Below are 72,089 nucleotides of genomic sequence, written 5' to 3'. Positions count from 1 at the left end.
ACACTCATGTGTATAAATAGTGTAGATTATGATCAAATCATTATGGCATTAGTAAATGAGTAATTCCTAGTCACAGTATACCTAACATCTCTAATTACAAATATTGCCCAGAATAAGATATAAACAGTCAATATAAAAAAATTTCAATAAAACAATATTCGGAACCATTATTCACTTACTACAGGATCACGATACACAGGAATCGCTTATTTTTTTCTACAATAAAACCCAAGGCATGTTAATATGCTTTACAATGAGCAGAGGCGTGACAAGATAAAATCTAGTAAAGCCTGACGGCAAAACTTGGATTAAAATAAAATAAATATCACATTGGAAACGCACTGAATTGCTCGTGGATCGTATTAAATGCAATTACTTAGCAGAAACGACTATTTACACGTATTGGTGATGTCAATAAAAAGAACTCAATGTGATTGTAGTCTACACAATAATGAGTTTGTTTGAAATATTACCCCAGCGTCTGTAATTACGTATCTGTTTGAAATGCGTGGTCGTTTATAAATAAGATATTTTCTCGAGGCTAGATTCATAATTCGAAATCGATCAATATACTGCTAGTGTTTGCTGGATTTCTCATGAAATTGCGTTGAATTCCTTACGACTGCTATAAAAGCTATTTACGGCGTGTAAGCGATGATTGTACACAAATTACAGGTGAATGTACTATGAATAACTTTCGGTTGCTAACTTATAAAATCAAAAACATTACGAATGTAATAAAAATATACCTCAAATCACATATCTCAGTAAGTAGATCGTTTATATCAATTACTTTAAATGTCTTTGAAAAGAAGTGGGTACTTAATTTGACTGTTAGGTACACTTTATTTTCAGCAAATATGAATGCAGTATAATTTATATTATTTAATAATAATTAAATTTCAATATAATTGTAACTTGTACTCTTAACTTGTGCTATTGATTTGTAACATCTTTTGTCTTCTTGTTCAAAATAAACGATGATTGGTAAAATCTGAAATAAAAATAATTTTAGCAATAAAATTTACTTCCGTATTGATATCATATTCTTCATTCTTTATTGGACATAAACATAATGTTAAGAACAATTAATTTTAAACGTAATGTACAACAGCGAGCTTATCTATAATAAGAGATTTCTTCCAGCAAACCATTTCAAACAAATTAAATTGTATATTATGATATCTACTAAATCACCATTAAACCCATTTTTTGCAGAAACAAATCAAAAATTGTATTCTGTATAACTTTTTATGAAACTTACTTTATTTAAATAGAATTTATTGTCTGTCTTTATCTTAAAAAGAAAGTCAGTGAAATGTCTTTGACGTAATAATGTCCTTTCCATTGAAAGTAAATAATCTGACTTTGTTCTTGTTATATCAAGAAATAAAATGAAACACCATGTTATGTTAATTGGGCGCCAGCCAATAATACTGATATGATCTGACTTACTAAAGATTTTAATTCGAACTGTCATGCATACAGTTCAATCCGCGAATCGCCTTTTATCTACCTACTTATATAGTATATAATAAAATGAAAGAGTCGAAAAGTCTATACACTGATTTTTTTTATTTTTACGAGAATTAAGTAAGAAATTAAAAATTTTGAAACTGAAACCGTAAGTTTAGAATTCTGTTTTTTATGTCATAACAGAAATTAGCAGAATTTTTGCAACGATATTTTATAACCGGATAGGTATTAGCTGAACTTGAAACTGACACAAGATTTCTTTAGAATCAGTGAATAAGTGACCGCTTGATCACTTCATTTTACTCATTATGTAAAACATAGTCTTTATTTTTTGGTAAATAATATTTATGAAAAATTCCTGAGTTGATATTAGTACCAAATGTTAATAATATTTAAAAACTAATATAGACTATCACGCGAACGAAGTCGCGGGTCGCGAGCGCAACTAGAAAGAAAATAGACTTCATTAGTTTTGGTTGTGATAATATCTTGCCGCGAAAGCTTGATATACTGCCACATCTCCTAATTGTTTTCACTTTCGGTTTGTTACGTAGGTCATTGTTCCCATAGAAGTAATGGCGGGAGAACTGATACTCAATACCGATGATATCTCCCTGACAAATGGAACTATTACGAGCTACGATTAATGCTTAGGATTAATGTTACACAATTTGCGTAATGTGACTTTACTTTTTCCTCATCTCGTTTGCATACAAGCTATACTATCGATTTCTTTTCATTACCATAATCAGAGATATCTATCGATGAGTACCAAAATCATAAAATACCACTGATAGTCGAACGCGTCTTTTGGAATTCTAACCATTTTGTATGACTGAGATAAGCATTTAGATGTCTATATGATCGAAAAAGATAAGACGCCTGTTCTCGCCCTTACAAAGTAGTAAAAAATGCTGAATCCGTACTGTATATAGATTACAATATGATGATGTAGATTTTCTAAAAGTCTAACTGCGGTTGCCAACCTGCCTGCTAAACGTGGCAAATACTGGAAAAACTTCCCTTATGGGAAAGGCTTATGTCCAGCAGTGAGCAATTAACGACTGAAATAATAAGTTCACATGATATTAAGAAATCATTATACGTTGATAGCTCTTTATACAACATTTATGCCTTTTAATGGCGCTTATATTGTATCTAACGGATTATTTCATTTATTATCGTAAGTCTTTTTAACAATAAGCGTCTATCATGGCTAATTGATATTATGTATGTTGCTTCATTAACACTGAGTAAATGTTGGAACATTGCATTTTTTTCGAAATATTACCTTGACCCTATAGGAAATAGATTCAGCAATTTTAGATTGACTATACTAGTAGGTATACGCTTATAAGTATTTTAAATAGATTTTCAAAAGTCTTATTAAGTACTAATATCCCATATATCCAACCAAATCCCATAATAATTTAATGTTTATTCTAACATTTTCTTGTTGTGTTTAATTACGATTGATGTATTTTGGCATAACCCAATGTATTTATTATTATAACATATTTAATATTATTTATAATACAATTTACCAGAGAATAACTTTGCACAAAAGTCATCCGCATGAGTCCCATTCGTGTTTCTGACGTGAAACAGTTGTATTTGCATGGCTTTGTTTCGGTTTAAAAGGTTGGATAGGGTAATATAATTATAAGGTAGAGAGATATAATACGTAAGGTATTATATTCCAAGAAATGACAATGCATGAACAGTACCATTGACGACATAGTATATTCTGTTTTGCCCATGGCATTGTAGGTACATGTTTATAAGCGACGGTTCTTTGCAGGTGCAACGTCAGCTTTTTCTTATTCTAAGTCCCATAAAATAATTTAGTCTACCTTGAGTTTCTTTTCATATAATTAAAATTTTTTTATAATATCCTTGTTTGTCTATAAATTCCAAATCATGGTTTTATTTTGTAAGTAACTCGTCACTATCGAAATATAAACGATGGTTTTGGTATTCATATCTTAAATTTATCACTTATACAAATATAAATGCACTACGCAATTGAATTAATAACAGAGGGCCTACCATGAAGTGTTTTCCGAAATTTCGGAGCTAAACGAAACACAAATTTGATGTTAAAATTACATAATACATGCCGTTTGGGAATATTAAAAATGTTAAAATATTGTTCCTTTGGACTTTTATGATAGGATGTATGATAAACGAAATATTAAATTCCATTTATTGATCCGATTTTGGTATAAACAAAAACACGAAATTGAGTCCGAAATTTCGGAATTTCATTTCATGGTAGACCCGCAGTTTTATTAAAAGAATTCTATACATTCGCGCGTGACCGTCGAATAACTCGACATTCGGCCAATATGGAGACATTATTCTGTCGACAATTCATTTATTCGAATACAACTTTATTATTAATTTAATCATTTAAGACATAAGGTTCAAAATAATTCGACTCGTTCTTATAAAACAGTGTGTATTGTACGTAAGAGCCAGTTTGATAAAATCTAGTAGTGCATCTTAATTGCGTAACCAACAACGACTCGCAACATGACATCGAATGCATTCGACACGATCTGGACAGACATGTTGATAATCATTTTAATGTTGACTTAAACTTTATATATACAAGTATTGTTGGTAATATTTTTAATCATATATTATTATCTTACAGAATGCTATACCGCATTTTTATCGTGGAAATATTTTTGAAGTTAAAAATTTCATATTTTATTAATAATTAAATCATTTTTAGATCGTTTTTTTTTTACATTAATTATATGTATTAGATTCTACAAATAAACTAATCTGTTTATAATTACTGCATATAAAGATTCTTTATTAATATGCAATTTGCAACATTCATTGTGTCTAATGTGATTATAAAGAGCAATCGTAGACTATGTCTCATTTTCTATCCTGTCCTTTGTATTCCTTATCCTGCACTACACTACCAACTTCGCTACATAAGTCGCAAAGTTCGGGTCCAAATATTTGTATTTAGTTTGACTATTAACTCGACAGAAGAAGATCGTATTCAATCGAATTAATTGTAACTTGTAAAAATTTACTTTTTTTAAGAAAATCAGCAGCTGTATTCCTTATAAGCGACGGTTATCACTTTCCATCAGGTATGCCGTCAATTTTCTTATCCGAATTTAAAGATAAAATAATCAAAAGTTACTACTATTACATTCTTATAATCAAATTTTTTCAAACAATTATTATTTCTATTTCAAATAGATAAAATAGTGGATTTAAGTGTCGTTGCGTCTACATATTAAAGAGAACATAATCGAATTAAACTATTTGGCAGCTGGTGTGTCATTCATTTGTGTAGACTAGACACTGGTATGACCAAGTAATCCATCTTTAAAAAGATACAGTTTATTTCGTGCGACAACGCTTATAAATAAATCAAGATGGATTAAACATACCACAGACTTGTATAAAACACATAGTTATCTTCATCAGTAGTTTTATACGCCTTTTTGGTATTTCGTTTATCTGAACGGGATCATCATTTGAATCACGAACTTTAGTTAGGTTGTTGGTCAGTTTATATTTGAAATTATTTTTCAACTCTGTCACTTCCAATATCGCCTTTTTAATAATTAAGAAATTTATAAGGAACTGTTTCAAAAACAACGCGTAGTTTTCCAGCTTTTGGACACGGATCCCCTTTCATAAGAGATTGATATTAATCTACTAATTACCACGCTAGTCTAACAGCTTACCTCATTACACAAATACTCACAAACTGTTGAGCAACCAAGTTAATAATCATAATTGATATTTATTTACTATAGTAAATAGAAAGGAATTGTTAATAATAAAGACTAGCGATTCTATTATTAACAATATACACTGTTAGGTGAACCTCTATGTGGTTTCCCTTGGAAACCATGATGGCTAATTCCTGATGAATTCATCACGATAGGCCAACTAACATAAGTTCATTCTCAACTGTCAATCCTTGGTACCCTGCCAACGTATATCACGAGATAATCATTCATTGTCTTCTATTAAAGAACCTATTGCATCTAGTTGTCAAAAAAATTACAGTCTGTCCATAAATGTAAATAAATTTATTTAATTTTTAGATATAAAAAACTTTAAAAATGTGGTATTATAAAATACACCGTAGCCTAACCTATTGCATATGTGATATCAACAGATTTTTTAAATATCCAACAAAACATATTACAAGTAAATAGAAAGCCTATATATAAAAATTATTGATCAATAATAGATACAATACAATCAAGAGTTAATTAATGAATCCCTAATCGGTCATGCCTTGTTTAATTAACAATGGATTATTATCTGGCCTTTAATTTACAAAACAGTCAATGCAACACAAAATAAACAGTTGCCAAAGGTCACGTTCGTAATTACTGCTGCCGATGACCATGTTGAAAGCCTTAATGATGCCAAAATGTTTATCGTCTAATGTCTCTTCGTAATACTATTATTTAGAAATTCTTGTGTATTAAATGTACCTACTCAAGTACATATCATCAGTTCATTGTTGAGAAAACATGAATAGAACGTATGAGTATAAAACATAATGAATTACTAAATAGTTTATTATATATATATTGAACATTTTATCATTTTATAACTAAAAAATCATTGTACCAGAGAGAAACTTTGTACAAAAGTCGTCTGCATTCCAAACTTCTGCCAACATACACCTGTCTTTCTGTTCTTTAAGAGTGGGGGCATACTATACAATTATAAGATACAAAAATATAATACCTTTATCTTCAGAAATGAGGGATAGCTGGATAGCATAGCTGTTGAACTATATTCAGTGATCTTCTTTGTGCTATTCATGTCTATAAGTGTGTTTTATCACTTTCCATGGGCCGTTAGAGCATTTACTCTTCCAAGTCCCGTAAAAATATGAAAAACAAAGTGTCCCTATATAGTATAATAGAGTTATTATCCCAGACTTTCCTCACTGTAGATATAACTTAATTTTAATTATTTTACTTAAAGGTAGTTATAAAGTTTATTATACGCTTCTTATTCATAACATCCTCCATGTTTTCATATACATATTAAAAAGAAGAAAGTTACGCTGATGTAAAAATATAAAATGTATGCAAAACAAGATGTCTATTTCTATGGGTACCGCTGCACTGATGGCGCATCGATGAGGTGAGAACATATAAACGGTGCACATATTGCTACAAATCTGTCGGTGGCTCGTTGCTTTCACCTGCATTGTTGTTGTCGCATACAAGTGTACGCTTTCGCCACACTCCGACACAGTATTTGACTTTTGCGAGTTTTAGATATTTCTACATTACGTCTAAGATGCGAAATTCCTTTGCCTTATGTCATTAGAAAAAAATCTACTGTTTGCACAAGTTAGTCTCTCTGAGATATTACAAGGTTTCTTTTTTGATGTGAGAACAGATACAACAGGAAGAATGTTAACAATCCGGTCGCCGGAGGATGCTAATTGCTACCCGACAGGCGTTTCCAGTTACTAGGCGCCTACTACTGATTCTGGCGACGCAACCTATTATACGGTCATGCCTGAGAGAGACTTTACAGACTGAGTAATAAATAGTCATTTGCATATCTATCTATACGAAGCTTAATAGGAAGTTCACCTTTTTGTAAGGTCATTTTTAGTAAAAAGTGATTTTTTAGCTTTAAATAGACAAATCTACACATAATATCTTGGAATAAATATCGTAGCGTTCCCGTCATCCCTAAAAATATAAATGTAAACTTTCATCCATTATCCTGATCTCTTGAACAATTTTTACTTAAAATTTATTTCAATAGTAATTTTAATTCCATTCTGTATATTATGCTTCTGTGTGCAATCTCACCTCATAGAAACCATAAACATTAAATAAATCTAATTTAATTACATATTATTTTGTGCATTTATAAATTACATAGATATTATAATATTGAACTGTATTAGCTTTAACTTTTGTGAAGGTGCTATATATTAGACATACAGTATATTGTAGTTGAAATGAGTTTTTACGAGCTTTCAGTTTTTAGTAAATTATGTCCAGACTAGTCAACATAGATAGACTAGTAAAAGTAAACTTAAGTACCTACTGCTTCTAGAGATTTATAAACTTTAATTATTCACTTAGTCTATGTAATTATAATTTTAGAGTCCTGTACCAAAAAAGTACAAAGGAATCCTTATAATGTGACTTTACCCGTCCGTCCGTCACAGTATTATATCTCTACAACTGCTAATACCATCGATTTTAATTTTGAAATAGTTTCACATACGAGTATCATTAGCTCGCAAATATTGCAATGAAAATAATTGTAGTTAAAGTGTTCCTCTGCTCCTGAATAATTAACTATTTCTATTTATTTTTAGATTATGTCTATTTAGTTCGACTGTAAGTAAAGATAAAACATGCAAAAGTATTTTAAATATATTTAATTGTTATTATTCCATTCCTCCGTATAAAAATATTATCTAAGTGTCAGAAACGAAAAATTGTTTAATTACTTCGACATTTAGTACAACTGATGCTATCTTAATGCACAGTCTTTACTACTTTAACTGTGTAGTATCTGCACGATCTAATCTTGTCACAAGTATAAAAAGTATAAAACTTATCATTCAGTAGTCATGACCGCTAATCCAGATATGGATATAGATTAAGATAGATATAGATTAAGTAGCTACATTACAATTATAATCGCATTAATCATCCAGACATGTGGCAATTTGTTGTTTATATAAGAGAGAAACTATTGTTTCTCTTGGAAAATAATCTAATATATAAAATTCTCGTGTCGCGGTGTTTGTTACCAAACTCCTCCGAAACGGCTTTACCGATTTTTATGAAATTTTGTGTGCATATCGGGTAGGTCTGAGAATCGGTCAACATCTATTTTTCATACTCCTCAATGATAAGGGTGACCTAACAGTAAATATTTTTTTTTATTTTTTTGAAATTTTTTTTTTATTTTATTTAATAATAATTTAGCATTGAAAAATACATACAAATACAAATTTTCACGCTTTTACAATCAACCCCTGTTTTTTAATATGCCGCAATAGGGTTGCAAGATGGCAATCGAATATAATAAAATAATAGTAGGATAAATTTTTATGTAAAGTTCTCGAAATAATGTATTAGTAAAACAACGTTTGCCGAGTCTGCTAGTAGTCATATAATATTCTGGTCTTACCCACAGCTTTATGATTGTACTCGTATATTTTGGTCTGAAGATACACTTCAATATGAATCCATCTTAATAAATTCCTATTTATTCTTTTCTTAACTTCATATATGTATATCATTTTCATTATCGCATACTTTGCTATCTTCGTTTAGCTATCATTTTTATGCAATTATATATATATATATATATATATATATTATATATATATATATATATATATATATATATATATATATATATATATATATATATATAGAGCATTTGTTTATACGTGTATTTCTATCAAAGTCATACCTAACCGCTACTTGTCACATATTGTCGTTTACTATCGTATATAGTTTGAAATTTAGTATACCTATAGAAGAATGAAAATTATAGCTGGAAGTAGTAAACAGGTTATTTTTTTCTCTGAAAATCAATTAATCAAAATCAATTATCGAAGCAAGTCATGAACAAAAACTAATTGCCTATAAAAAAGACAGACCTAATAATTACATTAATTTTATTAAAATAAAAAACTTAAAAATACTCGTAATAATCAACTAAAATATACGAGTATATTCCTTTACATATACGAGTATATTTACATTTTTAGTGAGATAGATTTGTGACCAAAAATATGGCTGCGCGGACGCATGATGGTGCGACTAATCCCAACGTGAATAGAATTGGACGAATTCATTAAAATATATATTATGTTATATTGTCTATTTCTATATATATTTTGTGAAACTTTTCTATAGACTCCGAGTAAGCTATAAATATAAATTCAGGAAATGCGGTGCACTTTCGAATACGACAGTAACGAATATTATTATTTAACTTAAAAGTATGTTGGTATCATTTTTATTTATATTATTATGATTGCTTACTTACATAAATAATATTAAACAAAATGAAGTTTAAATAAAAACTTTTTATATTAATGTAGATTGAATAAAATAATAACCAATAACGTGGCAAATTTATGTAAATATGTATGTATGTATATCTAGAACCGTAATATTTCCATCATTGTATCTATAGGAAGTGTATTAAGCTCATTCAGATTTTGTTATCTATATATAAAAAGTATACCTACAATGACATAAAAATTATGTTTATCATTGGATATTAAGATAATTAATCTAATTTATTTAATTAGTATAATATATACCTATTTTCCATCAATTTAAAAAAGGACGTTCTCAATTGAGTTGTACTTTTTGTATATATACATATATATAGATGAGTAGTTAAATTGCAAAGACAAGTACAATTTCAGTACGAAAGGTACGAATAACATTTAGAGAAATAGAATCGTGATAAAAAAACACTTCATGTACAATTACAGTCTAGCCTTGGTCGTAAGTTTTTATGCTTATCACTATTAGTGCACGAATTTACAACCAAAACTTTTATGGTCCTGTGTACACGCCCAGCTTTAAATTAATATCTAAATCTAGTAATGTTAAATATCACGACTTTTCATGACTAGTACAGGAAGATAGAATGCTCCTCGAACAATCGATCAATTAATTAAAAGTCAAATTTAAAATCTACAAAAAAAATATTCCTAAAAAATGTATATCTAAGTATAATATAATTTCATTCTTTTCAAATAAATTCTTCAATTAAAAGAAGACGACAAAACATATCAATAATCAAAATTTCGTTAAGGTTTAAGCTTTAATCATAGAATACTTTGCTTATAAATCTACCATTAAAAACTTTGTATCTACTTAATAATTATTTACTTTAGAATTTTTCAAATACTTTTTTGTTATAATAATACATATTTTATGCAACAGCTTAATAAGTATAGCAAACTTAATTATTTATCACGTATAAAGAATTTAATTTGCTTACAGAGCAGTTAATCAATTAAAAAATTTCAATTATTTTTGAAAATTGACTAATAATTGCGGTATTATCACACTTTGACGAGCTAAAGTTATGAATGTTCTTAAATTCTATAACGATAAAGTATAAAATGTTTTAAATGGAATAGTATATGCCATTCGATATTTTTAAAACTGGAAACCAAAGAGTATTTAACATAATATTATATATTTCGTTTCGAGAAATATAAAATATAGTATTTCTTAATAAATATGTGAAATGCGTTTCTTGCCAGTTCATTTCGGCTAAAACTACTTTAGGTACTGGTGAAAAACTTAACTTACCTTATGAGTTGGTAGTTTTATTTCGATTATAGTACTTGAATAAAGATATTTTTTATTTCATTTGATTACGCGCTCAGTCATTTAGATTTATTGCGTAAAGAAATGCCTTGCCTTAAATAGGAAATATTAAATGAACCAGACAAAAATTATTTAAATTCCGCACAGTTTTGTAACATGATTAAGCAAAATTCCATTTCGAATATTGACATAATTTGTGATAATTATCATCTCCATTATAAAATTCTTAAAATACTACAACCTGAAATCAGTGCTTTAAGAAATTAAATATATAATTATCTTCATTTACTTATATCCCATAAAAGATCTGGCTAAAGACAAATAACTCGCTTCATTTATAAAAATAATTATCTGACTTGGCAATCGCGCAGATTTTTTTTGTACATAAATATGTTTGGTATGCTGTATCTCCGCCAATTGTAAATGGATTTAATTGTTAATCTTTAAATAGGATAAAACAAAATTGCTGTCCGTCTCTTTTTTATTATATCCACATACTTTTCTGAATGGAGTGAATGTGAATATTACTAAGATATTTTTACGAAAACTCTGTATACTGAGTTGGGGCGGGTCGTTAATTTTATTGTAATTAATATCTATTTAGTCAGACGTACTAAACGTTATTTCTAAAAAGTATATTTCATTTCTCAAAAATAATAATAGTGTAACAAATTTTCTCATTTATAACACAGTCACCTGTTTTGTTTAATTCAATTAATAAAAAACTTTTAAATTATTAATAAGTAACATCACTTTGCTATAATGATAAAGCACTATAAATGTTTAAGTACATATTTTTACACGTGGTTGTACATATTTAAGTAACTGCATAACATAACACAAGAAAACGTGTGAACGCGTCAACTGGCCGTCGGCGTCATGTCCACACAGCGTCTCGACAAAAATAACTTCTTACACAACAGTAGCAATAAATGTACAATGATTACTCGTGCCCACAGAGAATTTATGTGTTGTAAGAGCTCTCATCGTGTGTATAATGCGCGTAGTTTTATTTTATGCAGGAATGCAATGCATCTATTACGAGCGCCATCATCAACGCACTCCTATGCTCAGAATAACACGAATATCTGAGCCACAGAGAATGCAATACCATACACTGAACGAAACTATAGAAGTAGGTTAAAAAAGGCTATATAATCTTTATTGAAACCAAAAAACTTTGTTACTATTACAAAAGTAGGGTAGCATACGATAACAGCCACATTAGTTGAAGACTGCATATGTATATAAATAATAAAGGTTTTATCGTTTTTTTTTTATTGATTTATAATTTTTTTTTAATGAAAATTAAATGGTAATAGCACTTTTATTATTAGTTTACGTTGGCGAGGTGCTCAGAGAGGATAGGTGAGAATTAAGTCAGGTCAGTTAGCTCATTGTAACAAACTGATCAAGAATTATCAACCAAAAGAAGACACAGTATACTGTTAATAGTAAGAGCACTAGTCCCCGTTACTAACAATTCCCTTCCATTTATATTTTTGTTACGTCATCATCATCAACATATTAGACTGTTCACTACTAAACTAAAGCCCCCCCCTTTAGGGGTTTTGCTAGTGATTGCCTCGCTTGGCAGGCGAATCAGCAACCGCAGTCAAGCTTTGGAGATGTTTTAAGAGGAAATCCCTTAGTCGCCTCTTACGACACCCAAAGGAAAGGGAAGAATGGCCTATTGTTACGTATTAGCCGTTAAATAATAGTCCTATAGATATCAAAACAGTGCAATAATACAATGATTTTATAAAATCTTTTTGTGAATCAAATCTTTCAGTACATTTAGAATAATAAATTTAACCTTAAAACAAAATATCCATGTCTATTTATATAACTGATAACAATGTCTACTCATATCATTATCTACTCAAGATGTTAAAAAGGATCATTTTGCATGTATAACGAAAACACGTGAAATGCGTTTAAATGATAATATTTAATTAATTCTACCTTACATAGGTTTTTATCTACGAAATCTAATAGGTAACCTATTAGGGAACAACTATCGTAAATATTCTAACTATACTAATAAGGATTAATTTAATTTTCCTGTGTTTTACGATACAAATGCACTATAGCTTTGTGATGCAACTACTAATTAGTAAGGTACAATCACAAGCATATATTTTTCGCAGGTGTTTTCATAATAATAAGTCTACCATCCATTGATATAACATACACATTCTATTAATTATTGATATCACGAAAATTTGCAGTATTCCGATTTATAAAGCAAATTAAAGTTATTTTATACTATTCTAATCGTTACCTCTATTATAAAAGCAAATGTCGTAATCTATCAATTGATCTATCTATGCGTAATAAGTACTATGAGATTTAGGGGCATCAAATTTTACACGTACATCCTTTATCTCACCTAGGTATTCATATTGAAAAATTCCTTTAGGTGATATTTATGTCTATGTGGACGGTATATTAAAATTTGCTTTTAAATACAATAAAAAAATTCTATTTCATAGTATATGATTCTTAATAATAATGGATCAAGTGGAGTGTTAAAATAAATATCTTACGCAAATGAATTGCAGTATTTTTTTCCGGGCGCAAACGCATCAAAAACACATACCTACAATTCTTAACTATAATATACTAATGGATGGTAGACATAGCCGTTACCGAACAAATGTAAACGTCCATTACACAGCTACTGTACACTTTCACTAATCGTAAACCCGGGGTCAAGTTTACATGACTTCCGATCATCTCATCAAGCATGTGGGTCGATTCGTCGCCGCTAAATTATGACCATTAGTTATATTGACAGCTTGTAATTTCCAATTTAGACGTCAACATGCTCACTGGCAATAATGATGTTTTTTTTTCAATCACATTTATATCATCGTAGTGTGCGTGGTTTGTCGTGAGAAAGAGGATATGAACCTGCGACCTCGTAGATAAACGTCAATAGTTCTCACAATAATTTGAAGAGCTTGTCTCGGTGAATTTTCTTCATTGGTATACATAATCATGAATTTTATTTTATTAGGTAATCAGGTATTTTATACTGAGTTATAACAACACAAATCTGAGTTATAACAAGACCAAAATATTTTATTATGTCAACTGTGATATAAAATCTAAATAATTAAAATTATATTCTAGCCTCTTAGCAACATACTACGACTTCTCAACTCTCCAAGCAAACGATTCTCTCGAAAACTTGACCAGCCGGCTTTTTTATATATGTAGTTATTTTTTTACTGATGATTGCTTAATGCTGATTTAGTGACACTTTGTGCATTTTTTTTTTCTCTATTAATTATGATTTTATACTTCAAATGTGAAATTGTTTTGTAGCAATATTTTTTATACTATTCTGTTCTCTCCTGTTTTATTTGTATATTGTTCTTTTTCATATTCTTCTTTTTCATATTCTTATTTTTGACACATTTTTCATTCATCATCATCATATCGTTTCAAATGCTTCAAGACTTTCAACTATACATTCCTGAACATAAACCACACCTTGGGGGATTTTGCCAGTACTTACGATGTTTGGCAGGCAGATTAGAAGCCACAGTTAGGCTTTGGTTTTAAAAGGGACTCCGCTGCCCATCCCTCGCTCTCCCTTAGTCGCTTCTTACGACGGTACCTTTTTTATTAGTTTCAATATATACAGTTCATGTGACGTATGTTGATTTAATTCTTCTCCGGTTACTATCGATAGATAAGTTTTATAAATATATACATATGAAAGACGAAAACATGGATATTTTTTTTAATGCAACTTTTATGTTTTTATCTCTTTCCATATAATGCAATAGCGATAATATAACTATCAATTCATTTGCCATGTATAATAGGCAGAAGTTGCATACCCCCATTTATAATACTCTAATATATAACATTATATTATATTTTATGTCACTATAAATATAAAACTACTAACTATAACAGTTTAAGATATTTATTTTTCAAAACCCCTGAAATACCAATAATATTATTATCACGTATATGCTTGCTTCTTTCACTGGGGAAATCACTCGACAAAAAGCTCATTCCACAACCTGAATGTTCACGAGAGAAAACTCCTCTTAAATAACCCTATACTTGTTCCTTGTGATCATTTAAGTTTTAATATTCGGTACGGAACCCTAAAAAATACTACCGCGTGTACGAAATCCCGATCGTAAAAGGACTGTTTGAACTAGTAATTCATACAGCGATACGCAAATACACAGTGAGTGCATACATGATCTGATACTTTCTTTAACCCAAAAAAATGAAGGATGTCGTATTGAAAAGTTGTTTACACCTCTTATTGAGTTTAATAATTCGCAAACGAACAGTGAATATATTACCTACTTAGTTGTTGAGTCGAGTCAAATTAAAAAATCTATCTTTTTAAACTATGCCTAATGTCTCTTTGATTAATTGACCGACAAAATAAAGCTCTTTATATAAAGTAATTCTATAAGATCATATATAATATATAACTGCACATATCTTTTAAATTAGAAATAAATATATAATAAATAAGAAGATAAATTTTTTTCTTCAAATTTATACTATGGGTACTAAACAACTGAATACTTTTTTTATACAAATCAGAACAAACAGACACAGTCATAAAATAATTTGTATCGTATAGGACCCGATCGAACCCGCAACCATAGGAAGATGAGGCGGTGTGTTAAACTACAACACCTAGGGGGAAAGGGATTGTTAGCTATGGAGTTTGACAGCCCCATTACTAGCAATATGCCCTATTAGGTTGACCTCCAGGTGGTCCCCCTTGAAACCATCGTGAACAATTCTTGTTGAATTCGTCACGATTGGCTAACTGACCTGCTTCATCTTCACCTATCATCCTTCACTGGTGCCCCGCCGGTGTATACCGATAGTACGGGTGGGGTTACTATTCCATTATCACCCATTAAAAAAAATTACAACACTGTACAACACCACTAAGTCATGAAAATTATTATTAATCTCCTCGCCATAATTTAACTTAATTTTCTGTCTTCAGTTATAAGTCGTACCTCATTGTACATTGTTCTACACCTCGTCACTTTCGTCCGGTTTAAATCACATTTTTTTTATTGTGTAACAAAAGCCGATCGGAAACAAAACTCGATCAGTTTGGAAAGTCAGTACGATTTTCACTCAACATCGCGTGGGTGTAGTGGTAGTAAAAATCTCTGAGCACACATAAATTCACTTACTCTAACTTTATAATTGTAAATGTCCATTGAACGTTATCTTTAGTGCTGATTTCAATTTAATATTCACATTAATTTTGGTGAAAACTACTTAGGACTTAATAATTAAATAAACTGTTATAATATAAAAGGACCCAAATTAATGTTGTATGTTAATTGGTAATGTGCATTGAATTATCGATAACTAAATTTTTTTGTATTTTTTTTTTTCTTTATCTAATCTGATTTTTTCAAAATTAGATTTATTTCAATAAATTACAAAAAATATCTCATGGTACTCAAATTATCTGAATCTTCTTTTATATTTTTTGTTTTTATATTTCTCACACTATCTTCGCCAATTCGAAAGCGTTTTAATAATTTTACATATTTAAATAAGTCTTTTTTAAGATTCCATGGTCGGCTCTTTGCTCGTTTTTCTAGAGTCTTTTTGTCAGAAACGAGGATGCGGAGGTATCAAGTTAAAATTTATATCAAATACTGAAGTCTGCAATCCCTTGAGTCTGTAGAAAAAATTAAACTTTAGGTCAACACAATGAAAAGATATCGCCATTTATAGCGTTTATTTTGACATTCGTAAGGGAATCAAAACCTCATCATCATCATATCAGCTGTTACAGTCCAATGATGAATGTAGAGGGATCTTATATTTGAACTATAAAAAATAAAATAAATGTGCTCACGCCTGAATAGGTATTATTATCTATTAAATAAAACCCGTTCATGATTGATTGAGTCTTTGATAACGATTAATGGTTTAATAATATGATCAATGTAATATGTAGTTATTCTAAGCTATTGACTACTACATACTACTACTTATATTTTGTATTTTTTTTTATTTAATAAAGTGTAATAACGTAGTATGACCTTAAATATATTCGTAGTGCGTACTTATATATATATATATATATATATGTATATATATCCTAATCATATCAGCCGTTAACTGTCCACTGCCTTCCCCATATGGTGAGTTTACCAGGAGTTGCTGACAAACAGGTTGGCAACCGCAATTGCCAACCTGTTGGTAATGTTTTAAAAGGAGCGTTGCTTATCATCCGCCTCTTACGACACTCACGGGAAATGATTGGGTGATCGTTCTATGCTGGGACCACACAGCTAATACGTACTGATTAAATAGGGAGGCATCGTTAGTAATGTGGGCTACCAATCCCATTACTAGCAATATACCCTGACAGGTCGACCTCCACGCGGTCCCCCCTGGAAACCATCGTGCTGAATTTCAGGTGTATTCATCACGATGGGATGACTGACCTGCTTTTTTTCATTATCACCTATCATCCCTCGCTGGTGCCCCGTCAGCATATACTGTTAGCGCAGGCAGGATTATAATTCCATTAATTATCCATTAAAAAAAAATACTAATAGTTTTTTATTACATAAATTTCAGAGGTTTATGATCGGAAAGAAAAAAGCACACGAAGCTCGACGGCAACATTTTTCAAACTGTTTGTTACAATATTTATTGACTTTGCCTAATCCCTTATAACACAGAGTAGAATACTCTGTGTTATAAGGGATTAGCTTGAAGATGAAGCTCGTTTATTTTTAAATTGGTGAATCATGCAATACTCAGTGAGTAAATCAATGTTCTTTAATTTCACAGTATAAATACAGAAATACGAGGAAGCATCTGGTAAGCTTAACTGACTGTGAATAAAAACCTACTTCATAAATATATAAGTCCAAATAAATGGTGTCCAGTTTTTCCCTCCTATTACGTACAATGGTCGATCGATTCTATTACGCTGTGGCGTTACGGGAGACGCACGCGCATTCTACCGGTTACCGTTTATGGCGCGTCTGCCACCGTCCCACACTTGTCGCGGAACCTCACAGTCGCCACATCCGTCTGTTTAACCTATTAAAGTTATAATATCGTAATTATTTATATAATAAAAATACTGTAAAGATAAAGAAGTATAACTGTATAATAACTAGCTATGAGTAATTTAAATCATTAAAACATCCAAACACACAAACACTTGAAAATCTTTCATAATTATACATTGGTATATAAAAAATTCATATTCCTACATATATGTTGCACTTAAAACTGTCTTTATTTTTAATAGCAAAATAAGTTATTATAGAACAAAGAATAAGAAGAATCAAATATTTATGTAAGTATGAAGCTTCAATAATAACGTTATATTTTTACAAAATTTGCAAGAACATGTGCAAAAGTATCCAAAATTTATTTTATTTGTTTATTTACTTCATGAGCATAATAAAGTTTAACCTTATCAGTTTATTGTTTGGGAATAGGTATACTCGTATCGAAATAATCGAGATGTATCGAGATTAAATCATAAATAATATAAATTTCGCTTTTATAAATAGCAAATAATAAATAATCATAATATATATTAAATAGAAATCATCACATGTAAACAAAATGTTTCTGCTCTGCATTGAGCTCTACATCATTGCCGAGTTTTGGGAATATTGTTATTTACTGTGTACTTATGTGCACCTAGTACTTGCTGAAGTTACATAATGCAGGTGTGTGTACGAATTTGGTCTTAATTATGTAATTTGGTATTAATTTGAATTAATTTAATCTCCTCATTTATTTTAAAATATATGTTGTTATGCTTTGTTCGCGATATGTAAATATAATGCAAATAAATAAATATTTGAGTATTTCTATCAATATTCCAGTAATATAAACAAGTTCTGCTTAAGTTAAGGCTAAATGGGGCTATATAATATCTCCAATGTTATTTTATTTATTTAATGTTATTATCGTACAACTGTTTGTAAACAAACATGACTGAGTTGCTAAATATTGATTTTTAATTCCAAATTAAATATGTGTACACCCAAAATACTAAATCACTGCCCATTTATAAAATCAACCTGATGAAATAAATGTAAACAGAGATAAAGAATGTAAAGAGTTTAGCATTTAATTTATTTACTCATTTGACTTTCTTTAAACAAATTAATCGTGCGTGATTTGTTTATGCACGATTTTTACGACCTCCTTAGCGCAGCGATTGGGCGCATTATGTTAATAACATCCCGGGTTAAATTCTCAGTAAAATCAATTTAATAAAACAGAGTTATTTAAACTGAATAATTAAACCGCTATTAGAACATAATACTAGATTAATACGCGAGAAAAACCATACAATTAATTTTACTATTTCCGTATACCATCACTAGTAAATAGTAAACCCCTATGCTACTGCTTTCAAAGTCTGATGGTATGCAAGATTAGACGATAGGCTGTAGGATCGACTTCCAGACCATAGCCGTCTTTGATCTCTTCCACTGATGTCGATCTGCGCTCCAAGTTTCGAGCCTAGTTTAGGTCGGTATCGGTGACAGACGCACTAACGAATACATGATAATATGGTAACCGGATGCTCCTGAATAGGCATGCGTCCAGTTTAGAAACTTACGCACATAAGTACTTTTTTGTTGATATTTTCAAATTATCCTTAATTTTTAGTACATAATAGACTGAACATAGTTACTTTATATACAAAACTATTAACGATTTAAAAAACATTAAAATAATTTGTAAAATATGATAAAAAAACATCAAACGCATTAGACCCTTAACAATGTATTTAGTTCCAGTACCTCTGATGTGAACGCAAGACATGTACTCTAGAATGGCTTCTAAGATTTCTTTATATTCCTCTTGCGTATATGTACGAACACCAATAATACGCTAGTAGGTCACATTTTATTGATTATATAAATTCCTATCAACATTTACAAACTCTTCTATAAAAGTAGTCATTTTATATAGATATCTATATAGTCTTTAGTTATACATAAAAATGACTGTAAGTAATGAGAACTTATTTACAATATCACAAGAATATTCTATAATTAATTACGGATATAACGGAATGTGTTCTGAAAAACTCTTCAATATGATACCTTTCAACATCGTTCCGCTCGCCATAGGTAGGGAATCCATTCTCACACCTTAAAACCAGAAAGGCACAGTGCGATTTCAGAGGAGTTTTCTCCCGCGAACACTCAGGTCCGAGATTATAGCATGGGGTTCTTCAAAAAGGACATGCTATATTTTACTAAGGTCGGAAACGCGTGCATGATATCCCTGAGATTACAATCGTCCATAGGCTACGGTAACCTCGTTTGCCATCAGACAGGCCGTATACTTATTTACTATGATAGTAATATAAAAAAATTTGCTATTATAGTACGGAACTCATATGTTCTACTAGAACTTAGTCATTGTTATTTATTTTTAAAATAAAAAATTCAAATGGAGCGTATAACTTTACATGTCTATTTGCATATAAATAAACGTTTTAAGTAATCATTGGCGGACTCTTATTTAACAGTTAGATAATGAAATGTATGTCGATTACTATATATGGTTTAATCTCCTCTTACTGCTATATAACTGTGTTATTACCAAAATAAAACTTCCGAGAAAATAAGTGCAAAATTTGAGCTTATCATTTGAATCACGAGAAACAGTAGCAAGCTCTTGTAACGGGACACGCTAATGCTAACGTTAGATTGTTTTTGTTTATGTGTACGTGAACTACTGTTATTGTTAGACGATTTTGTATTCTGTCACAATTAGGGATGGTATAAAGAAGATAAGCGAAAGCGGAATTGCTATGTAAAAAAACGGTAGATGATTTTAATTTATAAAATAATTATAAAGGCAATTATATTTAGAAATTTTCAGCACAACTGAACTAATGGGAATATATTTTATATAGTGTATCATCAAAAATTATCTATATGACAGTGATTAAATAAATAAATAATTCAATCACTTTTAATGTTGTGAGACAAAAGCAACGGCGGATCCAAAGAAGGTCATGGGGGTCATGACCCTCCCTCCCCTGAGCTGGTTCCAGGACTTAGGTGGACCACTAATTGAACATAATGATTTTATTTATATATTTTGTCACCATACAGATTTTATGTAACTACATACCTTCAATATTTAATTAATATAATATAATATATGTATTTTGTCTGTTTCTATTTTGTTTGTTAGAAACCCTTGTCTTACCACCTCTTCACTTCCTCGACATACTTCTAGTTGATGACAAATCATTTACCACGGTTATGGAATATAAATAGGCTGCCTCATTCAGTGCTTCTCTGGATGTCTTCAAGAGAAGATGGCAATATGTACCTACGTGTATATGTACAAGTTATTATGTGTTAAGTTTTTCAAGTGTACAATAGTGAATAAATATTTTTAAGTACAGTACTTACGTACGTTAATAAAATAGCTACTTTTTACTTGTATCTTTTGTTATCAAAATTAATAGTTCTTGACTTGACCACGACTATGTGACCACCTTCTGGCGCCAAAGCTGGATCCGGTCTTGGACAAAAGAAACTAAAGTAACATAAAAGTAATAAAATATTATAAAATATCTTAATTAAAACTTGAACATAGAGATGGCATATTTATTGTTTATTCTCAAAAAATAAGCATTTATATATGGACAAAATGAGCTCGCAGTTTTAATAGACTTTCTCTCGTTCCCATGGGCATTTTAGGAAACCTTTATATAAATTTAATTTAAAACCCAATGGTTTTGGCTGTACATTGATCAATCAGGCAATTACTTCTTTTATATTTATAACAGCATATATTGTGAGAAATAAATATAAAAAAAAGAAATCGCTAATCATGACAACAAATTCATAGCATAACCGCGCACGAGTTCGCGTTCCCGGAACACGCCTGCGCAGTCACCTGCTGCGACAGCAATATGATAAATAAGACATAGGATTAATTGCTTCCTACCACACCCGACCCCACTAAATCACAACACATATTAAACTGTCGCCGTTTAATCGCACCTTTATCATTCCACTGACATTTTTTCGATATTAATAGATGAATGTGGACATGATCTGAAAGTAGATAGAGAATCGATTTTGAATAAAAAGTATATTTATCTTTGCCACAGATCACACACAGAGACAGCTTTGTAACATAATGAATCTACTCGTATGGTAGACAGCGATGAAATGTATAAGCAAAATTAATGACGCGCAAATTGTTATATAAATCTTGGCGCACACTGAAACATATCACGCTAATACATCACATGACCCTCGACACATGTCTGTCTTTTTTTTTCTCGTTTATTAGACCTAAAATATTTCTCTCGATTTAAAATATTAAGCCCTTATATAGTGAATAACATATTAAATACTATTCGTACTTGTGTAAATGCGTACGTACTCTTTTGCATTCCAAGGATTTCATAAGAGTCATCTAAAGGAAAAAAAAACACAAGATACAATGCAAGAGAAGGAAATTGCTAAATAAAAGCCTAAATTAATTGTTCTGGCTACTGTCTATATTCTATATATCCATCTATAGTCTATATTCTCCTATTATAAGTTTTTGCTGCCCGAAAACTTATTTCATAAATCAGAAATATCAAAACTAACTTTATATTTTGTCCGCGTGATTTTTTATGGTTGTTTTTAATGCGTAAATACTCATTTTATTTATTAAATAATACGTCAAAATATATACATTATATGCGTAAGTATATAGAACACTGATAAAAAAAAGTCTGCTAATTTGATAATTAGCTGACAAAATATTGACCCGTTTTTGAGGCTCTAGACTCTATCTATATAATCTAAGTTTAGAATATTTCGTAGCCTTTACAAAATTTCGTTCAAATCTGTTTAGAAGTTTTTGCGTGAAATACGAGTAGTAATAAAGCATTCATCCATCTTTACAAACTTTTGCATTTTTAATATTTATAATAATAATTTTATTGACTTTAACATTTAATTCCGATGTTGTCATATTTCGTCAAGCTTCACTATTACCACTTCAGTAGGTAGTTATATCTTTATAATGTCAATGTTTCTTTACTGAATGAACTCAGATGCATGTACCATTCGCTCATATGTATGTACCTCCTAAACAGCAGATTGCAATCAGTATGTAGATAATGAGAAGAAAGTAAAAACAAAATATTCAACAAAATGTACTGTATAGAGAGCGACAGTATACAATAGCCCATTCGCATATCTAGATCTAGATTTCGTTGTATAGATCAATATATGACCCACATGAAGTCGATTGTCGATTAGACTGTTTTTTTACAGCGAAATGTCTGCAGATAATATTTTAAGAATCATATATGAAGTACTTTTTTTATGAAGTGTTTTGATGAACATCCTTTCTTGGCAGATTAATAACTTTTTATGGCGAGCAATCAAATTGTAATATAATTATTAATTTGTTTAGAGGCCAGCGTTATTTCAGCGGTTTATAAATTTATGATTAAATATATGAAAGTAACAAAAAATTGTTTATTTGCAGTAAAAATACAAATACAAATATTGTATACTCATACTGGCCCATAATATTGCAGTAAATAATATACTACCTGGGAAAGAATACAGAGATTTAGTAAAATATCTACTTTGTTACGTATAGCAAAATCTCGTGCCTAAACATAATAAAATATCATCATATTTAAATACATATTTGCGACTAAAACGAAACTAAACTCTCCTTATAGATAAAAGCAAAACTAGCAATTGTATGAGCATAAATATATGAAATAACTGTAGGCCGTTAATACACATTGATTAGTTGTACTAGTTTAAGAACTAGTCAATAAATAAAATTACTTTTTATCTTTGAATAGTACCATTATTTATATTATATGCAAGTATAAAAAAAAATATCTTGTTTTATGTCCGATATAAACATCACCGAAGCCTAACTGCGGTTGACAATCCGCCTACCATGCATAGCAACTACTGGCAAAACCTCCGAAGGAGGAAGCATATATATTGAATATATAGTAGATAGTTAACAGCTGATATAATGATGATGATGTCCGATATATCATTCAAGGGTTTCGCAAATAGGTGTCATTTGGTGAAACTTATAAATGCTTTCCATAGATACGACATACTTATCAACATTCTGCAATACCACACGTTTTCAAATCCAACGACTTATATACAATTTATATTCCGAAGCTTATTCACAGGCAACCTCAAATTGTTGTATCATTAATTTATTATCATTCCTTGTTACATAAAACCGATTTATTGGGCATTCCACGGCCATAAAAGTTTAGGAACCGCTACTGTAGAGTACGCATTAGTAATTTGCACTCACCTTGTCATAGTTACGTTGCATGCTCCATTTCCAAGCCAGTCACAGGTGATTTATGTGCCCTACTCTGAAATACATAACAGTTGAACTATTCGGGGGAATCATATGCCGTTAACTAGATCTTTACGATCAGTTCTGATCATAAATCCATCGTTATTTGAGACGACATTATTTCAACCTACAACAGTGTTAACAGTATATAATTATATATTTTTACCTATCCAAATGCAATTTGTAAAATATATTGTCTCATACATTCTCAATTTTTAAGAATCATCAATCTTCCATCCATCAGAGTTATACTTGACCGAACTGCGTGGACGTTTTATGTCATCTACCGACAGTAATATGCTACTTTTAATTATAGCAGACATAATTATAATGACCATGTTTTATGTATTATGAGGTACATGTAAATCAAGGTGATAAATTCCTTATAAGGAAGAATAGCACTTTACATTATTACTGTTAGTAGCAAGTATAACAAAAAAATACAGCATATTTTAGCGCATAATACAGCGTAATAGTGTTACGCTCTAGATTATAACAAAAATTCAAATAATGCGCATATATTTGTTTAATTAATGCACTCATTATGAAGGCGCCTCTAGCAGATTACACATATTGCATTATGATAATCCGCTATTTTGAATAGGCGCATCGTAGAGACTTGCACCACGATGCACGAGTACCTACTCTCCGGCGCCATACTACATTATAAATTAAAACGTCGTAAGTGAGCAAGAATAGATTAAATTATTTTATACTTTAATTACAACTGTTTATGAAACAAAGTTGTAAGAATCAGGTGTGCTAATAAAACAAAATATTTTATCATTATCCTTGATGGAAATTGAAACAATAGACTTCAAATTAGAATACATTGGAATAGGGAAAGGTTTCGAAGACCACAAGCTGTCGAATATTCATATTACAAGATGCAAGAATGTCGTCTTTTATTTATTATACAAGTTTTATTATACGATACTATATGGGTGTCGAATGTGTCAGTGTAGTATTGAACGGTAATCCATTACAATGATGTTTATCAAAAATATTTTGAATTAAATCACGCATGTGGGATGTGAATTGGTATTTTTATGGTAATGTTATGACGGCCATAGAAACTTCATGGCGCGGCGAAATCGTCTAAACAATGGGTTGTTTCAAAACACGATGATCGTAAATTTGGTGTTCTCGCGTTTTAATGATTATAATATCATTAGTAACATTATTCGTTTTTTTTTATTAATAAACTATGAATATAATATTTAGTATTATTCTACTACTATTTTCTATTAGATTATTTAACTGTTTTATGATACTAATGACAGTTCAGTTACTGAATGGTTTGTCTGTGATCTGAAAAGGCGCCATGAAATTCTTCCTATAACCCAAAACAGGTTAGAATCCGTGACTCGTGGCATTAGAGAGATTATTATTAACAAATATTTAGACTACCAAAGAAAAAATATCATATTATTGTTTTGACAGTACTCGTAGTACGTACGTACTAAATACTCGTAGAATTTTCCGATACATTGTAGAAAAGTCGAATATTAGGTTACGATAAATGCATCTGACCGCATTAGTGATTATTGTCATGAGCATATTTTTACGTTTTTATTAGTAATTTATTTCTTACATTATATTATCGGTAATCAGATAACACTATCAATATGTAGTGTGGACTGAACCTAAGCGCCGTCATGCTAGGCGCCATTTTATCTTGCACAAGGTTGATGCCTCCGCCGAGTTTCTCCAGTGCCGTTATTAGTACTAATCATTGATAATGTCTCTACCATATTTTCTTACTAAATGACATGATCTATGCGAGTAACTTAAAACAAGGATTTTGATGTACAAGAAAATGTGTCCATTACTTACTTTTTATTAATTATTTTTAGGTTAAACTATGGGTAGGGGAAGACAAAAAACATGAATTCACTAAAAAAATGATATGGTCAGAATGAAAGTAAATTAGGAAACGATTACGAATAGAGATAAATAGAAGAGAAAAATATATTACGCCAACCCCAAATAATTGGGACAAGGGCAGAAAGGTAATGATTACACTTGCTATTGTAAGTTTAAAGCTGTAAACCGTAAACCGCGTGGTCTCGACATAGAAATGCCAGGACCACACGGTTTACCCCACCCCCCTCCCTTTCCTATAAATGTCGTAATAGATGACTAAAGTAATTTAATTTAATGATGGCCAAATGGGCCGCAGTGTCCCTCTTAAAACATCACCAAAGCCTTATTGCGATTGCCAACCCGCCAGTCAAGCATGGCAACTACTAGCAAAACCCCTCTAGACGAAGGCCTAAGTTCAAGAGTGAATAGTTAACAATTGATATAGTGATGATTGTAAATCTAATACAAATCTATTCAGCCATTTGAGTGTGACTGAGGAATAAACAGTGGACGGGGGGAAAGGGCTTGTTAGTAATGGGGTCTAATAGCCCCATTACTGGCAATATACCGTCTCAGGTTGACCTCCACGCAGTTCCCCCTGGAAACTATCATGTTTAATTCTTGTCGAATTCATCATGGTGGGCCAACTAACCTGCATTCATTCTCACCTATCATCTTCCACTAGTGCCTCGTCGGTGCATACCAATAGCGCGGGTGGGGTTACCAATCCATTTTCACCCATAAAAAATAAACAGTGGACGGATAATGGCTGAGATGAGGACAATATTGAAGAATAAACATCCAATATTTAGTAGAATAAATTAAAATAACCTTTATTTACACGTAATTTGCAAGTACTAAATATATATTTATGTACATTAAAATTTTGAAGGAGAAATAATTATTAAATTGAATATTAATAATCAAGTAAAGTGGGTTTCTCGGTTGAAATTTTTACGATTATATTCATGTTATAAAGTCATTCTTTGGGTCTGCTTTACTAAATTGACTATTTTAATAATGTTGTTATACTTTATGTTGTTTTCATTTTATTATTACAAATTAAGCTGACAGTGTCTTAACAAAATTTATTACTATTATTATTTTTCATATAAAAAAACCAATCGATTGTATAATTACGCAAATGTGAAAAGTTATAGCTGAACATATGGTAAATGTAATTTTACTATCTATTGATTGAATGAGGCTGTTATGTTCTCCTAAAAATAAATAAAAGAATAATATTTTTTTATACAACTTAGAATGGCAAACAAGCTGACGGCCCACCTGATGGAAAGTGGTAACCGTCGCCTATAGACATGAGCAGTACCATGGACATAACAGAGTATATTGTTTCACCCATGATACCCCCCATGCGTTGAAAAAATTAAAACATAATTTTAAAGATTATTGATTTAATGTGTAAAATATAGCTAAGTTTTTCACCGCCACTACTTAATAATCTATAAACATAGATAAGATATTACTATATAACACTACTTGTGTGGATTCTTGTAATACATATCTAATCAATATATAAATTAATTATCTAATAGATCTATAACATTAGGATAAACATTTATAAATGAAAAAGTTACGAATAAAATGCTTATTTCCTCGATATTTACATAAACGTCTATATTACATTAATTTATTTTTTTTGTCTCAAAACCAGTAGCAAGATTTAATACGCTGAATAAGGGTCGATGACCTGTACGAGGCTTTAATTTATGATACGCGACGTTATTCGGCAAACCATAACAACATACATATATCTATATTACATTGTAAATGCATGAACATGCAATAAAGACATAATGATTTATTTTAATTTAACTAAACGGATCGTAAGAAGTTTGCATCGATCACAAATTATAGCTAGTTTATTACAAACATTAACAGAATACTGATAAAAATATTAAAACCTGCTAATCCATAACGATCGATAGGAAACCTACAAGATCTTAACAAGAAGGGATTTAAATTACGTAGTATTCAACCGACGTCTCGGCTACAGCCTCAATGAGACTACGCAAGTGATAAATGCCCCTTTCATTACCTGTCAGGATAGACATGAAAGAACTAAATGCTAATTACAGAACCGTGATAGATACTTGGAAATATCGGGATCAGGGACCTATACTAGATGAGCGTGTATGTTAAATTCCCATAAAAGGTTACACACTTGCGTGCAAACGTGGGTGTAAGGTGAAGATCTAGCTTAATTAAGAAGGCCCCTACTGCAATCCTGCATTTGCATTAAACATTGCATTTGCTTATAAGACGTATACTTAATTTATTGTAGTAGTTTTAGAGCTCGCACAATTTGATATATTAGGTTAAAGTAAAAGAGTAAGTAAATAATGAGCTTTAAATTGAAAGAGTTTCTCTGTTACTTATTTTAATTGAAAATAAGAAGCATTTAAAGGGACCTCAGTTTTAATCTAATAAAAATAATTGTTTATTAAAATCAACTTAAAAAAGAAACTAATTATAATAATGTAAATATATATATATAATAAACTAGTAATAATAACCAGAGGGAGACTTTGTACAAAAGTCGATTGCTTGGGTACCTCTGTCCCACTCGTGTTTCAACCGTGAAGCAGTTGTGTTTGCATGGCTGTGTTTCGGTTTGAAGGGTGGGATATGGCGTGAATTTACTGGGTACAGAGGAATAACACCTGAGTCCTCAGGAATGGCACCGCATGGGGAGTATCATTGGCGAAACAGTATACTCTGTTATGTCCATGGTACTGCTCATGTCTATAGGCGACGGTTACCACTTTCCATCAAGTGGGCCGTCAGCTTGTTTGCCATTCTAAGTTGTATAAAAAAAAAAAATATTTAACATGTATAATTTTGTCTATATTTTCTTTGAATTTTAATAAAATACCTCTTACTATTATGCATCTTAAAAATGTAACTAAATGAGCATGCAAATTATTTGCTGTCTATTTATATAGTATAATCAACAAAATAATAAATCATACTGAAAAAGTTTAGTAATTATGTTATATATAATATTTTTTATAAATAATATCCTATTAATATAATAAATGCGAAGATTTGTAACGATGGAGGTAAGAATGGATGTTTGTTACCCTTTCACGTAAAAACTACTGAATAAATTTGAATTAAATTTTGGTACACGATTAAATTATATCCTGACTTAGCATATAGAATACTTTATATACTAATTTACGCGGGTAGAGCTGCGGGATATAACTAATAAAAAATATAATGGCATCTTAATAAACATGTCGTATATTCTTACATACAAGAATACTGGGATTGTCTGTTCAGCATCAATTTATTCGCCATAAAAATTATAATTAAGCGCAATTTTTCACCATATAACCATGTACTAAATTCTAGTTACGCCATGTTTCGCTTCAATACAAGAATCCACTGGTTGTTGATAGAAAAGTGGATCTTTATTAGATGGTGAAAGGCGTCGATGTACTTGTAACTTACCATTATAGCTGTCTAAGTGCCAAGCCAGAAACATTTGTTGAAATTTATGCTTGTTTGAGCAGGGTGACCGAAGCCCCAGTCTAGTAGGTGCTTGTAACTGCCTGCGTTTAGATAAACTTATGTAGCTGACTAGAAAATATTGACTACAGGTCTATCTATATATGTAAATGTAAATATACATTTGCACCTGCTGTATTAGAAACTTAGAGTTACATGATGCATTAATGTAATAATTTATTTCTAACATGCAAACAGAATTATCAAAATCAGCTCAAAATTGGCAAAAATAAAAGTAATATTCACACAAAGCATATCGAGTTGAAACTATCCTATATTTTGATTTTCATAAATGCATCCACATTGGTAGAACTTTGTGTAACTCTTCAAGGCGGTAATATGTAGACAAGAAGCTAGCTTGTTGGTGTTTTTTGGTGGTGATAATCTAATTCTGGATGTCTAAGTTCCTAACTAAACATCACAATAAATACTGTAGACTCCTAATATATTACCATTTTTGGAGACTAAGTGCGCTCCTTGAGTATATAGAGCTCCTACGTAAAAAGTTCTTATCTTGTCTCGAGGTACTGACTGGCTTTCCTTCTCGTAACAATTCACAAAGGGCTTTTCGAACAATATACTACATATTCTGTGATATCCATGCTGCTATGGATAACATACAAATAGGCATAGATGTATAGACAACGATTATTACATTTTATTTGTAGCGTCTGCTTATTTACCATTTCTAATTACAAAACAAATCCTATTTGGCCATACTAATGTTTGCAAGAAAATGTTGAAACTATTTTATATTTGTTAGGAACTATCTAATGACACATTACTAACAAGTATTTAATATTACTTTCAGTACTTACTTAAAATATGGGAAACGGAAGGGAAAAGTAACTAAGAGTGCATTCCACTTGCAACAGCCTAGTTTATTAACATATACCTAATGGACATGTTAAATAAGAACATGTAAATTGGTTTTAAAATATTTATTTATGTACAAAGATTACAAATACATAATGTAGAAAACTTAACAAGATTATGTATTATAATGGCACAAAATTTATAAATGTGTAGTATTTAAAAATGGTTACAAATACGAGGACTTTGTCAAGTTTATCTAACTAACAGTTTTATATAAGTAAATTTAAGTTTTTATAGATTGATTGACTCTTTATTGTTTCCTTCAAAAGGTTACAGCAGTAAATTTATTACAAATAATACAAACAATTTCATGTTTTTAGTACTTTTTTCTACTTCCCTATAAATTAATAAAACCAAATATCCTTATGGAGTCTTTGATGATACGTGCCTTTTTCAGCAAACCGCAGGTGCAGTCATGCACAATTAATAAATAAAAAAGTTTGCAGTATATTTTTAAACACGACATCATATGTATACTTATTATATTTCATTAACAGACTATTATTAATTAAGGCCTCCAATTTACAATAATCTATTTAGGGCAATCTTATCTCTTTAAAGAGATACTTCATAAATGACTTTTAAACATTTTTAAATTTAATTGTAAAAAAAGTTTTATTATATCACATTTTATAATTTTATTCAAAAAGAAATTTTTATACATAAATATTATGATAATATTTAAGTTCTACTCTTTATCTGACACAAATCAATTGTCAAGTAAACTACTCATCGTGACAATTCAAATGAAAAAAAAATCAAACTTGACTTTACAGAAACTTTGTAATAAAAATAATTTAAAATAAACAAATAAATTAAACGGAAAGTTTTGTAATCAATCTTTCTTTATGGTATACAGTAACATCAGTATAAAAATCGACTAACTACCATTTGATCAACAACTAAACGTGACAAAATAAGAAATATCTTAAAATTTCGCCAACTTATTTCATATTACTTGAATTTATAGTACACTTAATATGTACAGTTAATTTAAGTACGAGTGCCTCATTAATCGTTCATCATTAATCATACGTCATACATTTTTCAAGATCGATCTTAGTTTAAATTAGCTATGGATATACAAAAGTCGAACAGATATATGTATCTTTTATTGAAACTTTTATAGAAACTTAATAAAAAAACACTACTTTCTGTTATTACATAAAAATATTAGGAAATTGAACACACTTTAGATATATTTTGTTTCTTGAAAAAAGCAACCAAATATAACATATATGTTATATACTTTTCAAATATTTATATATACTAGAAAATCTACAATATAATAAAACCTGAAGATAAAAGAACTTGAATAATTAATCTACTTATAACTATATATCACCACAATGACATTCTACTACACTTTTATCTTCTTAACGAATCTTTGTGAAAAAAAAGATAAGTACTTATAAAAAATCAGTCTATAATTTAAATCGTCATTGTTTTGTGAATGCTAAAAGTAATAACTACTACAACTAGAAGTATCAAAAATTATTACAAGTACTTAACCATCTTCAGTCGCACTATTTACGCATTGACAAAAAAAAATTGCATTGCACTGCGACGCCATTTTGAAAGAGTAAAGGATAAAATAATGGTACACTACAAATTATAAACAAAAACTTTCTTAAAAATAATCATTTCAAAACAAAAACATTAGGCGAATAAAAACGTCATTGATAATACAATCTGTAAACACAATCCAGCAACCTGCCTACAAGACAATATTTAGACACCACAAACTCTTTCCCCTTTTAGACCATTTCTGCCTGCTCATATCTCATCATGCATCAAATGTAAGTAAGAACACCTTACTGATGCTATAAAAAAAAAATGAAAACTCCACCACGGAGTAAACAAACGGATCCAAAACTTGTACGAAAACGCATCATATGCTGAGTGATGGCCGTTTCTTCCTCACACTCTTATTGCTTAGTCCAAGAATTGAGCCGATTACCTGGGTGGCAAACAAATAAAGATAAATAAATAAACAAATAAATAAATCACATTACAAAATTATGATAATTATAATTAACACAAAATAATTAAGCTAAAACAGTGATAAATATCACTATAGAATTGACCATAACTGCAGTCAGAGTGAAATAATGAAATGCTGCGTCGTTAAATACAGGTTTGGCTAACCATTCAGTCTACCAGGATAACATAAATTATTCACAGTTAAAATCCGCTCATTTACTAATAGCCGCATCATGGATATTAGATTCTTACTATAATTAACAGTGAGCCTTTTACCTTCGAGACAGAGTAAGCGGCTAGTTTCCGTCGAGGTGTTGGTAACAGCAGTGCTATAGCGCGCGCCTCACGGAGCAATGCTTGAAAAGCGAGCGCCGCACCTGCGGACGATTCAGCCGCAGACACCTCATAGAATTGACATCCGAACCGTAGCGATAATTCCTGGCCCTCTTCTGCTTTGACAACTCTATGTAAAGAAATTAAAATCGTTTAATTATAGGAATATTTTTCACTTACACATGTCGGAGAAACTAAACGTTTCTCTTTAAAAATAATTTTAAAACACACTTTATCCATATTTTAAATCTGGTTTCTTATATACAAAGTGTACAGAAAGGTGACGTACTGACGTACATATTCAATCTAATATTGACTAAGACTCGAACTTATGATCTAATACTGCTATAAGCAGAGGTTATCTCTTTATTCTACCTCTTTTTAATATATACTATTATTCGTTTTAAAATTTATATTATCTATTTTATTATATTCGTATTGTATTATAGTTTCTTACCAGTAAGCATTAAATAATGTTCTCTGACAATTGCAATAAGTTTAGTATCTACCTTGCATGCTCTAAGTCCCTTTTATTTCCCAGCAATGTGACGGCGGTACAGCCTGGCAACCTGGTCCTCTCCAGTAGAGCAAGCAGCTCAGCGGCAGCGGCAAATGACCTCCGGTCACACACTGAATACACGATAGCAAATGCATCGCCCCATCGTAGATGTTCCGCTAGGCAACCGCGTTTCTATAGAACATACGAATTATTACTATACATTTAAGATATAAACCGGCTTAAACCGGAGATGTCGTAAAATGAATAATGATGTTATGACGGTTTCTATTTAATTTCTCGAACTTAGATGAAATCGAACATTAACTTTTAATTCTTTAAACTTTTCTTTACAGACAAATTCGACACGGGACCTTAGTGAAAAAAGATTTTTGTAAAAGGTCAGTAACGCATCGGCAACTCTTGTCGTGCTAATATAGATGGGCTACATTAAAAGTTTATATAACATTCGGTGAACTGCATGCTTGAGTGTCTCTCTTCCAAACTCATATTTTTAATTAAAAAAATCTATCATTTTACTAATCATAAGTGGCTACAATAATGTATTTTACAATTTAGAATAATTTCTTATCCATTCATATATCTATTTATAAAAGCTCATCGGCGTCCAGATCAAGACAATGACATATCTATTATAGAAATCGAATTCAGTCAACGGAAAATGAGAATTAGTTATTACTATCCTGTTTTTCTTACATGAATATTACAATTTGCACCACTACAATGTGAATAGACTGTTTATGAATCTATGAGATTATCTCTGACCTTATCGTCATATCCCACTGGATGATATGATAGGTAATCGACCCATATAGCAAAAACTCGAGAAAATATGAAATAATCACATCAATCAAAATTGTACTTACTGCACATCCGCATGTATCCAAAACTTCTACTTCTGATGTGACTCCATCGAATGCCACCCGATGTTGATACCGGAAATCTAGAAAAACAATAATTTGACGTGATTTGGAGTGCAGTGATAGCCACGTTGCTTCTCGGCAACAAGATTTCAAATTTTATTCTCAGTCAGACCTATTTAACAAACGAACTTTTGTAATTGACTTAGAATTAAATAGTCTGGATTCTGCCATAAGGTACTATTAATAAACGACTCAATTATTCATTGTCTGGTTGCTCAAGATAGAATATCCTAACTTATGAACCAGGTAAATAAAATAATTAAATTAACATTCCTAAAAAAATAATTCTATAGTCATAAAACCTATTCTGTCTTCTCTCTTCTCATACTCATAGATAAGGTTAAAAAGACCGAAATTTTTCAATAATCATAATAATTTGTCAACAATTTGAATGGATACAACCGATTCAGTATTCAATACAATTATAATCAATAAATATAATGCATCGATTAGACCTCGTTCATATCAACTTTCAAAGATACTATGTCACTCACACGCTTCTAGGTTACCTCTACGATCAATATGTCACCATCTTATTGACATTTAATAAGTTTATCGTTCTAATATTTATTTATCGATTACTTTAGGCCATTCAGATTTAATATATCATAATTACTATTATATGTAAATGATTAAATTTTTGGTCGGTTGAAATTAAACAGCATAAACAGCTAAAACTCCGAAGTTCTGCATTTGTAAATTAAAAGAGAAGCATTTTTTTTAAATATTGAAAGTTTATTTCTGTATACCACAAAAAGGTTATGAATTATTTGACTGACACGTTAGGTACGTGTTATATATTTTTACTATTTTTATAATTATTATTTATTAATTTATTGATATTTTTATATAAAAATATCAATAAATTTACCTTTCTTAATTTATAATATTAATTTGTATGGATGTTAACATTAAATCAAAAGTCATCGATTACTGGTTTGCACGATTTTTATAAAACATTAATACAAATCCAGTAATTATTGCTCGATAAATAAATAGTAAAAATCTATATAAAGAAAGTAGAATAAATTGTCAAGTATAAATATTTTTCAATAGCAGTATTATTTTTAGTAGTATCCTAGTAAGTAACATTTTATTCAACAGCTTCTAAAATATAAAGTGGATCACTATACCAACAAACATCTACTTGTACTCGTATTATTCAGTTGTTGTTCATTTAGTGGATGTTACAAACAAGTTCGATACAGAACAGATGTGGATGCGCTGTTTATAGCGTCGAGCCAGTGACTCAATGTTTTCAAATGCTTACCAATAATGAAAACTGAAAACGATTGCAAGTATATCACAGTGTAACAGTAAATTAGCCATGTCTTTACGTTAAAAGTTTTATGTAAATATACATAATGACTGTTAAGCTATAACAGATGTTTGATACTTTGACATTTGTTAATATTTATAGCGTACGTTTGTTTGTTTATCTAGTTAGGTACGTGTTTTTTTTTTTGCACTGGTTCTACAAGAATACTATTTATTACGTGCAAATTGTTTCATAGTTTAGTTTTTTTTTTTTAATATTAAAATAAAACTATAAGTTTAAGATAATATCTATGAAAGACATTACATTTACTGACGTATGTAAGTGTGGAGAATGAAAACATTGTAGATTTAAAATAGTACCTACAGAAAATATAGATTCTGCTGCAAAATATATTATTTAACCAACCTAACTCTGAACCTACCATTATCCAAAACATTTCTATGTAAAAATGTTTTCCTCAATTAGTCGACCCGAATTTATGGCAAAAAAATGGGATTAAAACATTACAAGTAGTTTCTTCGAAGCAATATTTCTTCTATTTTCAGTATACCCTAATAGCACGACTGTGCAAAACAAAATGATAAAACAAGTAGAGATGATATTAGGTTAAGAGCTATTTATACTAAGTTGACGGATAAATATTAATATCTTTATAAAATTTCATAATTATAGATAGATTTATATTTTATAATTTCTAATTGTGCGTTTACAAACTGACTTCATGCAAATCACCAAGCTATATTAATTGACCAGGATAAAAAATAGGGTATGTTGTTCATCAATACACGGCTACATATACGAGGTTTCACTACAATTAGTTGACCTAATTAGGCACCATGAAATAACTTGTTTCTACCTTTATTTATTAGTAAAAACCAACTAAAGCCTATGCCACATCCATTACCATTTACAGTATTATTTTATTCTGTTTTCACATGCATATGCTATCAAAGGTCGACGTCCGCGAATCACCGGCTCCGGCGCCGCGGGCCAGCCTTGGCTTCCTCTTAGCTTGCCAATATCGAAATAAACCGAATATTGGCACTCAACACTTGGCATTTGATAGGCCCTCACAAAGGGCTTTACAAGTATTTTTGTATTGTGTATGTGTTTTAATCATGTATTTTAATATTTAGAAATTAATATTCTTGCATATTTTATTATCGAGATACTAACAATTAATTTTGCATTAGTTTCAGTAAACTTTTTTCAAGCAAAATGAACAAAAAAACTCCTTTATTAGTGTCAAAGCCTTGCTGTATAGTCCCGACATAAAATAGGCCACCCCTTTTTTTCCCATGGCTGTCGTAAAAGGCGACTAAGGGAGAACGAAAGCTGGGTAGCAGTGTCTCTCTTAAAACATTTCCAAAAGCCTAACTATGGTTGCCAATCCGCTGCCAAGCGTGGCAACTACAAGCATGACACTCTTATGAGGAAGGCCTATTTTCAGCAGTGAACAGTTAACGACATCATTTAATGATAATGATTCGTATCAAAAAGTACATATAAATTTTAAATTGTAAAAATGGTAACAAACATATGGTAATCCAGACTAAAGCCTAACGTTACCTTAACGAAATATTATTATTAAGATCATCGTTATCAATCGTTAACTGTCTACTGCTAAACGTAAGCCTCTCCTTTGGAGGATTGCCTTTAAACTTAACAGGCGGATTGGCAACCACAGTTAGGCTTTAGTGACGTTATAAAAGGGACGCTACTGCTCATCCCTCGCTGTCCCTTAGTCGTCTTTTACAACACCCACGGGAAAAGTATGGGTGGCCCATTCTATGCCGAGACCACATGCCGACAGCCTACTACCATAATTATGAATTGTGCTATTCCCATGCAGGCTAAATAGCTTAGTATAGATACGTATTTAGAATTTTCCCTCTCAAAATCCTTAACTGACCTTACTAAGAATCTAAACAAGACTAGTCCTGCACTATGCAGGTCATCGATACGTGTAATCGGTCATATATTGATATATGTCAATAAACCTAATCTATACGAGCTCTCTAAACTTGATTATTTTCCTGGTTTACTTAAAACGATGACAACACACTAACATACTTTCATATCAACGAGGCTATCATAACGTAAATATCGCAAAAAAATATCACCAATAAAATACACTCACCGCCTGTCGAACTATATTCCCCGATGTATCGTTTCGTTAAATAACGAACCACCACAGCTGGAACAAGAAAAAACAATTTGAGTATCATAAAATTCATTTAATATCGTTATTCACTGAAAATCAAAATAAGAATCAAAATAACTGTCAACTTTTAATAATCTAATCTAATTTTTGTTACCTCAATCAATAACTTATTATTGATGAATTTCTTTCAACATTTCATCCCGCTGTAATAGCTTAGTAGATAATAGATTTTAGAGACAATATTGCCGTCTACTACTTTAAATTTAAGTAAAACATACTTTCTCCCCGTTTTTGGGGAAAGAAAGTAACAACTTTCCGAACAGTTGTTGTTTAAAAATCATTAATCATCGGCATAATATATTATCAAAACCAAAAAATATGCTACCTGACACTATCTACTGAGTGTAAATATATAGAGAAAAAAAGTGGCTTATGTGCTTTTCTATATTAAATATGTATACAGAAGAAACTAGAATTTTACATGCAATTACGATACATGCAAAATCCTAAATTCTTTACGATTGGTGAAGCTGTTTTGGCAGCATATAAACGTATTCTTTGTTTTGTACCAGATGTCATATTCAATCAATGTTCATTTAACATTAAAGATGGAGACAGGTTGCGGTTGCGGGTTATCCAAGAATCAGCAAAGTAAAAAGAAGCTCAAATAAAGAAAAAAATATATAAAGAATAATAAATGAAAGTTTTTGAAATGCAACAACGAAAACAAAACTATGTGCTACATAAGTGGTATAGTGGATCGGTACATAATTAATTTACCTAGTAGCCATACATTGTAGCCGTTTCGATAATCCATAACCTATAGCTATAAAATATAATCATATAGAAAGCTACGGATTACACTATAGTTTACGTTTTATCTAGCTCGATAAAAGACATCTGAGCAAATGAAATACAAGTTGGTAACACAGAGAAAGCAGCAATTAGCAACTAATCGGTAAGAGGTGTTACAAAAGTTGTATCCCTGAATGAATTTATAACTACAAGCCTCAATTAGAGGGAAAGCAGACAAAAGGGCCACAGATATATTAACAGTAATGGTTGAATCGTAATCAATGTCCAATTAAACACTAGACGATGGATACGCAATAAAACTTTATTTTTGATGAACACCAACTTTTTTTTATGTTGTCTAATCAAAGCATTTTAAAATTATTAAAGTTTATTATTATTTAGATTCGAATGTTTCGTAAAATATGATCTATTCCTACTTAAGGCAATTATCAACTGTCAGTGTTGACAGTAACAACCCATCAGTATCATATATAGGATACCAATAAACAATCTTCAAAATGTAACACAATAATTACAGTACAGAATGAATTCAAAATATAACTCACTAACCCACCTGGGTTTAAGTTCTATTCATCATCATCATATCAGTCGTTAACTGTCTATATATGTCTATGTATATAAGCCTTCCCTATAAAAAGTGGGGGGGGGGGGGGGGGTTGCCAGTAGTTGCCGCGCTTGGCAGGGATGTTTTATTTATTATGAAAGTAACTGAGATCATTGTAAGTATCCTTGTACCTACTACATAGCATGATAGTGACGTAGTCAATATTATAACTCATACCCTAAAGAAATAAAATGAGTGAATATATAACTACGCATAGCTCTGCTAGTTCTGTATGAACATAAAGTAATTTAATATTTTGCTCGTAACTTCATTTACATGAAACCAACATTACTATAATAATAATCATAACATTCAAACATTTTTATAGTCTAACTTTTTACAAAGATTCACCTAGAACCACTATTATTTATTTATTATCTATCGATAAATAAAATTGTGCATTTTATATAATACGTGTCAAAACTTATCATTATAACCAATATTATGTAAGCAATATTGTATTTTGACAGCTAATTACAAAAACCATGAAATATTATATTCTACGGTGTAATTAAAAGACGAAAGCGAATGATTAATTCCATGTGAAAAATCAAAAACAAGCAATGAAAGTATTTAATAACTGTTAAATCTTGTTTTGCTTTTCTATTTTTCTGTTACGTAGGAAACTTTAATTATAAACAATTTCATTGGCGATTTATATTTTACAATAATATCTTGTTAGTTAAAATAATTAACTGTAAGCAACACTGTTAGAATTAGAAGCCTGTAAATTGTTTCACAACCGAAACACTACCGACAAATGTCGTGTCACCGTTTTAAAATGTATTTCTTGTCAAAGCTATTGTCGTAACGAAGTGGATAAGATCAATTACTTTATAGTGGTCATAAATCTTGAAATAGTGTTCTCGATTTAATTAGCAATTGTTCTAAAGTACTATTTGGTACTTAAACGAATAAACACAACAACTATTGTAGTTGATTTGTTTTTCTACTTAATCACACAAAAGTTTTACTAACTTAAGATTTATAGAATTATATCATTCGTATAAATTTCTAAAAATAGATATTTCATATAAGACTCTGACATCGCTATATCCAAAGCTTATCCAGACATGGCGTAAATCTCCCATATTTGCAGCGATGCAATCAAATACCAAACGAAATATATTATGTTATCTGACATTAACCGTCGAAAAGTCGTGTTGGAATTTCCAACTAAACTCTGTTAGTTCCAATGGCCTGTCAAAGAAATATAGCTGATCATAAAGCAGTGAATAGTTCGTGAAATGATATCTTTACGTCGCATCTCATCAGCTTTGCCATTTTATTGTAGTTCGCCTGATCTGCTGGCGTGGAAAATATGAGTTCATGGCAAGCCGATAAACATGTCATTTCATCAAATTTATTATCGAGCTTCTGCTTTACGGCCATCTCCCTACATAATAGAATGTCTATGTGTTCAGAACGAGTTTGGTGTTTGATTTAAAGTTTCGCCTAAGGTCAGGGGTGTATTGATGTTTTCACAGACGGTAATTCAATGGACCAGTACAAAACAATCGATGTGTGTTAATTGCAATTTTGCGGTTATCTATCGAGGCTGTCGCACTTTCCTTTTATGGCTCGGCTCGTTACCTGATCATTACTGCCAGAAACTTGGCCATGCTACAGACAAGTCCTGCTAAGACTGAACTTGTTTACGCCTATATTTGTTTACTTTAATCTATTTATTTCTAAACACACTTAATGTGTTATTAAAGTACAATCAGAAATATTATATGATGTGCCATGAAAATAATGATATGATTCAATACAATAAAATTCGATATAATAAAACAGTTCAACATAAATACTATATTGTAATCTAAAATTTCTGAAGGCAATATTAAAATTAAATACTTGAATTACTCGTAAAATATTGCAGCATCGGAAAACTCATATCCTTATCAAAACATGCTAAATAAACACGCGACTCAATTCAAACACCAATTACACTAACGAGAACTTTCACTGCTGCTGATACTGACAGTTCAAGGTAATCCACTAAAACACTCTCGATCCCGACGGATAATATGTATTAGTTATACAAATAAATCTAGGTTGAACGATGTTGTAACAAAAGTACAGCACTTCCTCGAACTAACTGCCTACTAAATACATAGTGAATTCTGTTTGGCAAGATACAAAGAAAATGAATAAACATACATAATGCAACATTGTAAACTTATATATTACTATTGTACTGAATATATTAATGTCTAAAAGTACGTTACAGCTTAAGTAACTAGTATATCTTCCTTATTGTACACAGAAAAACCTTTTACGTCTTCATTAGCTAAAGAAACAGTTAACAAGTTAAAACCAGCAATATCACCGGTAAAATCTTGTGAGGTATCGGAACTCGAATGTATAATAAAATTCAGTTCCAGAACGAACCGTAACGAGAACTATAACGGGATGTAAGGAAAGAGAATTAAATCAACGGTTCGTCCAATGAGCATGGTAGCAAAAGCTAAATGTTAATTAAAAGCATCGGCCGAAACGATCGAAGACACGACGCTAGCACCTTGGTCTTATTCGATGCTTGTTGTTCTTCCATGCTTAATTGGATGTTAACTTTATATTTTTACTGTCTTTTCATTTCATAAATTCAATATAATTGAATGTATAACTTTTTCTGTCTCTCATTTAATTAGCGTTCACAATTTTATTACACTCTATATTAAAAACTTTATCAAAATGTATACTAACATCGACAACATTTCAAAGGATTCTCTCTATCATACTTTCACTTGTTAATACGTATTGACAGATCTAAATGTTAATTCGCATTTCACCGCAGCAATTGTAACTTTTGGCAGGTGACATGTTTTTAAGCAAAGTTCGACTTTGCATGACCCAAAAATCTACAAAATCTTATAACACATGGTGATTATCTAGATTTTTAGGTCAATTTACATTAAACGAAAGGTGTGAATTTACTATCATTTTCTAGCCCATTACTGATGTGTAAGTAACACATATTAAGTGTAAAATCTGAACATTAAAATACATATACGTTAGTAAATGATACTTATCATACGAGTATTTGGTTGTTTTTTTGTTTTTGTAATGTTTATATTTCCATAGGTAGGTAGGAACAAAACATGAAACAAAAAAGTCAGTTAATAAAAAAGAATATTTAATTCTATAAATTATAACCACAGTATACGAAACTAGTATAATCATTTAGTAGCCAAAAACTTTTTTACAGTCTATCTTCACGTTTACTTTATTTCTAATTTTTTGTACCATACAGTTCATCTTCAGTAATGGACGTAAGCAAACATTTATTTCCAACTATATTTACTACTCATCCGATAGCTATTTGAGTGTGAGTCGTAAGATTGAATAATTCGGTAGCTTATGCGTGAGTAAGATCAGCGTGGAAAGGCGGGTGTCCCGGCAGACGATTGACCGAGTGACTCACTACACGGCGGCATGCGGAGTGGCCGCGCGCGCACTCTATAAATACAACTGCAGTTGACATTTACTCGTTCTCAATCTATGATACTAAAACTAAATTTCATCTAATAATATTAAACAAAGAAATGTTCATTATAAAATACATTTTAAGTTTTCATAACGATCTTTAATTTTCATGACAATGATACACCTTTTTTGAAAGATGAATAATTGACACTATACAAGTGTGATCTCAAATAAAATTAGATACCTATGTAATAGATTAAGTGCATTTTCATTACTGAACAAAATCAAGGTCGATCGTCCATATATATATATATAAAGTATTTTATAAATAGAGTTTACAACGCTAAATGATTTATTAATACTTTACTCAAAAAGATCTGTGGTCAACAATTTGATAATATATATCTATAAAAATAAAAGACTAAAATATGATATAAATCTACCATCTCTAAATAAAAAGTAAATTCTGAAAGATAAGGACTGATTACCGCCTGTTAGTGTTACAACGAATATCAACGTGATATTGAATTTACCAAATTTCGTATTAAAAAAGTCTTTCCCAAAATCTATGCAAATATTTATATTTACAATATTATTAACTCCTTATTAGTAGTAACAGTTTACTTCAAATGTATTTTAATCATAAAATTACATATTATTACGTACCTATGCATTTTTAATTTCATTTAGCCTTTGATAAATATTAAATGCAGAATTTCATAGTCGGTGTATTCATAAAAGCAGTAATCGTTGCATCACTAGTGCCTATATAAATATTTCATTTATCTATTTAGTTATAACTTATGTATTAGTATCTACTTGCATGCCATTCATGCAGCACTCGTGCATTTTAGTTGCCGCTAACTATATCCTTTATTACTTTATTGTATTTACTGGAAGAGATCCCTTTCAAAACAAATCCACAATATTCATAACTGTCTTGTCTATATAATTTACAAGTACAATAAAGAATATAAATATACCCACCGATCTAGTTACTCGACACTAAAATAATTAACTCCAGTGAGAAACACTGCTCTATATCTACAAGTAGGTGACTCAATGTACCTGGATTATTTGTCATCGACGAAACAAAAAGAAAACAGAACTAAAAGGATTGCCTCAACAAAGATACTTAAAATGACTGATGATCCTCATTAATAATTGAGTATTTCTTAATCTAATTGATGTTAATTTCTATCATTCAATGCTATTCACCTTAATAACACTGTGATGAGTATTAACAAAATATTCAGTGATTACACTGTTTACAAGCCAGAGGCAGAAGATGCCTCGGGCCGGCTGACGAGTAGGTCGAAACGTGAAGTTAACTACTTAATCACATAATCAACGTGCGGTCAGCTGTGATTGATTGTTTTATTGTGTAATTGCATAATGAGTGGTGCCTTACTAAAACGAATAATCTTTCTAACATTACACTATCAGAACGTATTTTACCTCCAAGCTTAGGTTTATTACTGTGCCAGTTCTGTTTGATTTAAAATCAAATTTCCTTATTATGCAATTAATAATTCATTGTGATTTTTTTTTTTAATATTTAAAAGTCGATATTTCTGCCAGTTTTCTATAACGTCATAAATTACGTCAATCTATACTTTAGACTATGATATATTATATGGTTTCAAATTGTAAAAACAAAAAGTTCTACTTTTACATTTGTAATACTCAAGTACTAAATACAAAATAAATGGACTTGTTTAAATATTATCAGAAGTAAAACGTTTACTCTTTTTGTATTTCAGACACTCAAATTATATGGATTACTCAAAGTCTAAAAAAATGCCTATATTGTTTATATTTTTATCTTCCGCAATACACATCAATATGAATATTACAAAAATACATATAGCGTGGGAGGTCGATCGTATTACTCAAGTGAGTCAATCATTTATTAATACGAGTACAGCTCAGCTATAAAAGTCACATTCTGATTTAAATATATCTAACACATTTTATAGAGTTGTTAAATAAAACTCAAGTATAAGTACAACATAATCGTTATCCAATGGATGGCATCACTCAAATGTTATCTAACATTTCTTAATTGTTATGTTAATGTGTTCGAGTGTTTCCCAAAACGACATCCGACTACCGCTTCTATAAATCAATTTCACTCGATGTTTAGCTTTCGCTGTTATTGTTTATACTTTCTATTGCAACAACGGGTCCATTAATAAATCAAATGGTAGCATTCCACTGTTTTATAACTTATAATAAGACTATTGAACATTATATGATATGAAAATGTTTGCATAAAAATAAGATGCCGCAAACGACTTGAAGCGACAGTATTAAAATTTACATTAATTTAGTTTCATTTTATTCAATTCTAATGTGCTGTAATTAATTAATTCTATATAAATAAATACTAATAAATTATAAAGTCATGGCTTTTACTTCATGATATAGCACTACGTGTCTTCCAAATATTTCGATTTTATTTTATAAATCAAATGAAAATACATAATTTATGTTCTAGCGATAATAAATCTATATATTTATTTCATTAAAATTATTAGCATGTAGTGTAGCAATTATAACACATTATAATATCACAACAGAAGTTTGCAGAATTCTTTTAAGTAGTTATATACCTTCACATCCTCCATTAATTTGTCAAATTATCATCTACTCCTCAACAACTTTTAGTTAAGCTCATGAAAGTAAGTAGTAGTCGACTAGTGGTCTTTTAAGAACATCAGGTAATGGTTTATTTAATAAATCAGAAATCGTTGGCCAATTAAATGCAATCAAATCAATTAATATTGATATATTTATTCAATCCAATTCTGATAGGAATTCCACTAATATTACGTAACAGCGCTTGTGTTGCTGTGTATCGGTGGTAAAAGGTAAAGTGCTATCTCTGATATAAAACAACGCGTTAGTTCTAAGAAGGGGTAATGTTTTACAGGATGCCATTTGACAGTATACCTAACAATATAGTAACTATTATTATAATCTGTGTTATTGTGACGTCGCAGTTATGATTGTGTCGTTTGAATTTTTTTTATGAAATGAGCCGTCAACACAGACGTGGATAAAAAAAGATGTCTCAGCCGCATGTACAAGATTGGGATTGTTAGTAATGGAGTCTAATAGCGCCACTGCTAATAATATACCCTATTAGGTAGACCTCCACGCGGTTCCCCCTGGAAACCATTTTGGTTAATTCTTGTCGAATTCGTCGCGATGGGCTAATTGACTTGCTTTCATCATCACGTATTATCTCTTACTGATGCCACGCATGCGTATATTTATAGCTCAGGCAAAGTTACCAATTTAAAAAAAAACCGCATGTACTTTGCGAGCCTATTTTTTACTCTGAGTAAAATTTCTAAGACTCTGCCTAAATTTTCTTTGTACACAGAATAGTGTAATTTTCCTTCGATATAAATTTTATAATATAATATGTTGTACTCGTAATATTAAAAAAAATTAAGACTATTAACGAAAACAAAATTGTATATAGTATTTTCGAAAGAAATTGATGTAAGAAAAATTGTTTAAAAAATACTAATTAATTACTACCACTTTCCTCAGGTGGGCCGTCAACTTGTCTATCATTCTCAGTATAAAAAAAAAGTTAATAAAAAAATGTCACAATGTTCATACTATTTATGTAGATTGAGACACTTTCGTTTGGTTGTCATCTCATTTGCAATACCCGTATAAATAAACATACACAAATTGTTATTGTTTAAAATTAAGGATGATCTTATTTCATAAGCATTTTCGTAAGCAAGCATCGCGTAGGTGTGTCCGATGTACGCGACGAATTTAAACCGATTAGTCGTGATTGCAACAATTTAATGGCAATTCTATTCTACATCGATGACTAATTGTCCATTACTGCGTAGGTACATTGTTCTAACATTTCTGTAAGACTTGCTCGGTGGGAAGGGATTGTTAGTAATAGGGGTTTGACAGTCCCATTGCTAACTGATAGGCTCTAATATGGGCTCTATTAGCCCATTAGATTAGAATATACCCTAACAGGTCGACCTCCACGTGATTCCCTAGGAAACTATGATGGCTAATTCTTGTTGAATTCATCATAATAGGCTAACTGATCTACTTCATTGTCACCTATCATCACTCACTGATGCTCCGCCAGTATACAGATAGCGCAGGCGGGATTACCATTCAACCATTAAAAAAAAATTCTGTAAAGCCCTTTATCAATAGCAATACTATTTTTTTTTTATATCTATAGATAAATGCAATAATGTCGTGTGTATGATAATTGTTTGCCCAGAATTAGTTTATTCGCGTAATTTATTATAATCACTAGATAATAATTTGTGCTTTTATCTTAAATCGCTAACATCTGAATCGACTAACCATTATTAATAATCTTAATACCTACGTCCAATACTATCTCATTTATAATATATTTAAAAAAAAATAAAAAGAAGTAATAAATGAATAATATATGATTAGCTATTCAAAAGTAAATAGTAATAGCACGTATTAAAAGAAATTGATAACCAATTTCTTTTAACACGTGCATTGAATTTCGTTATAATTATATAAAGCATTGAAGCTGCATATAATTATAACGAAATTATTTATTTGTTTATTATTTATTTATGATACAAAATATTACACAATTTTACAAATAATATAATATTATTTACAGATTATTCGTAAATTTATCTAGTCTTAAATACAAAATGTCACAACAGGCGATAGTAATATATAAAGAATATACAATTATTTAAATTGTCTATTCTTTCAAACTCAGCATTCGACTAGTACTTCGAGTAGTTGATAGTATTGAAAAAAATTATAGATAGCTATTCGAATAACAAAGTTTTATATAAAAAAAAAACCATAATAAAAAAAACATTTATTAAAACAAACGAAATCTCAATTTACATCTAGTATGAAATAATTGTTTCATCATCATCATTTCAGCCATAATCCATCCATTGCTGGACATAGACCTCCCTCATAGACTGCCATAAGGAACGGTCCTGAGCCACTTGCATCCAATAATTGTTTGTTCTTGTATTATTAATATAATACAATAAACAAAACTAAAGTACTAAATACAAAGACTACAAAGGCTTGAAATGATATAGTGAATTACACAAAGGCAATAGACAAATTGTTCAACTGATATACAAGGAATGTAATGAACAAATAAAGTAATTTCATAAACAAACGTGAAACAATATAAGTGATAGCACGGAAAATAATGCAGTTAGCAAATAAATTAGGTAAACATTGAAATTCCTAGTAATTGAATAACAAATGATATGTTCAGTAAAACATGTAATTATGCATGAAATTGTTCATGACTACATGTGTTGACACAGATGTATTAACTTCTGGAATGAACTTGAAATATAAGTGATAACATAGAAAAGAATGCAATTAGCAAATAAATTAGGTATACATAAAATTTTTAGTGCTTGAGTAACTGATGATATCTTCAGCAAAATATGTGTATGACAATATAGTTATATATGTAGAAGAGTTCATGGAATCCTCCGCATGTTGACACAGATGCATTATCAGGCGTGACACTTCTGATAAATACCAGGTGTGTTATTGTATTAAACTTGTGGACAAAGAGAATGTAAAAAAATAATATTCCGACTATTCGTTCCCGACTCGTGAGTTCCCCATGAAATCATCTACTATAACTACAATTATTGAGATGTTGTTGAGACTCGGTGCTAATGACTTAATCGTAGATGTGCAATATTTATCGGTACAATATCAACTGAGTTGGTTTGATAAAATTAATTCTACCAATATTATGAACATAGAAATTTGTAATTGGTGTTATTTACTCTATCACATTAAACTGCTCTAATGATTTCAATGAAATTTGATAGACCATAACCTAGATTAATAGATAGGATACTTTTTACCCTAAGTGAAGGCAAATATGTCTTATGTAGAATTTATCGTCACTTAATAATACCACCTCTTGCACAAAAGTCGTCACGATGGGATATCTATGTGCAATTAGTGTTTCTGCAGCGAATTAGTTCTGCTCACATAAATGTGCTTCAGTTTCAAGGATGGGTGGAATATGGCTGAAAAGTTATAGAGTATGGAGGTATAATACCTTAATCCTTTGGAAAAACAACGCATGGGCCACCGTCGACATTACAGTGTTTTCTGTGATGCCTATGGTGCTGTTTGTCTACAGGCGATGATTACCACTTTCTATGAAATGGGCCGCCAGTATGTTTGCCAACTAAATTACTTCATTTTCAAAAAATCTGTAAATGTACTTTTTATCAGTGTTCTTGTCTAAGAGACTAGGTAATCAGGATTCTTAAAAATAATAACTATATATTTTTAAAATTATAACTGACCAATGAATATAAAATAATAAACTTACAACCGCTTTTCCATCAAAGTCCTCTTAATCTCAGTTAAAGTAAACCTAACAATTTTAATCATAAATAATGATAGGATGGTATAATCTTCCTGAGATTATCCTGATTGATACAGGTCTTTTATAAATGTTGATGTATTTTTACTTTTCTATTAACGTATTGAAAGATTACATAAATTATTAATAAACAAACTGTTATTAATAAGTCCTAGCTACATCCCACATGAACTATGATAAAAATAGTATATACTCATTTTAACTCTGGACATATCATCTGTGTGTAAAAAGTACCATTTATTAATATAAATAGTACTTTTTACACAATTCATTAATAAGTTCATGGGTAATAAAAATCTAAAGATCCAAACAATTAAAAAACTATTGCACTTATTATATTAATATTTTTTTTATTAATTATTAAAAATTAGAAAGAACTAGACAAGTAAATAAAACCAATTATCATATGTTAAATATGATAAATTTGAAATAGATAAATCCAAAAATTTATAGTATATTCTCTAATGTTCATGTCTATTGGCGATGGTTACTACTTTCAATTAGACGGGCCATCAACTAGTTTGCCATCGTAAGTACCATAATACTAAAAAAAATATAAACGTTATACAATTTAATTATACAAATTTAAAATAGGAACAATACGTCTTTGGTATCAGCAAGTAGTATGTATTTGTACCTATATTTAGAAATTGTCTAATTGCGTCTCAGACATTCATTTATGCGCCACAGTCGTATCACAATTATTTAATCTAAATGTGACAGCTTTCAAGAAAAAGGAGTTTTCAAATTCGATACAATGATTGAATTGTTTTTTGTATTAAAAAGTAATCACGCAATCAGTCTATATGTACTTATCTACTGATTAGATAATTCACAAGTAATCTGTCTATTATATAGATACTTAGATTAAAGCTGATAAAATAAACAACGTAATAATCGTAATTGCATATAACATGCAGAAACCTAAAAGTGCATTGTAAAATACTTTAATTATATATATATATATATATATATATATATATATATATATATATATATATATATATATATACATATAAACTGTCAATTATAATCTTGGTAGAACTGCAGCGTTGTTTTCTTCTGTCAAATTCTAAATTAAAAAAAATTTAATAAGTTCCTTTTCTTATTTGCACGAAAGCAACATATTACGAAAACCGTTAGTCATTAAAAATACTTAATAACAATAAACAGAAATAAACAATATATCCTAAATAATGTCTTGGGTACAATTGGAAAATAAAAAAGTATAATATTCTTACCTCTATTCAACTTTTGATGATGCCAATCATTAAAATGAATGTTTAAAGGCCAAACTTGAAAGAGAGGCTAACGGATTAGTCGGGATTACTAAGTAGTAGTAAATTTCATTACTAGTAACATAATATTAAGAAAGAATTCATCATTTTTCGCCGTGAGCTGCTTATAAATCAAATAAGCTAATCGACAACACATGCTTGTGTACGACAGTTAATTAATAAGCACCGTTGAACGGTTAGTGTGTTGAATAAAAATAGACAGCTCCAAACTATAGAGTAATTAAATTAAGAGTCCTAATTACTACCTCGGGGCTTCACGGAATACATCAAGGTGCTCTTTCAAGCCATTAGCGATAATTGATTTCTGTGTCCGACTCCAAAACAAAAAGAAATTTGTAATCACGGTTATTGATGCATCTTTAATTTGACCATAACCCGTTTATTGTAAAGGTAACCTAATCTAAACCATGTAATAAAAGTATGCATGTACATATATTTTTATTAGTGACTAGCTGTATCCACATGAATCAATATATAAAATATGCTATGTTCTAAATTAGGGTATAATTTACTGACTACCCCTCATCTAATGGTATCTGTTATTTATTTTTTTATTTAGAATATAATATCAAATGAAGACGAATATAATGGACACATACAATGCAGTTTATTTATATTTCTTTTTATTGTAAATTTTTAATGAGGAGTTTCGCGACTGACTCTTGGCCACAGCAGAATATCAGTGTTTTGCTCTTTTAAGGGCAAAGCAATAAACTGAGCTGTGACCATTTTGTGTTACTATGGCACACGCATGAAGGAAGGGAAAGAAAGGAGATTGTTAGTTTATATATTTTGTTTTTGTTTTTTTTTATTTGTGCTTTTTTATTTTCATTATTTTATCTCTTTTCCTGTGTATTATTTGTATTTTTTTTATTGGAATTTGTGTGCTGTAAGTAATGTAAATAAATTATCTATCTATCTATCTACCCGTGTACCAAATTTCAGTTCAAATTCATTCAGTAATGTTTGGAAACAGTAAAAAACATTCATCCATCCACCCATCCGTCAAATCATCGTTACAAGGGTTTGTATTTGTAATATTAATAGAATAATCAAAATTAAACACTTATGTCTATAAGTACATTTGTTACGATAAAACTGTAACGAGATCACATAAAAGTAATCTTTTTACAAAATTGTAACATGCCAACACCATTTTTTTACATTCTTGTCTGTCTGTACACGCGTTATGTAAAAACCAGTTTTGCTGAATTTTGGAATTTATATTTACAATATCTCGCTAAAGAATACAATGTACAAAATATATTTTGTCTACTAAATATAATATGAATGAGATACTTTTTTTTAATCTCATTTGAAACAAAAACTTACGCATAAAAATTACGCATAAAATACATTTATGGACCCCAAAAATTCTAATGAAACTTGGTAGTTGGTACGCAGAATTTAAAATGAATACCACATAATGCATTTCGTGGAGTAATTTACAATCAAAATCACGCAGATCAAATTGCGGAAACAGTTTGTACCGACTGCTATATTAATAAAATTATTTTAACAATCTTACCCGATTTACCGCAACGTGCGCTACCCAGCACCACAACTCTTATTCGATTCACTGTCATCTTCATTGGTCCTGTCGTACACAGCACAGTGGGCAAGATTACGGGTTGAGTCCGTTTATTTGTAACTCGACGCTGAGTATACAATCGCGTTGTTATTATCAGTTGTTGAATAACCGCACGCGCGCACAACGCACCTGCTTGCGAGCGACTGCCGTCAAACACAATTGGCGCAAAGCGCACTCGAACATGTCTATTGGAGTGAGAACATTTTTAATAAATTATTTACTATCGTCGAGGACAGTTTCGATGCATTTGACGTTGTCTTGTCAATCGACAGCTGGACTCTGCGGTGCAACTTGTTCACTCTTGCCAGTTAGCTCGCCTTATCTCCCCGACTCGAGAGACTTGCCGGTATCTCATGCTTCACACATTTTATGAGACCATCCTGTTCCAAGCTACCGGCAAATGACATTTAATGGTAATTAGGTCCAATAAGCGATGGTATTCGACTGCATAAATACGAATTGCGTAGATCTGGACGAGTGTCTAAATACAAAATAGCTTATTAACAAACGTTCCTCTAAACGTTTGCCGGTAATCTTATCATAAACTCAGCGATTTATTAATACAGAGAGTATGAAGTGCTTGGTTACGGTTCTATCAGCAAATATTAGGGTTAGCAGAGCAGACGGCGCATTTAATCTACGTGAATCTATGCCAGCGTTCAAATATGTGTCGATATTTGACATAATGTATGATATAACAAACTGTTAACAAGTTCCAGAACTGATAGATAATAAAATAATTGTAAAAAATACTTTATAAAAAATACACCTACGTACCTTTACATAAACTTCTGTGTAATGAACTTTAAGCTCTATGATCAGACTCGATTAACATCGTCAACTAACTTATAGTAAAGCATTCTATTATAATTTCTCTAACCCCATCATCGGATCTGCACATCGACATTAAAACATTAGAGATCTATCTGGCTTACTTTGCAAAATCTCAACACAGATGTTAGAAAATTGACAAAAAAACAATAAAAAAAAGTTTAAATCATAAAGAACAGACGACCGGATATACGAGCAAATGAATGCTTTTAAATTAATGCAATTTTTTTATTAACTCATTTAATTAAAAAATAAATTAAATTATTATAATAATACTGAGAAAACTTTAACAATTTAATATGTTTTATATCAGAGCATTTAATATGTATTTATTCTCATGAGGTTGTTTCTAGTCTCTACTATCTTAGAAAATCCCCTTTTCCAACAATCTGTATAAATATTTATAAGCAAAGCTATTGTTAAATTTGCACAATAAAACTATAATAGATACGGAATAGAATAAAAACATGCCATACTTTTGTTTGATTTTAATAAGGCAACTAAGCGGTTCGATATAGAAGAATTTTAACAAGCTCTTTGTTAGAGAACTCTAATCGCCTACGTCGATGGCCTGACCGTGATATGTTTGTCATCGTTATGCATATGTGTGATTAGGTAGATTTATATAAAACGAACATTATTTTATATTATTTACAATAGCAAACAAGCTGTTTTTGCACTTATAGACAACAATTACTGCCTACAAAACCACTAACACTAAATATATAATAATATACAACGAACCTTCCAAAGCAATGGCTTGGTTTAGATTGCTACTTCTGCATGAAGACAAAGTAATATGTATACTAAATTCGCAGGGCTGGTTTTCAATATAACACAGTAATACCTATACCGGCGAAGTACATAAATCACTTACATAATTAATAAATATTGTTACGACACTACATCAGGTACTACTACATTAAGTTAGTAAATCTAGAAGTGAGTATTTCTTTTGTACATTAAATTTGGCATACACATTTTATTGTATATAAAGAAATATAATCATGAATTTATTAAAAAAACACTTGTACTATGTCCACAAAAAAGGTGTAAATAATATATACCTAACCGATTTCGCAATTTAGTATATTCTCAAAGATTAGTTTTATAGTAGTTTTTTTTTTCCCAAGAAATCGATTGGAAGATGGCTGAAAATTAACTTGAATTTAATCTTTTTTTTTTTATACAACTTAGAATCTTCTTTACAAGAGTCCAAATTGATAGAATTTCTATTAATAAAAAATAGTTAACTTGACTAAAGGACAGTCAGCTGATGTCGAATAATTAGTAGATCATCATATGAATATGTACAGGTATATATGTATTAATATATAAATACTATATTAATATGTATGTTAGTTTTATGAATGTTAGTATGTATGTAATTACCATATACTAAAATATAAATATTTTTTTTTTTAAATCGCCATCGAATGTCTCCACACATTGCTGCATTAAGTCCGCCTTTTGCACCACATTTTATTGGTTAATAAAGTATAAATAAATAAAATAATATAGTACAAATAAAAAAATAACTAATTGATTGAATATTTCTATTTAGTGTCTGTGGAGTACAGGTCACATATATTATTTATAGCTATATTATTATTTACCAAATTCGAAATTGACACGCATATCTATTGTTTCCTTTTGGCTAGTCTTCTAAGTTCCTTTGACTATTATATACATATTTCCAATTTCCATTCCTGGTTTCCTTTGTCGCCCACAGTGTCTAGTAATTTCATTTAGAGTATTTCTGTGAAAATATTAATAAAACTTGCTTACGTTTTCATTATGTTTTATTGAAACAGAATATACTTTTGCCACTTTTAATTCCGGTCAGTCAATATATCGAGTAATACGTATATTTGACTTACTTACATGGTTCTATATACCTAATTAAATCCCTGTATTTCAAATTCTGAATTCAATTTTAATCAAAAACATAATATTCTTATACAACACCTAAATGTTTTATGGATCAATCATTTGAAGTAATTTCACGGATATTATACGTGCACACAAAATAAAACGCAAGGAGTTTGAATCAAATAAAGTAAAATGTTAAATTAAGTACAGTCTGAATATACATTGATACTATCTTTATATTATAATATGTTTTTTTAATTAAATTAATGTATGATGACATCAGTATCTGTCTATAAATATAGACAATATAGGGCTGCAGCGTCCCTCTTAAAACATCTCTTCGTTTCATTCGGTCATCATTCGGTTGCCAACCCGCTTGCCAAGCATGGTAACTACTAGTTACCCCCCCCCCCCCAAGGGGGAGGCCAATGTTCAGCAGTGGAAAGTTAAGGGCTAATGTGATGATGATGATAATTATTATATTCGAAAAAAACTTTCTTCAATAAATTTTATTAACACTATAATCTAAGAGTGACATCTAAATTAGTACGGGATCATATTAAAAGGATACTCTAATAGAACTAAATAGAAAAAAAAATGAAAATAACAGCAGTTCAATGTTATGAAAAACATTTTCTGAATACTACAAAGCAACAAATCACTAAATCAAAGAAAATAAAAGTTACTTTTAAATTCAACAAAACATTTAATTTTGAAAAAGACATAATTAAAGGTTTATTACAATTAAATGATTATTAGATTATATTATTGCCAAATTAGCACTTGGTTATGACACACAGAATATAAATACCAACACTGATTTAATATATTTTAATGTAATACAAAAAAGGAAGAAATGTTACAATCAATTCCACATGATAAATGTGTAAGTACCAAAATTTTAACACATTTGTCAGATGGAATTGTTAAAAAAATAAAGAAAAGTTTTATATCATTTTTCATTATCAAAAACTCTCGACGACAAAAAACATACTTTAAATTTATAGTGATGTAAAAGTTAATTGACTCAGACTCCACAAAGGTTTCTTTATAAATTCGAGAGAGACAGGTTGGCGGGACTTTGTCACGGCTCTCCGAGAGAGGATTTTAGAGGCGTCGAAATAAAAATGAAAACAACATGCGGGGCAGACGACACCTGCAGACATTGTAAGTCTTCTTTGCGGTTGTAACCTCCCCCTCAACCCTCACTTCATACCCGCCAGCACTGCCTGTGAGCCGTATAGTAACGATATTATATATTGGAAATTATGAATAGCTATTAAAAGGCGAATTCGTTTCTATATGACAAAAGTTATTATAATTATGTTGAAAATATTAATTCATTTAATAAATAAATTGTTAACTTGTCTAAAAACTGCTTAAATTGCTATTAATTTACTTTTTCTTAATTATATGTGTAATGCTATCTAAATTTCTCTATTAACATCATTTTTTTTAAACTGCTAATAAAATATGAATACCTTTTTGCGTTAAAAATTCTAGTAACAGAAATTATACTGTAAAACTTTTTTATCTATTTCTTAAAAATAAAAACGTTTAAAATAATATAAGAATTTATTCCATAGAGACGTACTTTATATTAATGTACTAAACTAGAACTTAGAACCGTCTTCTTTAGGAAAATAAATTAGAATCAGAACCAATACTAATCGATAGTATTATAACATTACAGACCGCCATCCTGATCGAGTTCATCCGTAGTCGACTACGACTCCTGTTACATTCGACAAAGAACGTTCGTCGGCAGCTATACGATATTATCGAAAAAAGCCGAAATTACGAAACTAATTCACAGAATTTCAGTGAAGTAGCAGGCAAAAAACAATACTTATCAGATTACATGAGAATATAATTTAACATTTTGCTTCATAAAAAGTGAACTCAGACATGACATAATTAATATGAGACCAAAACAGGAGTAAACCTAATAGATTGTAAAAACTATTAAAATCAGTTCACATTTGGCAAGAATATTACGTATACTATAGACAACTATATGAACAGATCGCCTCTACTCTTTTTTGAATATTTGAACCAGTAGTAATATAAAACTATTATCATCATCATCATCATATCAGCCATTATATGTCCAATGACTACATTGGCTTCCCCGTAAACTGTCATTAGGAACGGGGTCATTCCTTATGGCAATTTACTATTTGGGTATGTTGCACAGTAATTGTCATATCTGGCAGATAAGTTAGCAACCGCACTTTGATTTTTAGTGATGTTTTAAGAGGAACGCTACTGACCATCTCTCGACCATTAAAAAATTTTAAAAATATTATTTTAACTTTTTTTATTCAAACGAAACTTACACTAGCTATCATCGCATGCCTACTCTGACATACGAATAAGTACTATGCTTTCTTTAAAACGTAACCATTTGAAGATTTATAGCATTAAACTAGTAGAACATAAAAGAAATTCCTAGTGATTCCTTTACAGTTGTAAACAGAAAGTTAGACTTGTCTCTTAATAGAAACCTAAAACTTTTTAGACAAACTAGCGAAGAGTTAACCTATTATTACTAATTCCAAAAAGGAAGTGATTCTCAAAACAGCTATATTTTTGTCTATGTTATGAGATCTCCGTCAATTGTGAAATATATTTTGTCATTATGGATTGGTAGTTAGGTTTTTTCTAATTGTATAATTGTTGGTTAGTGTTCATTGACGCTTATCTGTGAGAGCTGTATACACCTTTAATTGATGTGCTCATATGGCCTTAAGCTTGGTAGTGAAGAGTAAGATGTTTTTGTTCAAATTTAGATTTAAGCATTTTTGAATAGTAGTTTTTCTCTTTTACTTGCTAACAACATTGTATATTGTCTGCTTAATTATTGTGAGCATATTGTTGGTGTGTCTTTTATAAATAAATAAATAAATAAAATTATTTTATAATCGAAAATAAATGATTGAAGAAACATATTAAATATAAATAACTTTATAGCGGAGAAGGAATTCAATGATATCAATCTTATTCAAAAGGCATTTTTATAATTCATGAGTATCAATTCATCACTCTTTCAATTTAATTTAATAGTTTGAAGGTTAGTAATAATGATTTTGAGAGAAATCTTCCAATAAATTAACCATATAATTGGTCCATATGAAAAATATGGGTAATAACACTTTGACTTTCGGTTGCAGCAGAGCTCATCATTTAACTGCAAGTGTAGAACTTTCATATTTCTTTTCTTAATTATTTCGAATTACCTGCCACTGTGCGGCGTTGAAAAATATTCATAAGAGGCTCATATTGAGTGACTTGTCCTAATTTGATATGTCGAGTTTTTTTTATTTCTTTTTTTATTTTTTGAGTCATCACTTTTGCATTTATCTCCATCTGTCCAACAGAAATGTATGAATGTACCAAATTATGCAAATTTCTCCGTCACCTACGAGCAAGTTTCTGTTTTACTGGTTCCATACAATTCGAAAGAATTTTCCAAACTGTAAGCGTCTTTAATTTTCATTGTATAATTTCTCGATATTTTTACACCTTCTCAATGATAATAACCGTAATTTGAGTCACTTATTTTACATTTATTATTGAAAATCCGTTAACATGTTGAGAGCCTATAATTTGTTGTTCGTATCCTAAAAAGAAAATAATTACTTCGACTTAACAATATGTTTGCTTGATTGAAGCTCAAGCAACGGGTTCCATTTATTTATGTATATTTATTACTAGCTCTGTCTGAGACTTCAACGACACTGTTTTTATGCGATTATTTGATACTAATTTCATTTAGAGGATTCTTTTCCTAAACATTACTTTTTCAATTAAGAAAACGTCTACTATTTTCTACGCAGCATATTTAATGGACAGAATGGATGTATCCCGTGTTTTATTCAACCAATATTAACAAGATATAGAAAAATAATGTATATAACATTATTTTTTAAATTTTTCTTTTACCGGTTAAGTGATGACTTAAAAAACATATAAATATCAATTCTAACAATTAGAGCGATTTTTCGTAATTTTCCTTACAAATTTTTATCAAAAAATTCTATGCACAGACATTTGTTTTTATTTTTAACGGACCCAATTTTATTATAATTTACATTATGTACACTGTAATTTAATTAAAGTGACAAGTATAGCAGGAAGAAAAAATGTAATTGAATAAAAAAATATTTAATCACATCGAGTTGCGTTAATACGTGCGGCGACTTTTGATTTGACGTCAATGATTTGTCTTTGATGTAGGTATATATGTATGTAATAAATATTTTGATATCATTTTGTTTCATACATCACGTTTGAATATTGTACCTTGTATTGAATATTACCTGTTGTATCGATACTCCGCTTCTCTTTAAGTAATAATGACGTTTGACAATCCATATATAACCCTGTAGTAAGATATGTTCATACATTATTAATTCTTAGCAATTACAAACATAAGGAATTTAATTTACTGGTATGATAATACGCCTAAACATGAAGTTTCGGAATCTATCGCGTATTTAAATAATAAAAACATATCAATAAAAACATTGAAACAAAGAATTTAAGGGATCTCTTTTATTTTTTATCTATTAAGTACTAATTATTTCTAAATATTTTATGAGTATTGATTTACTTTTTTCATTGTTTATTTACAAAGAGTAAGTGAATAGATTAACCTGGGTACATGTGTAGATACTTAAATATTGAGAATGTCTTTTTTAATATAACAATTATACTTTTTATTAAATCGCAACAATATTATATATTTTTAGGATAAAGCTATAAAGATAAACTGAAAATAATATATATACAAAACAAAAATTTTATTGTCTTAGTACTTTTGACAGTCATCAATCTAAAAAGATAAACTATTATTTTTTTATTTATATTCAAAAGTAATACAACCTGATATTTTTTTTTTATAAATTATTGTTTATCATAGTATATAAATAAGTCAAACTGATATTAATTGATTGTATTGTAATAATTGATTATTTATGTTCTGATACCCTACTAGACAAACATATGGTAGCGCTTCTAAGCCTAAAACGTTTTTATACGACTTAAAAAGAGAAAGAAATTCTCAACTCACCTATATATTTTTTTACATATATTTGACATAATATCATCGAATATTCTGATACATACCAATTTAGATACCGTTTTAATAGTTGTGTTCCTGAAGATCCAATTTAGAACCTGGTGTATGATATATCTTGAGAAATTATCTGGAGCAGTGGTTTATTTTATTGATTTTTAATATAATCTACATTTACAGAATCGCGAGCAAAAGTTAATAGTAAATATAAATTTAAATGAATATTTTGATTGTATCTTTTTCAGTTTTTGTTATAGAATTTCTCTCATTCATGTCATAATTTTTGCATGCACATTTTGGCTTCTATTTTCGTATCTACCTCTATTTTAAAAAAATATCGACAAGTAGATAAAGAATATTGAATGTTTTTCCTTAAACCAATATTACTTTTGAATGAACCTAAATTACTTACTTATTAAAAAATCATAGTGTATACAATATTTTTTATTACATTTGAGACGATTTAATTATTCTACATAAGCCGACTACCGTGTACGTATGTCCATTAGCAAAATTAAAAACAAGTTTATCAAGGAAACAGAGTTTTAAAACTTAATTACCTATATAATGAAGACAAATAGCCATACGAACTTGAGCTTATCGACATGTAAAAATCTCATACAGTTTTGTTTTATTACGTCTGTGCGTAAGTGCTCAATTAATTAACTATCACGTGCTTTATAATTAAATTATTTATCACAAATGTCATTTGTATTCAGAACGAAACATAGCCATCGTTTATTCAACCTATTAATAATTTAGGTTTTCCATGTAAAACATCGTCTTACTAATGATCCCAAATTTTTTACAACAGAGGGCAAACGAGCATGCGACTCACCTGATAGTAAGTGAGTACTACCACCCATGATCACCCATAACACCAACGGCATTGCAACTGTGCTGCCGGCCAAAATGGTATTTAAAAACTGTTGTATCCTGGATAAAAGATTGTAAATTGCAACATTAAACAATTTATAATATTACTACCAGTTGATATAATTTATCAATTATTACTCAAGATTCCGTCACACCCATTGATATTGTAGGTATTAGGAAATAAGAAAAAATCAGGTATAAACGTGTTTTATGATAAAAATATTGTTGTTCGTACCGACACAGATAATATAATACTATACTAGTGTACCGATATCAGAAGATTACGATTATTTGATATAAGTTTTAAACTATTAATACAGAGCATAATTATTAGACAATATCTAATATAATTTTGAGGTCTAAGAGTACATTTAAACATATAGGCCTCCACTCATTGGTAGATTTCGATGCAGCTGTTTTGCTGCTCCGAGAAAAAATAAATATTGCCCATTATAATGGATGACAGTGTTAACTCGCAGTGAATTAATTTTCTTGGAAATCAGATTAGCGCCTTTCTAAATCGGGCCTTCTTTTATCCTCCTATGGCGAATGACAGACAAATGTGAAAAACCTAGACTACCTTCATCAATTACACTGTTTACTATCTGAGGGAGGATTTAATAGGGTAACCTGGAATAGTTATGAAAGTGGATGAAGCGAGATGTAAGGATAGTGTTACTCGGTTCTCTCTGCATACCCCGTAAGGGATTTGACACAATGATAGATTATAATATTTTTCTCAATACGGCTGGTAAGTTTCGCCTCTTACTACAGATACTGTTTATCAGCGGTAACATTATGCTGCGCGCGTGCGCACTGCAACGCCATAAATACACCGGCGCCGGCGCAACCGACGCTATCAACAGACACGCCCTCTAGCGGACTGCACCGCAACAGTGCCAGCACTGACTTGTAAAGAGAAATAGCGTTTATGAAGCATTCTATTGTAGTACAACTTGACTATTGATGTATCAATTTGATTAACAAAAACATGCATATAAATACGCCACACGGGCGAAGATAAATATCCATTCTTACAAGTATTGTGTATGTTTGTCACTATCATTCTATTTTTTGTTTTATATTATATTGTTATAAATAAAAAGTTTATTTTAAATTTATTATTATTCATATACGAAATTTAATTCTATATCATTGTCACTCCGTGACTGCAAATCAAACTTATGGAACTGTACTTCGTGATTTATTAATTTACATAAAAAAGATAAAGATTTCTGTATAAATGTTATATATACAGAATATATATAATAAAAATAATCATCATAACATTAAGTATGCTTCTCATTGATAAACGATAAATTCTGATAAAATGTTTTGCTTTAGTTTACGACGCAACAGAATCGATACCAATATTGTTTAAACGAACCTTAATAAAACTCATTATTAAGAATAAAGGAACCTGACAGAACAAAGCGATCGAATCACATGTCGATCGTTCAATGCAATCGATTTCAAACTGAAGCCACTGATTTAGTACCAATATGCTGGTCTTGTTGCGACAAAACGTGCGTTCACACATTGTGACTTGACAGATTTATTTTCTTGTCACATCTTAAAATGTTATATCTTTGTATTCGCAGATATCTTAATCTACTTTTCTGTAACGTAACAATATACTTATTCTTATTTTTATACTACTTTGATCGCAAACTAGCATACGGCCCATCTGATGGTTAACGAAGTTACCGTAGACTAGCTGTCCAAATTAAAAGTAGCCTATATCCTTCTCCACCCCGTGTAGAAGTGTATACCAAATTTCATAGTGAATGATTAAGGCGCTATGAGATAACAAACAAGTTCACATTTATAATATTAGCAAGGATAATTTAATATGTTATTTTTGTGTAGTTTTTTTTATGCAACTTAGAATGGCAAACAAGCTGACGGCCCACCTGATGGAAAGTGGTAACCGTCGCCTATAGACATGAGCAGTACCATGGACATAAGAGAGATCTAACAGTTTGCCACATTAATGTCAATTTCAATTTAAACTACAATAGCCGAACATGAAATTGAAAGAAATTAATTAACCTGCTTATATATTAAATTTAAAAGTTCAAATTACATTATTTAAGTTATTATTGCAATATTATTTATTTATTAATTTACAAATTTATTTATTATCATTTGTTAAAAAATTCCAAAACAACAAAAATAGCTGGTAACATTGAGGTAAGATGCTATATTAAAATTCATTTCATATACTTATATACTATATATTTTTATATTCATTTCATATACTTATATACCTATATACTTATATCTTTTTATATTCCTACCATACACTATACAAATCATTAAAATCAATTTTCTAAACATTTCATAGATTATTACAATGCAAGATTTTGTTACAAACACGGTAATTGTTATTCATGATGCAACTAATTGACAATATAACACGATAATAAATTATACTCATATTAAAAATGTTCCTTTTTTGCTACATATGAAAAATTGGCCACATTTCTCAAAATAATATACCACCGTCAATGTACTTATTTAAAATTTATTTCCATTACAAAGCACGAAGCCGCTCCATCTGAACGGTGTGCAAGAGAAATAAAAAGACGAATTACCTCGTACGATTTCAATTAGTCACACGATTACTTCTCGTTACTCAATACTGTAGCTGTAGGGTACAAACAAACAGATAAACAAAGATATAAGTAGCTGACGGAGCTTTAAATCATGTCGTGCCGGCACAGAGCTGAAATAAATAGAGCGGACGTATGCAACAAAATGATATTGTTCTTATTGCACAATATCTACGGCCTCTGTACTCTTTAAGTATTATCAATACAAGTACCATAAACTTACTACTTCTAAAAAAAAGTAGTGAATAACAATTATATGGTAATTATTTGTTTACATCCGTTAAAGTATTTAACATTCATCCTCTTGAACCAATGATGTAACAGTAACTAAGCATTATAAGATTTGTCTCTTACGGAAAAAAGTATCACGCCTATCCATTTCAAATGCATGAAACAATTTGATGAACGTTTTTTGAAATATACGCGAATTTGATCGCAATCATACAAACATGAAATTCTCATGTCATAACTATCAATTATTGATTTCTATAGTCCTTCATATATATACATTCATCCATATATCCATCATATATTAGCAACAAAAATATGGTATAAATATTTTATTTTTATGATCTTTGCTGGTTTTTCGATAAATAACTAATGTAGAGCCTAAGCCTGATCCTTTGACTACGACAACCCCGTTTAACATCAGACGGGCCGTCTGCTTATTTTCCATGGTAGTTGTATAAAAAAAAACATATTTGTAATTAATAAACATAATATCATTGTATGATATTTACAGTCTTATTGAAGGTTGATGTCAGGTAGACAACCGAATCGTGATACCAGAAACCAAAACCTTGTGTAATATAAATAAAATCAGATTAGGCCGATCCTAAATAATTAGGTTAAGGGCAGGAAGATGATAACTTACGATGTAATATTACTATTGCAATATATATTAATGTGTATATAATAGAGAAAGCTATTCTAAACAGTTTATCTCCGTGCATTCTACGGAACGCAATGCTCACTTCTTAGAATGCGATCCGAGTTAGTGAGATATTTATTAACTGTATCAGGTTCTGGAATAAATATTTCGAATCGACTGAAGAGCGCAGTGCGATTCGACGTAAACTGCAATGCGACTTTTAATTATGACCTTTGTATAAAATTATTGCAGTTATCCAAAAGCTCATATTACTAGAGAAATCATAATACTTCGTCGTATAATTATTTATTTATACATATTATAAAAATTAATATATTTGTCTCCGCAAAAAAAAAATTAAAAATAAAATGTGGATTGTAATCGGGGCATAATTAATATTAATCGATAACGATAGATAACGAATAACGGGGATTGACAAAACTATAACATATACATTATATTTAACACATTTAAATTTATAATTCCGACTCGTGTATCTACAAGGAAGATTGCATCAGTTTTTTGCTCTAAAATCAATTTTATGTTCCAATCTATAAAAATCAATATGGAACCAAAACGGAAATAAAACCTGTTAATGAAATCCATATCGACTTTTAAAAGTGATTTTAAAAAAAAATCAATCTTAAACGTAAGTACAGTTAGTAATTTTCAAATGTATCCGATTCAGATTTTCCTGTTTACCTTATGCTCTTCAGTCGAATATAGCATGTAACTATTCAAGTACGTAAATGTTTTCGCCGTTTATATGTATGATGTGGCAAGTGATTTACAAAGGTATTGTAATATTAATTAACTATTTTAACAATAGTATAATACGACAGCATTTACTCACGTATTTTAAATTTTAATCCCACCACGCGTTTAATTTATCGATCTGACTCATCTGTTAGCTCATCATAGACTAAATTTAAACTATTGTACCTTAATTTATATTTACATGTAAGAGCCATTTCCAATAATGTATTTATTTATTTTACAGAGATGTGACTTATGAGTCAATAATATAGAAAACTATATATATAAAATTTGCCGTGTGGTCCCAGCATATAATGGGCCACTCTTTCCTTCCCCGTGGGTGTCGTAAGAGGCGATTAAGGGAACCTAATGGTCAAGGATTGGGCAGCAGCATCCCTCTTAAAACGTCATCATAAGCCAACCTACGATTGCCAATCTGCCTGCCAAGCTTGGCAACTACTGGTAAAATCCCCTCAATGCTAAACTACCGTAACTTTACTTTAGCCTTCGACTTTTTTTTATCAATATCATATATATAAAATGATAACTATATATGCAACTGAAAAGCTAAATGATGAAATAAATAAATAACCAAAGAAAATATTCAACTAACTTTATGACAACTTAATTCATTTAAAATATAGGCTGGCATATTTTGTATTGTTATAAATAAATGTTATTATTTATTTAATGACTATAATTTCTTATATAATTTCATTATATAACACACCATACCCATTAGAATATTTAGTTCTACCCACTGTTTTACTATTTACTTAGTAAAATATACCTGTGTATGGTAAAAATATTTAATAAATAAATATTTTTATTGTAATAAAAATATAATTTTAAAGGAAATATAATTAAGTATATTGCTACTTAATTGTTTTAAGATTTAATTTTATTTGATTGCAATTAAAATGATAATATCTAATACTGTACTTACTAATTAGTTAGTAGAAATAATTAATAATAATTAATTGATATTAATAAGTAATATCAAATCAGATAAATATCTGCCCATGAAAAAGTAGGCTAGATGATATTGAAATAATTATCAGTTAACATTAAATTTAAATCAGAATTAAATTATTTGTCAATAAATTAATTATATCAAATCTAAAGAAAGTCTTCTTATTAAAAACACAGATAAGATAAAGTATATCAAAGTAAATATAAATCAAGAGTAATTTAAAATGATTAAATAATAATAATTTGTTACAATGTTGAATGAAATAATGTTGTTGTAATACTAAAAATAATATATTTGTCTTAACGCCAGGTTCTTTACGAGTAGACAGGCAGAAACAATCAAATATTCGCATATCTATGAGTACATTTTTATTTCAGCTACTTTAAGTCATCTTATGTACACACGCTATGTACTCGTATGCACGCCTTTCTTTGTTTCATATATTAATCTTACTGTATAAAATATAAAAAGAATAAAAGTTTTCAAAATCTTTGTTGTTTGTTTTTATGAATTTGAAGACATAATAGGATACTTTACTTATTACCTTTATTATTACTTAACAGATGCATAAATTTCAAAAATTAATCTATATTTGTTTTTATACAACTTAGAATGGCAAACAAGCTGACGGCCCACCTGATGGAAAGTGGTAAACCGTCGCCTATAGACATTAACAGTACCATGGACATAACAGAGTATACAGTTTCGCCCATGATACCCCCCATGCATTGCCATTTCTGAGGACTCGGGTATTATTCCTCTATACCCAGTAAATTCACGCCATATCCCACCCTTCAAACAGAAAAACAGCCAAGCAAACCAACTGCTTCACGGTTGAAACACGAATGGGACAGAGGTACTCAAGCAATCGACTTTTGTACAAAGTCTCCCTCTGGTATATATGGTCCTCTATATATATGTTATACCTACTAATATTATAATAAGGAAAGATTTAATTTCTTGTTTCTTGTTGTTTTGAATGTTTATTTGATTGATTTTAATATTTTTTGTTTTCATGTATAAAAAGCTACATTATCAGCGAGTGACATAGGCTATATATTATTTTAAAATAAATCGTAGGTATCTTTTTGAAAATAACAATATATCTTATCGTTATTTTCGTAAACAATATCGATAACATATAGCGTAAGTCAGTAAGTAAACATAAGAGTATCCAGAATAACAAATATTTGCCTTTCGAAGTTAATATAAAATTTATTTTTCTACGTATCTACCTATGCGAAGCCAGGGCAAATTTCGTTAGTCTATCAAAAAAGCAGAGTTCTTAAAACTCACCATATTTTTGCCTCTAAACTTCTTATTAGTCTTTAATATTATAAATGTGAAAATTTGTTTGTTTATTACTTCTTGATATTTTAACGGCTTAACCAATCACTATACATAAGCTGCTATTTGTTGCGATTAATAAACATATCCTGTCACGCAGACGAAGTTGCGATTAAAAGCTAGTATACAATAATATACTAAATAGGTAGTCCATATCTAAGACTTTAACATAAATAAGCCGCGAGTTACAAGGAGTATTAAAATTGTATAACCAAAATTCTCATTATTTACAAACAAGTAACATTCAGTCAAATGGATAATATTTCTTTCCAAGTTGGTCGCAATTTAACAAAGTCTAAGCTGTAAATAAAACAATGTAAGAGTAATTCGCTTCTTGTACTTAGTATTTTTTGCTTCTGCCACATACCACAAACGATTATTAAAAATAAATTGCTTTTGTAGCTTCTTATTCCTTTCTAAAATTCTACATCAAAAAATAAATGAATAACAATTAAAATCTCAATATAAAATTATTTAGATATATATACCTCACGAATTTGGTAGAAAAATTACTAATTCATTATTTTTTTATATTCTTAATAATAATATTTTCTTAATTAAGAATCTTTGAAACACTCAATTACATTTCAATAGTTTGTAACAGATTTAATGTTGTGAATAACTTTATTATTGCTAAGCGAAAAATTCCAAAAACAAATAAAAAAAGTCCCATCTTTCCCGATTGATAGGAATTCAAATTATAAAAGCTGACAAAAAATACCATGTCTTTAATATATTAATAAGTATTTAAATTAATTGTTTAAATATTATTTACAAGTAACCGAATCATTATTTCAAGTTTCTATTTAAATATTATTCTACTTCTATTATAATAAGGATGGGCCTTCTCGATTAGTACGAATTTAAATTATATATTTTAATATTTTAAGTTAATATACGCATTTTTATGACATTTTAAACAATAGAAGCATTTAACAGTAGTTCTATATAAAATGACAAAATTAAACTTAAGGAGTACCTACTTTGGATTAGACAATTACATGATCGTAAAAGCCTTGTATAGTCTAAAAGCTTTTACATTTTTTTTAATCTTGTGCGGACCAAAAACTCTTTTGTCATCGAGGTACATTAGTACAACGGAAAACGCAACCAAGACATTATCTGATACCGCCATAACTTACGCTAAAGTAGTAAAATTGTTCTCATGAAATCTCGCAGCTAGATCTTCACGCTCACAGCTTATTATATTCCATTACGATACGAATAATAGCTGAATGTTATTACCATTACCTCAGGCTAGTTATCTGTCTATCTTAATTAACTACGCTAACATTTATTCGAATATCTTCCAGTTATGTGCTTTAAATTAATAAAACCGCTATTCATTTCAATATCTAACTTTCGATATTTAGTATTATTTTAAACTGTGTGATATCCGCTACTTCGTGTCGTAACTTTTTTATTCCTTCTTTATATATATATATATATATATTCTTATTATTATTATTCTTCGCTCAGAGTGCTGGAAAGAACTACATTCACCACTCCTTACCATTTCCAGTAACAGTATGTATAATCGAACCGTAAGACTGTCGCCTTCCTTCTGATATGTTTCTTTGTCTCTATAACCTTTGATTATTCTAGTGTAACGTCTGTATCCATTTCATGAGTTGCCATATCTAAGCAATAAATATTTAAAGATATCCCTCTCTTCAGTTATACGCATTTATACACTATACTGTCTGCATTAGCTTGAAGTACTAAGCTTAGTGACATATCGAGTTATTATAAGAAAATCTCACATAATCGGATTTAGATAATACCTACAGTAACACATTAGCATTCTTGGTAATGCATTGTCATGAGTATTTGTTATCACTGTCATAGTCTAAAAAAACGCAGTATTTACCATTTAAACCTAAATTAAGTGTCATTAAATATATAATTATTTTAACATTTATAATTATAAATATCAGATTTTTAATTATTTTTATAAAATCTCTTATTTACGTATTTGGATTATTCGCAAATGTTTCAAACAAACAACAAACGGAAAAACTCCAAACGAGTGTTAACACATCTTTGGAGCTTACTTTTTGTTGTTTGTTTACGAATCATATTTATGTTTAAAAAAGGTGATATATTTCCCGCTTGAAACACACAACATAAATAGATAAGCAATGTATGGGATTTGTTTATTTCAACATTGATGTTGACTCACGAATGCTTTCAATAGGAAACACGAGAACTGTTTTACTTGAACGATCGTTTGCAATGTTGCGCCAAGTAGTCCGAGTCGGACTTTCGGTTGGTGTTCGGAGGTACTTCGACGTTTTCAAAATGAAGGCGATCGAATATTAATAATTAGTATTTTTAATATAACTCAAAACATCCACAATTTTATCAAATTAGTATGAGCGACCACTTTGAAAGTGGTTTAAGTGGTACTTTGTTTACTAATAATACATAACTGTATTTTACTACAGTCGGAATTAGTTGACGCCATTTTGAATTTTTAACAATTTCTTTATTTATTTATTTTTTTATACGACTTATAATGTCAAAAAAGCTGGCGGCTCACCTGATGGAAAGTGGTAACCATCACCTATACACATGAGCAGTACAACAGCCATAACAGAGTATACTGTTTCACCCATGATACCTCCCATGCGTTGCCATTCCTGAAGACTCGGGTGTAATTCCTCTGTACCCTGTAAAGTATATCAACAGTGTTGCAATAGTGTTGATTACAAGTCGTCTATATAAAATGACATAGTGATAATGATGGCCTGTTAATGATAGACTACAAATTCCACATTCTGAGGTTTTACTTTCAAAGATTTTTCTTATTACCATTTCAATTTATAATCAAGAAATTTTCATCGTCCATACGTAATATAATAATAAGTACGTTAATAACATTAGTCATGGTATTGATATAATTTTTTCAAGTTTTATCTATTTATACCCAAGTAAATGTAGACGAATTTAGAATTGCTCTCTGTATTGCTCCTAAAATCGCATAGTTTTAAATATTTAATACCTACATTAGTTAGTTGATTAGAATTATTTTGTTTAATTTTATTATTAAATAAACTGTTAAAAAAATAGTAGTAGTAGTCAATCCTCAAATGTTAGCAGTCACACGCATATTAATGGTAACGGATTTAAACAAAATAATACTAATCAACTATTTATTTATTTATTTATTTCAAGTAAACAATTACATAGACAGTATATATTCTTAGTGCTGCGAAACTGCATTAGTTTGTCTGCAGTTTTGCGCTCTTGTACATACAGTTTTTTAAACAATTATAAACTTATATTCTAATTCTATTCACTTAACTTATATCTTTATACATACATATACACAGATATGCATATATACACATACATATACATACAGACACACATGCATATAACCAGTGGTATGAACTTTCGCACATAATTCAGTAAAACTATACTTACAGCATATTATTAAAAATAAAAACGGAAATAAATATAGATTAATATTATCCGGTATCATACCGTTTATTAAATCTCTATACAAGTCAACATATCCGCACAACTGTAACAATTTACTACCTCAATGTAATATTAGTATCAAACACCGATCAAGGGAATATGCCACCGGCATGATAGTGTCGCTTGTTGCCACACCTGCTGTTGAAAGTATCAAACCGTATCCAGTGTTCACGATAACTTCCATGTTATTAGTGTTTCAACGTCGAACAAGGCCCGTTAGAAGGCTGTGAAGAGTTGCGGTATCTGCGGCGCTACAAAGAGTTCGTGCCCCATAAATCCGGGGACCGACCTTCCGCAGTAGGGCAGCCAGTGCATCGTTGAACCAGTGCGTGCTCGGTTCGGTGTAAATAATGCCGTAATATATTTCCTAATGACACTCTATCGGCGTATTTTATTCAGATATTCAGCTTAATCGTGACTATCTTGTAAATTAATGCTGTTGTGTATGTTATTTACAGTGAAACTCACATAATAATGTTAGTTTATTTCTACTATTTTGAGATATTATTTGATTATACTATTTGAAATATCTTCCAACAAATTTCATTACGTAATGTATAACGATCCGTTAATATTATTTTCGAATATATAAATAGGTGTATATTGGTTATAAATGATAAGATTAGTAATTTTTATACCGATGTTTTGTTATTTACTAGTTATAAGAATATACAACTAACACCCGATATAATATCAAATCAAATGATATAAATAACTGGAATAGATAAGTTTATTGTTGAATCGTTCTATTGACTTTCCTTTTACCATATCATGTAGTTTTCGTCACTATTAACTTGTCCGATAAGGTGGTGAAAAGCAATAGAGATACAATGACAAACACAATCTGGATCGGCTTGAGGAGAAGCGTGTTACAAGACAAATATGAACACTCGTTCGAGTACTACTCCAAACTTACATTGGCCTAAACAAATAGATCGAGATGTGGTGAAAACATAAGAAAGTTAGACAATTGAAACTCGAAGATCTTTAGGTCAATTGCGCTATCGACAAAGTTAATTTCAAGGGGGTCAATAGTTGATACTTAAAAATAACAGCATTACTTGGTCAAACTAATCTTCAAAACAACTTCGGCCTACACAAAACTGTAGTAATAATTGACATAATTATTGTGAGAAAGAGAAAGGACCGAAAAATTAATATAAAATAATGTGCATTTTAATATATATGACAAAAAGTATCTATAAACTCCACCAATTTGAAAGGGAAAAACTTGAGTTCAATATAAAAAAGGGAAATAAAAAAGAGAAAGAACTAATTATACAAAAAAAATTTGAACCTGAAAATTATTCCAACGTACGTTCCCATATTGCTATTCTAGTAGTTTACTGCAGCTTTATCTGCATGAGCTAAAGTAAAAAACAGAATATATTGGTGTGTCTATCTATCATTCAAATCCATCAAATAATTTTGACCTGATTGATAAAAATAAAAATTATCTTTTTAAAGTTTGACATAATTTTAATATTTTATAAACTC

General features: G+C 30.1%; 1 protein-coding gene across 1 annotated transcript; it reads right to left on the bottom strand.

The window, feature by feature from the left end:
* Positions 1-30,559: 30,559 nt before the first annotated feature.
* LOC113515438 (ras-related and estrogen-regulated growth inhibitor-like protein) lies at positions 30,560-52,146 on the bottom strand. The gene is made up of 6 exons (XM_026899640.3): positions 51,823-52,146; positions 37,685-37,741; positions 34,209-34,285; positions 33,335-33,516; positions 32,769-32,955; positions 30,560-32,469 (listed from the first exon to the last, which is right to left on the bottom strand). The coding sequence occupies exons 1-6, from the start codon at positions 51,884-51,886 to the stop codon at positions 32,401-32,403; spliced, it is 636 nt and encodes a 211-aa protein (XP_026755441.1). The 5' UTR covers positions 51,887-52,146; the 3' UTR covers positions 30,560-32,400.
* Positions 52,147-72,089: the final 19,943 nt, after the last annotated feature.

The sequence above is a fragment of the Galleria mellonella genome, unplaced genomic scaffold (assembly GCF_026898425.1).
Source record: "Galleria mellonella isolate WM207_F2 unplaced genomic scaffold, CSIRO_AGI_GalMel_v1 utg173, whole genome shotgun sequence".
Classification (NCBI taxonomy): Eukaryota; Metazoa; Arthropoda; class Insecta; order Lepidoptera; family Pyralidae; genus Galleria; species Galleria mellonella.
The sequence above is the reverse complement of the archived record's forward strand: the minus strand, read 5'-3'. Positions and strand labels throughout refer to the sequence as shown.

Coding starts and splice junctions, on each gene's coding strand:
- LOC113515438 (XM_026899640.3), bottom strand. CDS start 51,886: ATGAAGATGACAGTGAATCGAATAAGAGTTGTGGTGCTGGGTAGCGCA. Junction 33,517..34,208: donor TGGATACATGCGGATGTGCA/GTAAGTACAATT, acceptor TATGTTCTATAG/AAACGCGGTTGCCTAGCGGA. Junction 32,470..32,768: donor CCGCTTACTCTGTCTCGAAG/GTAAAAGGCTCA, acceptor TTTGCCACCCAG/GTAATCGGCTCAATTCTTGG.